At 39.1% G+C, this 71,672-nt stretch overlaps 4 protein-coding genes across 9 annotated transcripts; 2 read left to right on the forward strand and 2 right to left on the reverse strand.

Annotated features, from left to right (window-relative positions):
• The first annotated feature begins 10,628 nt into the window (after window positions 1–10,628).
• adhfe1 (alcohol dehydrogenase iron containing 1) lies at window positions 10,629–22,446 on the forward strand. 2 transcript variants are annotated; one of them, XM_017699251.2, is made up of 14 exons: window positions 10,629–10,743; window positions 11,587–11,639; window positions 12,403–12,446; window positions 12,620–12,673; window positions 14,216–14,370; window positions 14,663–14,859; window positions 15,443–15,520; window positions 15,780–15,885; window positions 16,235–16,387; window positions 18,599–18,697; window positions 19,236–19,314; window positions 19,594–19,690; window positions 20,724–20,881; window positions 21,485–22,446. In XM_017699251.2, the coding sequence occupies exons 1-14, from the start codon at window positions 10,694–10,696 to the stop codon at window positions 21,566–21,568; spliced, it is 1,407 nt and encodes a 468-aa protein (XP_017554740.2). In that variant the 5' UTR covers window positions 10,629–10,693; the 3' UTR covers window positions 21,569–22,446. The 2 variants fall into 2 exon arrangements, with proteins under 2 accessions (XP_017554740.2, XP_017554741.2); XM_017699252.2 differs by lacking the exon at window positions 10,629–10,743 and adding an exon at window positions 10,800–10,928.
• vcpip1 (valosin containing protein (p97)/p47 complex interacting protein 1) lies at window positions 22,253–32,856 on the reverse strand. The gene is made up of 3 exons (XM_017699250.2): window positions 30,234–32,856; window positions 29,651–29,737; window positions 22,253–24,869 (listed from the first exon to the last, which is right to left on the reverse strand). Exons 1-3 carry the CDS (start codon window positions 32,854–32,856, stop codon window positions 24,196–24,198), a joined length of 3,384 nt encoding a protein of 1,127 aa, XP_017554739.1. The 3' UTR covers window positions 22,253–24,195.
• Window positions 32,857–40,250: 7,394 nt separating this feature from the next.
• Window positions 40,251–54,363, reverse strand: LOC108428336 (guanylate-binding protein 1-like). 4 transcript variants are annotated; one of them, XM_037531097.1, is made up of 9 exons: window positions 54,292–54,363; window positions 51,169–51,355; window positions 48,738–48,865; window positions 48,444–48,553; window positions 48,163–48,356; window positions 42,889–43,131; window positions 42,012–42,289; window positions 41,154–41,368; window positions 40,251–40,497 (listed from the first exon to the last, which is right to left on the reverse strand). In XM_037531097.1, exons 2-8 carry the CDS (start codon window positions 51,353–51,355, stop codon window positions 41,156–41,158), a joined length of 1,353 nt encoding a protein of 450 aa, XP_037386994.1. In that variant the 5' UTR covers window positions 54,292–54,363; the 3' UTR covers window positions 40,251–40,497; window positions 41,154–41,155. The 4 variants fall into 4 exon arrangements, with proteins under 4 accessions (XP_037386994.1, XP_037386995.1, XP_017554744.2 ...); XM_037531098.1 differs by lacking the exon at window positions 54,292–54,363 and adding an exon at window positions 53,743–54,011; XM_017699255.2 differs by lacking the exon at window positions 54,292–54,363 and adding an exon at window positions 53,736–54,011.
• A 36-nt stretch (window positions 54,364–54,399) lies between these two features.
• Window positions 54,400–69,110, forward strand: gbp1 (guanylate binding protein 1). 2 transcript variants are annotated; one of them, XM_037531096.1, is made up of 11 exons: window positions 54,400–54,537; window positions 57,524–57,729; window positions 60,033–60,160; window positions 60,511–60,620; window positions 60,971–61,182; window positions 61,924–62,166; window positions 62,403–62,551; window positions 64,155–64,286; window positions 64,814–65,026; window positions 65,100–65,202; window positions 66,724–69,110. In XM_037531096.1, the coding sequence occupies exons 2-11, from the start codon at window positions 57,543–57,545 to the stop codon at window positions 67,248–67,250; spliced, it is 2,004 nt and encodes a 667-aa protein (XP_037386993.1). In that variant the 5' UTR covers window positions 54,400–54,537; window positions 57,524–57,542; the 3' UTR covers window positions 67,251–69,110. The 2 variants fall into 2 exon arrangements, with proteins under 2 accessions (XP_037386993.1, XP_017554742.1); XM_017699253.2 differs by having other exon boundaries at window positions 54,401–54,537; window positions 66,721–69,110.
• Window positions 69,111–71,672: the final 2,562 nt, after the last annotated feature.

Below are 71,672 nucleotides of genomic sequence, written 5' to 3' on the forward strand. Positions count from 1 at the left end.
TGAAAGAATGAGTTGCTCTCAGGAGCTCAGTGAATTCAAGAATGGTACCATGATAGGATGCCACCTGTGCAACAAGTCCAGTCATGAAATTTCCTTGCTACTAAATATTCCACAGTCAACTATCAGTGCTATTATAACAAAGTGGAAGCGATTGGGAATGACAGCAAATCAGCCACAAACTGGTAGGTCATGTAAAATGACAGAGAGGGGTCAGTGGATCCTGAAGTGCATAGTGTGCAGAGGTCATCAATTTTCTGCAGAGTCAGTCGCTACATACCTCCAAACTTCATGTGGCCTACATACCATTTTGGAGCAACATATGCTACCATCAAGATGATGGCTTTTCCAGGGAAGTGCTTGTTTTAGCAAGACAATGCTGAGCCATGTTCTGCATGTGTTACAATAGCATGCTTTCATATTTGTCCGTTTCTGCAATCTAGACCTTTCACCAATCAAAAATGTGACGCATAATGAAGCACAACATATTACAAAAGAGACCCTGTTTTATATCAAGGAAGAATTTTTAAAAATTTACAACTACTTTACTTAAATAGTTGAAACAGTATATTGCTTGTGTTTGTACTGTTTTCGAAAAGGTTAAATCATTGCTGTTTTTTTATTTACATTTTTCCTACCATCCCAACTTTTTTGGAACAAATTTGTATTTGTGCATATTTATATGTCACATACTGCTGTCTTGCTTTGTGTTTTTGTTGTTATTGTTGTTGTTTCTGTATCACTATAATCTAATATTCACCTTTTTTTTAGCTTTTGTGTAATCTATTGCTCATTACTTTAGCAAAGCTGATGGACTGTAACTTTTTGAAACAGCATAGCACAGGCTTTTCACAGCATTCATCAGAATTATCTAGCTAACTAAATAAGTGAGAGTAAGAAAAAGGCCTGGACACATTTGTTTTTATTCTGAGATTTGCTGCAAGGATGAAAAAAACAGTCTGGAGGTAATTCTAAAAATTGCACCAGAAATCTGGCTATAAAACAAATGACAGCACACTGCAACGTCAAAAAACTCACAAATACACTTATGTCTAAAACAATGCTAAAGGCTACCCTATAAACACCAATGTGTTGAATGTGTAAAAGATCTATATTTATGTCTAGCAACACAGGCACGCATACCACTGTGTCACTTCACATCTAGTTCATAGTGATTGCCATTTCCTCCCCCATGTATTCACTTCCGTTGCCTGGTTGCCAAGGGTGACCATGATTTATGAAAAATAAGAACACAGAGTTGACAGGTTAACACACACATACACACACTTACAGACACAGATGGAGGATTCCTAGAAAATGTCAACCAATGTGCTGTATAGCCTCCAAAAGTACTGAAAAGTACAGAAGTACTTGATCAATCTATTATAACGATAAAAATCAGTAAAAAATATTTACAAAATCATTTAGATTTGTTGTGAATGGACATTTAATAGGCAATATCACTGATTTTTCCAAAAGTCTGTACAATTCAATTGTTGACAAGTCATTCAAATAGGTTTGATGTAAAATTGATCATTGTAGAGAAACTTACAGACTCTTAACTTTACCTTAATTTGATTTCTTTACTTTGGTGGTGATAAAACAAAAATAACCATTTAGTTGGTTATATATATATATATATATATATATATATATATATATATATTGCTGCTGTCAGAACAAAACATTGTGTCTTCATTTTTGTTGTTTTTCATTTTTTGCCTCTTTTTTGCTCTTTATATTAAATATTATTAAATTTACATTAAATTTCATGATGAATGGACCAAAATAAATGGCCTAAAATTACTTGGAAAAAAGTCTGGTTCTATTTACCTACATTGACAGCAAGGTATGTTTTTCCTTGTCCTGTAAAATTACCATTTTGGAGATATGAGATTTTGTTCTGACAGCAGCGATATATATGGACGGGTGAGTGAATACTTTTGGCAGTATAGTGTGTGTGTGTGTGTGTGTGTATATATATATATATATATATATATATATATATATATTTACAGTGTATCACAAAAGTGAGTATACCCCTCACATTAATGCAGATATTTAAGTATATCTTTTCATGGGACAACAGTGATAAATTAATAATTTGACACAATGAAAAATAGTCTGTGTGCAGCTTATATAACAGTGTAAATTTATTCTTCCCTCAAAATAACTCAATATACAGCCATTAATGTCTAAACCACCAGCAACAAAAGTGAGTACATCCCTAAGAGACTACACCCCTAAGTGTTACTAGGTCTCAGGTGTGCATAGGGAGCAGGTGTGTTCAAATTTGTAGTACAGCTCTCACACGCTCTTATACTGGGCACTGAAAGTTCCAACATGGCACCTCATGGCAAAGAACTCTCTGAGGATCTTAAAAGACGAATTGTTGTGCTACATGAAGATGGCCAAGGCTACAAGAAGATTGCCAACATCCTGAAACTGAGCTGCAGCACAGTGGCCAAGATCATCCAGCATTTTAAAAGAGCAGGGTCCACTCAGAACAGACCTCGTGTTGGTCGTCCAAAGAAGCTGAGTGCACGTGCTCAGCGTCACATCCAAATGCTGTCTATGAAAGATAGGCACAGGAGTGCTGTCAGCATTGCTGCAGAGATTGAAGAGGTGGGGGGTCAGCCTGCCAGTGCTCAGACCATACACCACACACTACATCAAATTGGTCTGCATGGCTGTCACCCCAGAAGGAAGCCTCTTCTGAAGTCTGTACACAAGAAAGCCCGCAAACAGTTTGCTGAAGACATGTCAACAAAGGACATGGATTACTGGAACCATGTCCTATGGTCTGATGAGACCAAGATTCATTTGTTTGGTTCAGATGGTCTCAAGCATGTGTGGCAGCAATCAGGTGAGGTGTACAAAGATAAGTGTGTCATGCCTACAGTCAAGCATGGTGGTGTGAATGTCATGGTCTGGGGCTGCATGAGTGCAGCAGGTGTTGGGGAGTTATATTTCAATGAGGGACACATGAACTCCAATATGTTCTGGGAAATACTGAAGCAGAGCACGATCCCCTCCCTCCGGAAACTGGGTCGCAGGGCAGTGTTTCAGTATGATAATGACCCCAAACACATCTCTAAGATGACCACTTCTTTATTGAAGAGGCTGAGGATAAAGATGATGGATTGGCCAAGCATGTCTCCAGACCTAAACCCAATAGAACATCTTTGGGGCATCCTCAAGCGGAAGGTGGAGGAGCGCAAAGTCTCGAATATCCACCAGCTTCGTGATGTCGTCATGGAGGAGTGGAGAAGCGTTCCAGTGGCAACCTGTGAAGCTCTGGTAAACTCCATGCCCAGGAGAGTTAAGGCAGTTCTGGAAAATGATGGTGGCCACACAAAATATTGACACTTCAGGAACTGTCTCTTAGGGGTGTACTCACTTTTGTTGCCTGTGGTTTAGACATTAATGGCTGTATATTGAGTTATTTTGAGGGAAGAATAAATTTACACTGTTATATAAGCTGCACACAGACTACTTTTCATTGTGTCAAAGTGTCACACACACACACACACACACACACACACACAATGTGGTACCTTGATAGGATGTCATATGTGCCACAAGTCCAGTCATGAAATTTCCTCACTACTTAATATTCAACAGTGAACTGTCTTTCAGTATTATAACAAAGTGGAAGCGATTGGGAACAACAGCAACTCAGCCACAAAGTCGTAGGCCACGTAAAATGACAGAGTGGGGTCAACGGATCCTGAGGTGTATAGCGTGCAGAGGTTGCCAACTCTCTGCACTCAATTGCTACAGATCTCCAAACTTCATGTGGCCTTCAGATTAGCTCAAGAAGAGTGCGTAGAGAGCTTCATGGAATGGGTTTACATGGCTGAGCAGCTGCATCCAAGCATTACATCACAAAAAGCAATGCAAAGCGTTGAATGTAGTGGTGTAAAGCACTGCCACTGGACTCTATAGCAGTGGAGACGTGTTCCCTGGAGTGAACATCTCGCAATCCGATAGACGAGTCTGGGTTTGGTGGTTCCGAGGAGAACAGTACTTGTCTGACTGCATTGTGCCAAGTGTGAAGTTTGGTGGAGGAGGGATTATGGTGTGGGGTCGTTTTTCAGGAGTTGGGCTCAGCCCCTTATTTTCAGTGAAAGGAACTCTTAATGCTTCAGCAGACCAAAAGATTTTGGACATTTTCATGCTCCCAACACTGTGGGAACAGTTTGGGGATGGCCCCTTCCTGTTCCAACATGACTGCGCACCAGTGCACAAATCAAGGTCCATAAAGACACGGATGAGCGAGTTTAGTGCGGAAGAACTTGACTGGCCTGCTCAAAGTCCTACCTCAACCCGATAGAACACCTTTGGGATAAATCAGAGCAGAGACTGTGAGCCATGCCTTCTGTGTCTGACCTCACAAACGTGCTTCTGGAAGAATTAAATATTACCATAAACACACTCCTAAACCTTGTGGAAAGTGGAAAGCCTTCCCAGAAGAGTTGAAGCTGTTATAGCTGCAAAGGGTGGGCCGACATCATATTAAACCCATGGATTAAGAATGGGATGTCACTCAAGTTCATATGCGTGTGAAGGCAGAACAGCAAATACTTTTGGCAATATATGTGTGTGTGTGTGTGTGTATAAAATAGTAAATTCAGAAAGAAATAACGTTTTCTTTAGGCTTGCCTTACAATGTCCTCCCCACCAAAATGATGAGGTATATTTATATAGCACATTTCATACACAAAGGCAATTCAATATGATTTACATAAAGAGTAAAAAGTAATATTAGATATTATAAAATATTAACGTGAAACCCAATGCAAATAAGTCCTAAAGTGATACAAAGTGCAGTACCCTAAAGACATATCAATTTTAAAAATTAAAAGCATGTACAAAGTACATAAAAGAAACATTTAAAAAGGACTTAAGTTTAGTAAAATTAGCTTATTGAAGGTAAAAGACCAAACTTTACATCAAAACCATCATAAAATAGATGCTTTAGACGCATAAAATTCTTCAGGCATCTGGTTCCTATCATCACCCCTGTGAAAAATTCTGACTGGGGTGGAATGCTCCTTTAAGTAATTTGAATGCTCCTTTAAGTCCAGGAGGTATGAGGCCATAGACACTCTTGGAAAAATAATTTTCCATTTAAATTTAATGTCCAGAGCATCACACCTGTATGCAAGTCTTTGTGGTGACAAACTCTTCTTGTCTCCCTGAGACAAATCTTTTGAAATTTGAACATTGAAATTAGATCATTGGTTGGTTTCTACCAAAAAATGTAACAATGATTGCATTTGAAAAAGTAAAAGCACAAAAATTAACAAAGAGTTTTGCTATTTGATATTTGGTAACTAAAAGGGTTAAAGTTAGGAGTGGGTTTAGATAATAGCTACAGTAATACACAAGTCCACCATCTATCCATCCATTTCCTAAGCTGCTTCTCCGTCAGGGTCGCGGGGGGGTGCTGGAGCCTATCCCAGCAGTCTTCGGGCGGAAGGCAGGATACACCCTGGACAGGTCACCAGTCCATCGCAGGGCAGACAGACACAGACAGTCACTCACACACTCACACAGGGGCAACTTAGCATGTCCAATTGGCCTGACTGCATGTCTTTGGACTGTGGGAGGAAATTACCAGACATAGTAGTGGATTTTTAGCTAGACATATTTTAGTTTTGCTAAACTATAAGTACACATTTCATTTAACCCTTTATATTACTACAGTGCTCTAGTGTGCAAGCATAGTGAGAATTGTTTGTAATAGAATCTGTATGTACTTTTGCCTTATTGCTGACTCTGATTTAACAAAAAACTATGTGTTATTTAAATATGTGTGTTTTCCTTTGCATTAAAATTCAACATGTTCAGAAAGCAGGAGGTTAAGTATTATAGACTGTGGATCTAACCAGAGAAAAACAGCCTTCCTTCCTCTCCTCACTATTAGCTGTCTCTTTCACCTTGACTTGACTTGACTTGCCTTGACTTGTCACTGTCCTAATGGAAGACTTGCTCTTGCTAAAAGAACTGGTCTTTGTCATGCTGGCAAAGTGTGTAAGTTCACCCTTTGGGAAATAATGAAGAGAGCCCAATGTAAACAGTTTTTAAATGTGAATGGACTGTGGCAAAATGTTCTCAGTAACATTTCCATCTCCACTTTCAGGCTAAATAGCACTCTGGTACCAACTGTGACAAAGGTCTGCTATTGAAAATATCCCCTAACCCAGAAAGACAAAGAGTCATTAAATCATGGTCTTAATCTGCTGAAACAATCTAACAAAAATGAATCATAAGAGAAGTGAAACAACATAGTGTTCAGTGTGATCGCCGATGAAACAAAAGACAAAAGACAAAAGAAAAAAAGGAACAAATGTCTATAGTTTTGCGGTATTACTAAATGGTGCCATCCATGAAAGTTTCTTGTGCTTCCAAACAGCTGACAGCCTCAATGCAGCTGGTCTTAATCAAATAATTATCAGTTATTTAGAGAGACATGGTCTGGACTACAGAAATGACCTTGTGGGGCAAGGGTACGTCGGTGCATCCGTCATGAGCGGCCAGCATTCTGGTGTGCCTGCAAGGATTCAAAACAATGCCAGATTTGCATTTTATGTTCACTGTAATGCATATTGCTTGAATTTGGTTCTTGTTGATGCTACAAAAGCAGTGCCTGAGTAAAGTTCTTTGTAAAGTTCTTGGTGATGCTAAATGTCTTTCTGACTTGCTCCAGTCCAGCACACTTGATCTAGCTAGGGCTGTGGAACTAGTAGGTGCACTTACAGACACTTTCCAGGACTACAGAAATGAAAAGTACTTTGGGGAATTATGGAAAGAGGTTGAGGAGCTGGCTGAGCAATGCACGATTGGTGTACAAACACAACATAAAAGACATCCTAGAATCAGCTCAAGATTTCTTGACTCACTGGTGATGAGCACTGTAGGCCAGAGAAACTGTGATGATGAGGGCTTCTCCAGAGCACTTTCTATCAGGTGATTGACTCTCATAACTGAACTGAAAAGGTGTTTTTCAAAGTAAAGGTTGTGAGATTATGAAAGGGGTGCAGTCTCTGAACCCAAAGAGTGCAACTTTCCTGAATGAAGAGCCCCTGTTTGCCTTTGCACAGACCTAGGAGTCAGATTTAAGTGACCTCAAGCATGAGGTTCATCAAACCAAGCGGCTTTTAGATAGGAGAGTGAAGAGTGTATTAGACAGACCATCTACTTGCTTGAATTTATTGTGTTTCTTGAACCTTACAAAGAGGTTTTCCATGAGATTTTTAGGCTTTGTAAGATTGCTGTGGTCACTCCAGTCAGCACTGCTTACTGTGAGCGAAGCTTCTCAGCTTTAAAACTGATAAAACCCACCTTAGGACAACAATGGCTGATGACTGGTTAAGTCAACTTGGAACTCTCAGTGTTGAGTCAAGGAGGGCACGTGCCCTTAACATTAACATGTGAAACATTTTTCTACTTCTCACCACAACCAAATAATTATGCTCTTCTAAGCTGAGAAATAAGTAGCTTGGCACTTAGGCAGAATTCTTAGTGCTTGCTTGATAATTATGTATTATATATATTATATATAATAACTCTGTATTATGATCATGCCGAGGTGACACCATTGATCATTTTTTTCTAAACAAATTGTGTGGGTATTTGCATGCGTCTGTGTTTTTACATTTATTATGTTGTGTATTTTGTACATTGTTAATAAACTGCAAATTTCATACACAAATCTTGTCTCCTGTATGCTTAAGATGTACTTGATATAAAAAAGTACATTTACAGATTTTGATTGCAATTGTGTTTCTTAAATATTCTTTGTCGTTGTTTGTGTACCCCTTAAAATAGCTTTGGGCACCCTCAGCCCCCCCAAGGATAAAAGTCTGGCTCCACCACTGCAGCTGTCTGTACCAACTATTAATAACTCAATTAAGCTTAGTTTGTAATAAAGATGTTGGACTGATTAAGTTAGGATTCTTGCAAGTCTCCACAAAGCTGCTGGTGTTGCATCCGATTCAAACTTCCTTTCACAACTTAAGCCCTCATGCGTGTGCACTCGCTAAACAGATTTAACAGCAAGCAACACTGGAACTATGGAAAGCATAACAGTTCAGGATAGATCAACATTAAACGGCCATTGTTACTGACGGTGTCAAACTTTTGACCATACAGTCTTTCACAAGCTTTGGTACCACTTTACTTAGTTCCAGTGTTGCTTGCCATATATTGCTGTTTAGTGAGTGCATGGCCCCTGGTTCAATTTATTAAGGGGAACGTGAATTTGAGTGGGAACTGAAATGGATGTAAAATGGTAAGTGTCATGAACAGTTTGCAGAACTCAAGGATTTATGGCTAATGCAGCAAACCCTTTGTGAGGCAGACTCTCCAGGCTGATTAGAATCCATATTCCTGTTTAATCCAAAAACGCAAACACCAGAGTCAAAGTCAAATACAGTCCAATGGTGAAAACATTAGAAAAATCCAAAACCAGCAAAAGCACAAAGGGAGATCCAGAAGAAGAGTCAAAGAGTACAGAAAAGGGTCAAGGCAATCCAAAAAACAATGAGGAGACAACGCTTGGTATGCAGACAGAACAGCAATACTTCGCACTGAGTCAGTGTACTGAAGATCCTTAAATAGTCAGGTGAAATGAGCTGCAGGTGAGGGGTCAGGGTGCAACGAGGGAGAATGTCAGTATTCAGGTGAGGCCGACCTCTGGTGGCGAGGACGAGTATCACACCTGACACCCTTGCTGACTGGTGATTCCGTCTGCAACGTTGATATCAAACTGAATGAAACTTAGAGTGTTCAAAGAAATCCACTTTATTAATTCAGACTTCAGTGCATCTAATCAAGACTCTGGTTTTATTGAATATGGGCCTGCTGAACAGATAATTAGAAGCTAGCTGTCATCATTTTGTGGAATACTCCCCCTTTTAATCATTTTCTGGCACTACATTAAATCTTTGGCGGTCAGTCGCTCATACTGTTAAGGCTCAAGACACAATGCATGATCAGAAACACCTTCTTTTGTCAAAGATGGGGTGGTAGAGAAAAATTGTCAACCCAGTTGCAAAAGTGCCATTTGATTCTGTCACTCTCCATATTTTCTGGTAGCTAATGTACGCTAGCTCTAAAAACACAGTAGCCCAGCCCACCCAGTTTCCCTTATAGCCCCACTTCCAAGCCTGTAGATCAGTGCAGTGCCCCTCCCACTTTTGAGCATTTTTCAAAGTTGAGCCAGGGATAGAGGTGTAGTTACTCTTTAAATAGGGTTGATGGTGGTTGATTGGGTGAGGTATAGGGGCATTTAGGAAAAAGAGATTTGTTAAGATAAAGAGAGATATGTTGCGGATTGGTGTAAATTATCACAGAAGAAAAATCATTTTTCTGTGGTTTAATACTGGTTAACAGAGCAGCCAGACAATGAGGTGAAACCAAAGATTTAAGTTTGTTATTAACTCAAGTACTTCGTCCACCACTATTAAACACTATGTGCAGTGCTAACTGTCAGATGGAGTGGTGTAAAGCATGCCACCACTGCACTCTGGAACAGTGGAAGCGTGCTCTCTGGAGTGATTAATCATGCTTCGTTATCTGGCAGGCTCACGGTTAACTTTGGGTTTTGCTGCTGCCAGGAGACTGCACAGTGCCACAGTGCAACAATAAAGTTTGTCTGAAGAGGGACAATAATCTGGATCTGTTTATTAGGGTTTGGGCTAGGCTCCATAGTTCCAGTGAACAGTAATGTTAATGCTAAATCATAGATATCAGAAGATATTTTTGATAATTATATGTTTCCAGCTTTATGGCAACAATTTGGGGAAGCCCTTGTGCACAAAGCAAGTTCATAAAAGTTTGATAAGCCTGGTGTGGAAGAACCAGTGGCCTGCACAGAGCCCTCACCTGAACCCAAATTAACACCTCGGTATCGGATCGTCATTAATCGGATCGTCAATTGTGTGCCACATCATTTTATGACCTCGGAAAGGCTCTTTTGACAATGGTCACAAATTCCCAATAAAACCTTCTCAGAAGAGCGGAGGCCACAAAGGGGTTGTGGGTGGGGGTGTTTGGGGCAGTTCCATATTAATACCCATGGTTTTAAAATGGTTGTGCAATAAGCTCAAATAGGTGTGTGATATTTGTGTATCCACAAACATTTGGCAACATGGTGTAGTTCTTTAAGGCATTAAACACATCAGATATCTGGTTCCTATCAGCACTGTGAACAATGCTCACTCTAGAACGGAGCATCTCTCGTCAAACCATTCTGAATTACCTTCCTTATATATTGATGATTGCACTACTCAGACACTTTTAAAGAAGTCCTCCTTAACTGTAACCATGAAAACATAATCTAGTATATCACAACTCTCATAAATTGAGAAAGTGAATATTAAATCTGCCTCCAAATCATTTTTTATTAGAAAGTGGTCCGGGTAAATAACTCTTATTTAAGTAGAAAACAACACTACATTATCTAACGTTACAGAAATTAAAAATGACGACGGGGGACAAGGAGTTAATAGTAATAACAAGTTAAATTTTAGAAACAAAATTAATCCATGAAAACATAAGTAAAACACTTCAAATTTCAAACTGTAGCCCGTCGACACCGGATATCGGTTCGCTGACGTCAACGGGCTGTTTCCTCCACCATAGAGGTCCCGAAGCGCAGAGCAGAGACAGACGCTGATTCTCAGGCATGTCCGGCCGCAGCAGGGCGGCGCACTTACTGAAGCAGCTCGCTGCGACGTAAGTCTACAAAATGCCACAGCAGGAATTCCGCGCGTGTACACAGCGGAGAACAAGGGTGTGAGATGTAGCTATCCAGCAAACACAGTTACGTTGTGACAACCTATTGTTTTGGTGGTCACACCGTTGTCACAGTGTCGAAATCTAATTCGTCAGGAAGCTGGAATGTAGTGGCACCGTTGTCAGTAAGTTCTCACAACCCCCTACTATCCTAAAGTTCCATTATGTTGTGCCTTGATCTCCATTGAATTTGGCTACATTCCTGGATAACGAGGTTGTGATAAACTTGCTCAGACAGCGTAAACAGCACCACTTTTTGACAACGTTATAGCAACGTTGTGAGAAAGCAGGCAACGTTGTGACCGTGTTGTGTGTTTACTGGGTAATTGTGTGATCTGTCATTTAACATAAACGACTGAGTTGGTTTGCGAAATCTCGTAGAACCTGACAAAGTTCTCGGTTCGCCATATTGGAATGTCCTTGGATTTCACGTTCAGCCTGCAGTTTAGGAGAATCTGGTGCGCATTGCAAGCCAAACTTGTTAGAATTACGTTAGTTGTGCCCACCTCATTCGCATTAAATAAAATTAATTCAGAATTAATTGATTGATTTCAGTATTCCTGCTTACATGTATAAACATTCATTTATTTATGCATTTTTAACCCATTTAATTGACCAATTAATTAATTAGTTGCTTTGTTATCTTTTTAAATTTTCATTATTTATTTATTAATTATTTGACTCCTTGTCAGTTATTTTCAATTTTGTCGCACAGTTTTGTCAAGTTACAAACCTAACTCTGCCTCCACTGCTAAAGGTTTATGTTTGTGTCACTTTTGACAGGTGCAGATGCCCAGCTCACTCTCATATGTATTCTGCACACACCTATATTCCAGGTATATTTTAAGTGAAGTGTTTCACTTAAACTAGTACGAATGTGGATGCAAATTGGTAAATGCATTATTTCTCAGAGGCCTGATCATTTAAAGGGGATTTTTAATGGGATTTGTAAAAATTTTGAGTAACTTCTGTGTAATTCCGTTCTTGATGGTGATAGGAACCAGAGGTCACTGTCTACATTGCAACATACATGTATGTTTCTATACATATATATATATATATATATATATATATATATATATATATATATATATATATATATATATATATATATACATACATACATACACACACATATATGTGTATATATATATACATACACAGGGTGCACCATTTATATGGATACACCCAAATAAAATGGGAATGGTAGGTGATATTAACTTCCTGTTATAAATGTCTGTGTGTGTGTATATATATATATATATATATATACATATACATACATACATACATACATACATACATACATACATAAATTATTTGTGTGTGTGTGTGTGTGAGTGAGAGCGGCAAGTAAATGCTTCGGACATCTCGTTCCTGTCACCATTCCTTGTAACAGCTGTGACTGCAAGTTTCTCTAACAGTTCACATCAAACCAAAATGATCCAAATGGCTTTGTTTGTTCACATCTTAACAATTTAAGTATGCAGACATTTTTAAAAAATGGTGGATTTCCCATTAATCACCTAAAATCAAAATATGAAGTTAAAGTAGCATGCTGAATGGTGCTAAAATCACTCTGTTTTCTTGTGTGGTCAGGTGCTGGCCATGCTTGTGGGAGAAAAACGGACTATGCCTTTGAGGTCAGTGTCAGTAGTCATAGATTTATATCTGTAGAACAGTTTTATAACACGTTTTGAAATTAATGTCATTTACATATTTACAACTTTGTTGAAGATCAATATCAGGCACGTTGTTTGTAAAACCCTTTGGATTGCAAATCTTTAATTTGATGATGTCTGTCGCCCTGTTTCAGATGGCCTGCTCTAATATCAGATATGGAGAGGGGGTCACCAAAGAAATTGGCATGGTAACAGTTTTATTTCATAATTTTCAGAGGATACTCCTGAAATATAGTTTATTAGATGTAGGACCAACCCCATGATTTGCAATGATGTTTAGAGCAAATAGTGTGGTGGTAATATGCTTGCTTGTTCATTAATATGTGATATTTTCTACAATATTTCCAAACGTGTTTGGTCCCACATACAACAAAATGCACATACACATACTCAGCTTATTTATCAATATATTTAACCACTTAAAACCCGAGGCTCATTACACAAGGCTTATTATTCAGTAGCTATAGGGACTGGCAGAGCTATTCTTAGATTATAGAAGTGTGTAATAAAACTTGCCATTTACGGGGTTGAAAAATATGTACTAGATAAAATTTCTTTATTTGAAATTAAGAAAAGTGTATAATAAAGGCTAAAATAGTTCCCCATAGTAAATAGTTTTTCAGTATGTCAGTCTCAGGCTGTTAATTTAGTACGGTAGCAGTAATTTAAGACCCTTAGTTTGAAGCGGTAGCATTGAGAGTATTTTAATTGACATAAAAAATTACATAGTGTAGTAATAACTGTGACCCAGTGCATTAGTTTGTGTATTGCACTGAAAACATTTTTACCTGATCAGGGAGCTGCAGCTTCTCTCTCTGAACACAAACTCATGAAGCCTTTACTGTTTGGGAAATATCCAGCTGACATGGGGGTTTTGATTGGTTCTGCTGCAGAGTTTGACTGTTTGTTTGTGCCAGTGTTCAGTTTAGAGAAAGTTAGGGAAAGCAGTTTTTATGTGAGTGTCCTGAACTTCATATTAAATAGTGATGGGTCATCACCCCAGAACTTTAAAAAGTGATGGTTCAAATGCCCACTCACCCTGAATTATCACATGATTACTTACCAAACTAGCCAGCCAAAATAAGATTTTCTTTGCAAAATTATTAAACACCCAAAAAATAGTAATCAAATGCCACAATTTTTTTGACAGGCATTACGATCAGGTGAGTAAATTCCTTTAATCAGTCACTAAATAAACAGCCACCAAAAAAAACCCCAAAAAGTATAGGTATTGATTTGAACTTGTTCAGCCTTCTTTATTGCTTTATGCCAGTACTCTACTATCTCCTACTACATTATTGTAAACGGTTTTAAAATGTGTCAAAGTTTAACAGTATTACAGAGTAGAATCTTCTTGTCTCTTTAAATAGTTTTACCAGAGATACATTTCCATGCAACATACTGCACAATCCCAACCAAAAAAGGTTTCACCCAAGACATTCAGAAACAGTTTTCCTGCTTATTTTTTTCTTCTTGAAAGGCAGTATTGTACCAAAAGATGATGCCACTCTCTAGGCTTAAGTATGTGTATGTAAAATGAGTTGTGCCAGAGGGTTGTAGGCCTTTGCATATGTGGAAAGGAAAACAAATGCCTACATACTTGTTTCAACTTAATGTATTTAACATCTTATGTGTTTGGACAAAAATGCAAAAGATGTTTGTTATTGTTATTGACTGAATATGAAGATATGAAGTTGGTAACAAGTAATGTTTTCAATTGTTTTGTCCAGGACCTGCAGAATTTGGGTGCACGTAATGTGTGTCTGATGACTGACAGGAACTTGTCCAGGTTGCCACCAGTAACAGCAGTGCTAGACTCACTGGCCAAACATGGAATGAAGTATGAATGCTATGACAATGTGAGGGTGGAACCTACAGACAGCAGGTGAGGTGTGTTTATGTGTTTTTGTCTGCTGTCTTTTCATTTAATTATACAAAGAATCATTTTTGATGTAATGCACATTAGTTATAAAAGCCCCATATCTTTTTATTTGTTTATCTTTTTTTTAATTTCTTAAATCATAATATTGTGATATACAGTGTTACAAACACAGACAGTGCTGGGTACATAGAGATGCAGTATTTATTTAATTATTTGTGACAGGGTGACGTTTTTTAGAAGATCAATTTCTAGTGGTTAAAACAGAACAGTTTCTATAATTCCTTTCTATTTTTAGTTTTAAGGCAGCTATTGATTTTGCGAAGAAAAGAGATTTCGATGCCTATATAGCTGTGGGCGGTGGCTCTGTGATTGACACCTGTAAAGCAGCAAATCTCTATGCATGTCACCCGGAGGCTGAGTTTCTGGATTTTGTCAATGCACCAATTGGGAAAGGAAAGCCAATTACAGGATCACTGAAGCCTCTTATTGCTGGTATTCACATACATTGACACATTTAAAAACACAAAAAGACTGTCTCACAGTTACAGGACCATTGAAGCCACTAATCAAGTTTTCATACACATGCATATATGAATAATTCTACTGAATTCAAAGTCAGATTGTAAAACACAGAATTGGACATCAGCCTAAAATCCTTTTACTTTGAATGACCCTGTACCTTATTTGTTTTATGAAGACAATGATGAAACATTCAATTTTGTAACTACCAAAACAGCCTTAACACTTTTGAGACTTTACCAAATGTTTCTCTAGTGAATGTTTCAGCTTTTACAATTTTAGCTAATTTTGAGCATAACTCAATGCAGTGTTGTATTTTAGCTTATTACTATTTCATAATGCCTTAGGTTTAAATATATCCTAACATAATCTTTGCGCATATCTAAGCTCTGAATACGTAATACTTTTTTTCCCTGTTTTTTCTGTGAGGGACCACAGTTTGAACTAACTCGGTAGAATAGTCCATCTGCTTTGACACGCTCACTTTCAGAGATACTGAAGAGAACTTTTCTGCAGTTTGTGTATATATGTACATGTCTGTGTGTGTGAATTGCAGTTCCCACTACGGCAGGCACAGGAAGTGAAACTACAGGTGTGGCCATCTTTGACTTTGAAGACTTGAAGGCTAAAACAGGTGTGTGAAAATTAAAACAAAAGAACATTTTAAAGCTACTTCAAAACATACCACTTAAAGAATTAAATTTGATCCATGTCTAGATCAATAGACATAGTTAAACATTTAAAGAAACATTTTCTGAACACAAAATGATTTTGTTTACTATCCATCCTTTTACAGAAGTAGTTGGATGTCACTTAGTAGTTTTTTGAGTCTCTAATGAGTGATGGCTTTGATAGTGAGGGTGTGTATTTGTTCCCATGCGTTTTCTTTTTAGGCATAGCGAATCGGTCACTACGGCCTACTCTGGGTATGATAGATCCACTTCACACACTGCACATGCCAGCCCAAGTGGCTGCCAACAGTGGCTTCGATGTGCTCTGGTAATACTCATTCCACAGTGTATGTGGGTCTGTGAGGTATTAGGAGTGTTTATTTTTAGGGTGTGTCAAAGTATGCATACTTATATTCACTTAAACATCACATCACTTAAAAATAATGTATAACACATCTTTTTTCGAGAATTAGCCTAAAGTTGCCAGATTGCCTGATGACACTGGTCTTCTTTTGGTAATTGTAAATAAAAGCAAAATGAATGTTATTTCTTTTTTCACTTCTGTATCAAAAGGTTATTGTATTGTGCAAAAAACACATTACATGTTGTATCACAAAATTTAACATGCAAAATTCCCATTATACCCTGCACCTCCCTTTCTTTCTTTCCCCCTGTAGCCATGCGCTGGAATCCTACACTGCGCTTCCATATAACATGAGAAGTCCGTGCCCTGACAATCCTATCAGCCGCCCTGCCTACCAGGGCAGCAATCCAGTCAGCGATGTCTGGGCAAGGCATGCCCTCCACATGGTTGCCAAGTACTTAAAACGGTATACTTGAGCGTGAGAGAAAATTACAGTCCTAGCCAAATTGCTAAATTTCCTTCGGGATCAATAAAGTATCCATCTATTTATCTATCCATCCATCCATCTATCTAATTTTATTCTATTTCTTTATACAACATTTATTTCTCAGTAAAGAAGGAGTAAAGGACTTGTATTGTTTGGCTAAACAGAGAGATAGAGCTGGAAAGGATGTACAGCAGGTTAGGCTGATAAAGGATAGAGAGGGAAATGTACTAGTGAGTGAACAGAGAGTGTTGAGTAGATGGAAGGAGTACTTTGAAGAACTAATGAATGAGGAAAACGAGAGAGAGGAGGACAACGGGGGGAGAGATAGTGGATCAGGAAGTGCAGAGAATTAGTAAGGTGGAAGTGAGGGCAGCTTTAAAAAGGATGAAGCATGGAAAGGCAGTTGGTCCAGATGACATACCTGTGGAGGTATGGAGATGTTTAGGAGAGAAGGCAGTGGACTTTTTAACCAGGTTGTTTAACAAAATCCTGGAGAGTGAGAGGATGCCTGATGAGTGCAGAAGCAGTGTACTGATCCCCATTTTTAAGAACAAGGGTGATGTGCAGAGCTGCAGTAACTACAGAGGTATAAAGTTGATGAGCCACACCATGAAGGTATGGGAAAGAGTTGTTGAAGCAAGGCTAAGGCGAGAGGTCCAGATCAGTGAGCAGCAGTTTGGTTTCATGCCCAGAAAGAATACCACAGATGGAATTTTTGCGTTGAGAGTGTTGGTATAGAAGTACAGAGAAGGTCAGAAGGAGCTACATTGTGTCTTTATGGATATGATAGGGTGCCAAGAGAGGAACGGTGGTACTGTATGAGGAAGTCAGGTGTAGCTGAGAAGTATGTTAGGGTGGTGCAGGACATGTATGAGCATAGTGAGACAGTGGCAGGAGGCTCCATGGACCATAATGTTTGCAGATGACTTCAAATTTCTTGGGTCAACCATCCAGAGCAATAGACAGTGTAGAAAAGAGGTGAAGAAGAGGGTGCAGGCAGGATGGAGTGGGTGGAGATGTGTGACAGAAGGATAGCAGCAAGAGGGAAAGGGAAGGTTTACAAGACAGTAGTGCGTCCTGCTATGATGTATGGTTTGGAGAACGTGGCTCTGTCTAAAAGACAGGAGACTGAGCTGGAGGTGGCGAGATGAAGATGCTGAGATTTTCGTTGGGAGTGACAAGGATGGACAAGATTAGAAATGAGCAGATCAGAGGGACAGTGAAGGTGGAGCAGCTTGGAGATAAAGCCAGAGAGGCCAGGTTGAGATGGTTTGGACATGTGTTGAGGAGGAATAGTGGATATATTGGTCAAAGAATGTTGGAGATGGAGCTGCCGGGTAGAAGGAGAAGAGGCAGACCTCAGAGAAGGTTTATGGATGTAGTGAAGGTGGACATGGAGATGGTTGGTGTGAAAGTAGAGGAGGCAATGGATAGGGCAAGATGATCCGCTGTAGCGACCCCAGAAGAAGAAGAAGAAGAAGAAGAATCACTGCAGTGATGTTATTTTATGATAACACACTCACTGATGTGCTCTATTGCTTAACTTCTTTATTTATTACCCAGTTTTATGGATCATGCACTATGTGTCCAGAAGTTTATAGGTTTCTTCTCAAGTCAAGGGTATTAATAGTTTGTCCACCCTGTTTAGCAGAAACTGACTCTACTCTTTTGGGAAGGCATTACACTAGATGTTGGATCATTGCTGTGAGGATTGGATTGCATTCAGCTACAAGAGCATTAGTGACATCAGGTCAGGTTAGTTCTGGATCAGAAGTGGCTCCATGAAAACAAGAGAACACAGTTCCACTGCTCTGCAGCTCAATGCTAAGGGCTTTATACCCCTCTAGCCAGTGCTTAACATTGGACGAGGTGACCTAAGGCTCATGTGCAGCTGTCCAGAGTGCCCCATTTGATTGAAGATTATACAAGCTATGTGTAGAGCTGAGTACTTGTGCCATTAATTGGTACACATTATATTAGCTGACTTCATTAATTAAAACAGGTATCAGAATGCTTTTGAACATATAGTGTATCCCCTCCCAAGAAGTAAATGTACAGCTTCCATTAAAACAAACCAAAAGATAACCTAGAGAAAATTATTAGCACTCCTATTATTAGCATACCTATAAAAATTGTATATTTGTGTCTGTGTTGGTGTGCTCGTAATGTGTGTCTGTGGGCATGTGTCAGAGCGGTGCGGGACCCCGGTGATGTGGAAGCACGCTCCAGCATGCACCTGGCAAGTGTTTTTGCTGGAATTGGTTTTGGCAATGCAGGAGTTCATTTATGGTAATTTCCCTCACTTACATACTTAATTTAGAGCTGTAAATATCATTTCACTCTTTATTATTTCAGAGAAGTCAGAGAAGAAGCTCATGTGAGGTGATGTATAGGCATTATCAGAAAAGCTGTTTGCCTGTTTTGTTGAAGATTTGCAGTACTTTTACTCTGTAAAAAAAAAAAAAAACATTTCTGCTCTCCACAATAAAAATCCTGCTTTTATAAAATCTGCTGCCAAAGTCACAAGTTATAGTTCCAGACGTTTGGAATATTGTTTTGTAATAGATTAGTCATTTCTGGTCAATAGAGTACAGAGATCTGTACCTCAGTAAAATAGCATAGATGTTTAATTAAAATAATTAGAAAATCAGTTTTTGTTCTGTCTGAGCAGTGTTAGAATGTGTGGATAAACTCAGTTAATAATGATTTTGTTTGTTTTTTGACTTTTGTTTTGAAAAAGTGATTTTTAGTGAATTCTAAAAGTCATAAACATTGCTTAATTAATCTCTGTTCAGTAAAGTACACTTCTTCTGTTTCTTTATTTCAGTCATGGAATGTCGTACCCTATTGCTGGTAATGTCAAGAACCATAAAGCTAAAGGCTACAGTGTGGACCATCCCTTAGTAGTAAGAACAGTCCTGAGCAGTGAGCAAAACACAAACTACCAGTGGAAGAACTATACACATCTTTCACTTGAGTAAAAGCAGAAACAATTTAATGTAATGTTTTATTAAAACTAGTATTCCATTTTTTAAATATTACATATCTGATTTTAAATATTTTATGTACATAATTATATTAAAGTACACTGAAATCAGTACCACTTTTAAGTTCGATATATAACCTACCATATGTTTGATGTCTCCCCATATTTTCTGATTTGTGTTTGTGTGTGATTCTTTAAGCCACATGGTCTCTCTGTGGTTCTCACCTCTCCTGCTGTCTTTGCCTTCACTGCCAGCATGTGTCCAGAACGCCACCTAGAGGCAGCAGAGATACTTGGTAATGCATGCGCACGCACACAGACACACAGAGCAGTCTGTGTAGTTATCAAAAACATCAACATATGGGTGTAGTATGAGAAGACATTGTTTGAATGTCTTAAGGAGGGAGCTCTGACAACTTGGGCTTAAGTTCCGCAGGACCTCTGCTTTAAGTATTCATCTTAAGCTGGTGGAAAGCAAAGTTTTGAAAAGGTGTAAATGTGGTTAATCATTAACAATTGTATGTCAGAATTTAAGGTGATTGCATAAAGCAAGTTTCTTGCAGATTAGTTCTAACTTGTCCCACAGTAAAACTATTTAAAACAACAAATGAGTATTTTGAACTTAGATATTTACAAAAATTCTATAATGATCTATTTAAATCTAAGGCATTAGTGCAGATGGTAATAAATTACGAAGTTCTTTTTGATTTCTTTTAAAGGGAAGTAGAAAGATTTAGATTTTTGGAAAAAAATGTTTCATGTCATATTATTATACATAGGCAGGGCTTTGTTTTAGCCATGCTCCTGCATTTTAAAGCAGGATGTGAGAAGGCATCCCTGTCCCTCGTGACCACAAGGTGAGCAGTTAGATCACAATGTTTTAATGTAAAAATCTGTGTGTAACTTTAAGAATTGTCACTACCGAAATGTGTATCTTCTGCAGTTAAGCAAGATTTCTTGTGTTTTAAAAGAAAAAAATATTACGAATTTATATGTGTGCAACTGTTCAAAGCTGTGTTTGAATAAAGCATTTTTGGGTAAAGCTCCAAATTAGCTAATATTTACTATCGAAACATTTAGTGGTGCTTTTTACTGTATTAGTAGTGACGAAATGGAGTGTTATTTATTTTAATAAATTAAACATCAGGTATAGGGTCACTCAAAGCAAATAGATTTTAATCTAAAGTCCAAGTCAGTTAAAAGTCAGAACTGTGTTTTCAAATCTGAATTTCAACTAATTTGGTGGAATGATACATGTATGCATATAAGTCTATGTGCCTGTGTGCATGCATATGTGTGTGTGTTTGTGTGTCTGTGTGTGATGGCCAGGTGCTGATGTTAGGAATGTGAAGAGAGAAGATGCTGGGTGTGTGTTGGCAGACACACTGAGAAACTTCTTGTATGACCTGGAAGTGGAAGATGGCTTGGCTGCAATTGGCTATGTTAAAGAGGACATTCCTACCCTGGTGAAAGGAACCATCCCTCAGGTTTGCCCCCTTTGGCAAATTCACAGGCCAGTATTGTAAAATTTAAGATCTGAAAACACTGTGACCATACGCTGAGAAACTGGAAAACACATGAAATAAACATACTGGTTTATTTTTTTCCACTTATTGGTCATCTGTTGCTGCACAGTTTGTAAGCCAGCCTTAATGGCAGCCATAGGACGCAAGACTACTGCTGACCAGAATATTATTGCTAGGTGGTTGCCTGTTCTCAGCACGGCAGTAATGCAAACATGGATGTGGCATAAGGAAGGGGAAAGTCAAATAGGTGCTGGGTGTGTGTTGTAAAATAAAAATGGCCATTTTAACTGGAAATTAAATAAAGGATGGTCTCTGACTCTGGCAAAGTACCGTAAATTCACAGGGATGTATTATTATGATTACAGTGACTAATCTAAAAAAAAAGCACCTACCTGGTACAAGTACTGACAAAATGGTCTTTAAAGTGTGGTTTACTTAATAAACTGGCAACTCAGTGTTGTCTGGCATTGTATGTGCCCAATTACACTTTTGAAAAAAAGATGGGTGCTGTTTTCTACTGTATTGACTGTCCAGGTAATATTTGTATGTGTATATATTTTGCAGGAGCGGGTGACAAAACTGGCCCCCAGATCTCACACTGAAGAAGATCTTACTGATCTGTTTGTTGCATCCATGAAACTATACTGAACAGACATCTACCACCTACTTTACAAGTTGTAAATTATACACTTTTGTCTCAGATCTACTATCGAGAAATCATGAGTATGATGAAATGAATAATATTTTTGTTACTTGGAAAACTAAGACATCTGCCTTCTGTAAGCTTTTCATATTATGTAATAACTGGTCAATTGTTTTAGGCTTCAGAATCTACCGCACAGAAGTGTTGTGTTGTTAATTTAACATCGATTCCTTTATAGTTTTTAACTGATTTGGCTAGGTTCAATTAAAAAAGGTGACATGTTGCTAGTATTGGACATGCTCAAATAATACTATTAGTAATGTATTAAGTATTGTTGCTGTGTATTATATCTGTTGATACAACCTGAGGTGTGTCGTATGAATGTCTGTTGTGCTATGGGACAGAAAGCTGACTATAACTCACTAGTCATCTGAACATCTTATTAGAACATATGTATATCTCCTGTCAAGGTCAAAGCACATCAACCATGCAGACACAAACAGAAACTTGATTGATGTGCCATACCTGTCTTTGTCAATTATTTTAATAGACATTCTAAAGAGTGAGACAAGTAATTGTTTAATAATGCTAAGATCTTAAAGTTGTGACAGAAAAGAGCTAGAAGCAGGATTAGAGTTCAACTTAAAGACTGAAGTTATGTTAACTGTCAGAGGCCAGTAACCACAGCATTTTGCAGAGAGGCATTAACTTTATTTTGTTATGCTGAAAATTCATTGCACATGCAAACTGCAAACACTTCAGCTGTGTGGGCTCTTTAAACCACTTTATTGGCAAACCAAGGAGGAACAAACCAAAAAAAAAAACAATATATGTACAGGATAAAGTATAGTACAATATATACTATTATAATACACAACTTACAGGCCACCATGCCAACAGTCAGAGAGAAACAAACTGTTTGTGTCCACCTGAAATAAATTATTTCTTTTGAATCATTCTTAATGCTGATCATTACCAATGTTCAAGAACAGTGCTAGTAAACATTCTAACTATTCTTCCCAGTCTAATGGGGATTATTATTGTTATTTGTTCTGAGAGCTAGTCTGCTTACAGTGGAAAGCCATCAAGCATGAAAAGAGTCCTTTTTCATTTTTTCTACCAAGCTAGCCATATCTAATACTTAAATTTGTTAAATCTGGGTCTGGTTCCTAGGCCACTTCTATTCTGCAGTTACCCCAATCCTGTGGAGTGGAAAAAGGGTTAAAAAGCAATGGTACACACCATGTTAAAGGGAACTTGAATAACACACTACTTAAGAAAAAATGTGGAGCAGGGACAGGGGATGCATTTAACAATGTGTAGTGTAGGTTGTAGGTAAACCACATTGACTGTTAAGGCTGTGTGGGTGTGTATGTATATGAGCAATGACAGCATGTATAAGGACCACCATGCCACTGGCAAATGTAAACAAACCCCCCTTAACTTTAGATGCATCCTAATCAAACACAACTATGTTCAGTTCATCCCAGCCAGCCCTTCTCCATGCCACACACAGCAGACCGATTCTTAAATCAACCTTTAAAAACAACTGAAAGTCATTAAGGTTTAACTTATCAGGATAGAAGGCAGATCAGATAGAGGGGGGAGGGGGGGTGTTTGGAACACCAGAAGATCAGGAATCTAGCCATGGCAAAACACCTGCCTATTAGCAAACCTTTGCAGCTGCTCCTTTACACATTAAGCACAAATTTAAAAGCTGTATTTTATTGCACAAGCATTACCAGTCTTAACCATTCAGTCAAACCTAAAACATCTAATTTCCTTCATCTTCAAGATTACTAGATCTTCTCCATAGTATTAGCTTCTCTGGGCTGCATAAGCATATTAAAGTAAAAATGAACAAAAAAATGGCATTGTAAATGAAATTAAATATGAATTCCTTAGGTATTTGGTTTGTCCCATATATATTTTTGTTTGTTTTCTATTTTTTTTAATTCCATACACACAAATCCAGTTTTGCCACAGAGTAAAATGAGAGAAGTGGGAATCTCCAGTAAAAAGTTTCCACTTACTGTGCTAAATTTAATCCAAAACCAGCCAACAGGAACATACACCAAATCCTACTTTTAAGAATACTTAATATCACTGGGCAAAACACATACCTCTTAATAATCAGTACTATTCTGAGTGCCTTCTGAATTCTGCCTCCGTACCAGATTAAGACAGACTCCTTTCAACCTCACCATGCTAACACAAATACTACTTTGACATCAGCTAACGAAGGTGGAGGCATGTTTATGAGTTTCCTTTAGAAGTATGTATAAATTGCTACAGGAGGCTTCAGACGCACTTAGATTGGTTAACACACATTCATGTAAGCCTGGTTAGTGTGTTCTGCACTGAAGCATGTGTAAAGCATGTATGTGAAGCATGTATAAATAGAATGGAACGATTTTTTTAACCAGCTCTTTTGCTCATCTCCAAAGCCTTTTAAGACTCAACAGCAATTCAGGAATGCATTCAACAAACACACACACACACACACACACAAAGCAGTAAACAGACTGTACTGTTTTTCGGTTAGTAGGACGTGTGCGTGAACAACATTTCTATGTATGTGTGCGTTACATAAATCAGAAAGCCATGTGTGTGGGAAACAGATGACACTTCATCAGGACTGGTCCATGGGCTCAGAGGTGCTTGGAAGCTCCGCCCCCTGGCTCTCCATCTCTTCCTGCTCATCCGGCTCCACCTTCTTCCCATCTTGCTTAGTAGTTGCAGTGCTACTGGCAGCAACTGTGGTCTGCTGCCGTAGGTGTTTGTCCATAGAGGCCTGTATGTTTGACACCATCTCCTGCAGACGACGCCTCTGAGCTTCGATTGCTGCTGGCTCTAGCTCCACCCCACCACGCCCCTCACGCAGGGTGAGCATGCCTGGAGCCACACGCACAAGCTCTTCTCCTGACAATGCCAGCCCTTCTCCACGAACGCTGCCACTCAGGTCCACGCCACTGCTGTGTTGCCGCCTGATTGGTCGATGCTCAAGAGGAGTAGACCCCAGTGAGTGACCTTTGCCCTGGAAAGCAGTGACGGTCTGCTCCTTCTTGCGCACTACCCCACCACTGCCTAGTTTAAGGCTGTGGGCGGGGCTTCCCTCACGGCTGCGAGATGAGGTCTCAGAGCAGAGCTGGGAAAGGGCCTCCTGGATAAGGTCCTCTACATCAGGGCCCACAGGAAAGTGGCCTGCTGCATCCACACACAACTCCAAACGCTCCTCTGCTGCATTGAACACAAATGTCTTACCGGTTAGGTGTGGCAGAGTGCAGTGCTTCCCATCCATTAGACCTGAATTCAGAACAACAAACACACAAATGCACATAAAAAAACAATGAAAAACACATGAAAAATTCTACCCTTCATATGTGATGGGTGTTGATCATAAATCATTTTATTACTCTGGAATTAAATAAAATATGAACAAGTTCTATGTCCAGGCCGGAAACATGACTGTGAGGCCGTCAACTTTTACCAATCACATTTTCCAAATTTGGACATTGCTTGCTTTATAAAGCATACATGTGCAATGCTAGATTAGCAAGCATTTAACTCAAATGTTAACCCAACCTGTCCTCTGTGTAACGGTGAACTGGCTGACCCTTTTTCTTTCACCTTATTTGAAATTTTGAGTGTAACTTAAAGTAAGTCAGCACATTCTCCGGTAATTTAAGGGTGACTGATGCAATGGTTTTTACTTTTCTTTTAGCCAAGAGAAGGATTCTAATTGAATAGAAGTCCACACTCCCACTCGCATGGCTCAAAAAAAAAAGTTTGATCAGAGAGAGGGGAAAAAAAAGTTTGATCAGAGAGAGATGGCAGATGGTTTTGGACAGTGCTGGTAAGCTTTTTCTTCTTTTAAATTATTATTGATGAATAAAGACAAGGGGTTTTGAGGATTGATAATGGTGATTTGCAGTGGTGGGTGGATGAGGAAAATTTCTGACTTCTGACTCTGACTTATGACTGGAGCAAGGGTGGGGAAAATCAAAGAAATGTTGATTCTGCTTTTGTATTTTCCCTGATGGCACTGTTTAAAATAAGGTGGAAAAAATCAGCCAGCTGAACATTCACATGACTCCACTCCAATTGTGCTGAGGCTTTCAGCAGTCCTATGTCTCTGTTTAAAACAATGTACAGTCATTGGATTGAATATTGCCCCACCCAACTGCAATCAAGGGAGACAGAGTATAATCATTGCCACCCCCTATATATATATATATATATATATATATATATATATATATATATATATATATATATATATATATATATATACACACACACACACACACACACACACACACACACACACACACACACACACACACACACACACACATATATATATATATATATATATATATATATATATATATATATATATATATCACGATTCGATTACGATTCAGAGGGCTATTATGCGCTTATGAAACTATTATTGATGCATCTTGATGCATTTTTTTCTACAGAGAATTTCTTTTTTCCCTCACTGTGTGTGGACTTTTAAGTAGTTGTAGTGATCCATAATGAATTTACTTCCAATATTTTTTAATAACAAGTCAAATGGAAGTGACGTTGCAAGTGAACTAGAAGGCTCTCATTCACTGCTCTCGTTTGGAGTACATTAGACACTGCCTGCCACTCACCTGGGAGAACTGGCATGCATACTGCAGGTCACATATCAACACAGTCTTGCCTAGCTAGTAGCCAGGGACGTCTGCAGCTTGGTTTGGGGGCAGTCACGGGCTGGAGGTTAGGGATCCATCCTTGTGACCGGAAGGTCGCCGGTTCGATCCCCAGAGCTGACAGCACATGACTGAGGTGTCCTTGAGCAAGACACCTAACCCCCAACTGCTCCCCGGGCACTGCGGATTGGGCTGCCCACTGCTCCGTGCAAGTGTACTCACTGACCCCTAGTGTATGTGTGCTCAATAGTGTGTATGTGGTGTTTCACTTCACGGATGGGTTAAATGCGGAGTTGAAATTTCCCTGTTGTGGGACTAATAAGGGTTTCTTAATCTTAATCTTAATGAAGGCAAACAGAGATTTAAAACAAACATTTAGAGACCAATGGAGTGATTCGCATTGCAGTGCAGTTAGTTTCCTGGAACATTAAACCTGCAATGAGAGACTGCTAAACACTAAAAAGTTGTGAAGATGAAGTCAGCTTTCCTTTCAAAATTTTCTGTTCCAACTTAAACGGTGCCACATTTACATTCTGGCGCCTCAGGCACAATTTAAGGTGGAACGGGAAAATTCAAACAAAAAGCTGGAGAATAAGAAGCTGGCTTAAGCGTCGTAAAACAATCCAACGTTGAAAGACAGTTTAAAAGAAACTTCTTTTGAAGAAACACTTTCTGGTGGAGACAGTCCTGTCGACTCCTGACCTAACCTAGCTTTTAATAAAGGGTGCTGGTCGTATTTCTCACTCATCCAGTTGTGTTTTTATGTGCACATCACAGTGTGTCCAGACGCTGCACTTCCACACTTTCAAGTTGTGCTTTCTGCGTTTCTCAATATAAAGTTTGGAAAAGCGATTTTATATATGTGTGTGTGTATATATATATATATATATATATATATATATATATATATATATATATATATATATATATATATATATATAAACACAATTCCAATGAAGTTGGGATGTTGTGTAAAACAAATAAAAACAGAATACGATGATTTGCAAATCCTTTTCAACCTATATTCAATTGAATACACTACAAAGGCAAGATATTTACTGTTCAAACAGATAAACTTTACTGTTTTTTGCAAAGACTGGGAAAAGTTGAGGAATGCTCAAAAAACACCTATTTGGAACATTCCACAGGTGAACAGGTTAATTGGAAACAGGTGAGTGTCATGATTGGGTATAAAGGGAGCATCCCTGAAAGGCTCAGTCATTCACAAGCAAGGATGGGGTGAGGTTCACCACTTTGTGAACAACTGCATGAGCAAACAGTCCAACAGTTTAAGAGCAACGTTTCTCAACATGCAATTGCAAGGAATTAGGGATTTCATCATCTAGAGTCCATTTTCTTCTTTCGGCTGCTCCCTTTAGGGGTCGCCACAACGGATCATCTGCCTCCATCTTGCACTATCCACTGCCTCCTCTACTTTTAGACCAACCATCTCCATGTCCACCTTCACTACATCCATAAACCTTCTCTGAGGTCTACCTCTTCTCCTTCTACCTGGCAGCTCCACCTCCAACATTCTTTGACCAATATATCCACTATTCCTCCTCAACACAAGTCCAAACCATCTCAACCTGGCCTCTCTGGCTTTATCTCCAAACTGCTCAACCTTCACTGTCCATCTGATCTGCTCATTTCTAATCTTATCCATCCTTGTCTCACAACGAAAATCTCAGCATCTTCATCTCTGCCACCTCCAGCTCAATCTCCTGTCTTTTAGACAGAGCCACAGTCTCCAAACCATCCATCAATCATCTAGAGTCCATAATATCATCAAAAGAGAATCTGGAGAAATCTCTGCAAGTAAGTGGTAAGGCAGAAAACCTACATTGAATGCCCAAGACCTTTGATCCCTCAGGCAGCACTGCATTAAAAACCGACATCATTCTGTAACGGATATTACCACGTGGGCTCAGGAACACTTCAGAAAACCATTGTCAGTGAACACAGTTCATCGCTCCATCTATAAGTGCATTTGAAAACACTGCCATGCAAAGCGAAAGCCATATATCAACACCACCTAGAAACGCTGCCGGCATCTCTGGGCCCGAGCTCATCTGAGATGGACTGACGCAAAGTGGAAAAGTGTTCTGTGGTCTGACGAGTCCACATTTCAAATTGTTTTTGGAAATCGTGGACATTGTGTCCTCTGGGTCAAAGAGGAAAAGGACTGTCCGGATTGTTAACAGCGCAAAGTTCAAAAGCCAGCATCTCTCATGGTATGGGGGTGTGTTAGTGCCCATGGCATGGGTAACCTGCACATCTGTGAAGGCACCATTAATGCTGAAAGGTATATACAGGTTTTGGAGCAACATATGCTGCCATCCAAGCAACGTCTTTTTCAGGGACGTCCCTGCTTATTTCAGCAAAACAATGCCAAGCCACATTCTGCACGTTACAACTGCATGGCTTCGTAGTAAAAGAGTGCGGGTACTAGACTGACCTGCCTGCAGTCCAGACCTGTCTCCCATTGAAAATGTGAGGCGCATTATGAAGCGCAAAATACGACAACGGAGACTGTTGAGCCACTGAAGTTGTACATCAAGCAAGAATGGGAAAGAATTCCACCTACAAAGCTTCAACAATTAGTGTCCTTAGTTCCCAAACGCTTATTGAGTGTTGTTAAAAGGAAAGATGATGTAACACAGTGGTAAACATGCCCCTGTCCCAACTTCTTTGGAACGTGTTGCAGGCATCAAATTCAAAATGAGTGAATATTTGCAAAAAACAAAGTTTATCAGTTTGAACATCAAATATCTTGTCTTTGTAGTGTATTCAATTGAATATAGGTGGAAAAGGATTTGCAAATCATCTTATTCTGTTTTTATTTTTGTTTTACAAAACATCCTAACTTCATTGGAATTGGGGTTGTGTATATATACACACAGTACTGTGCGAAGGTTTTAGGCATCTAAGGAAATTTTTAAACAATTTACCTCAGCAGTGAGTTTATCACAATACACATTAGAATAAAGTCATATTCATAATTGAAATAAACATAAAAACTATAATTTCTTGGGTCCATATTTTTCCTTGACACCTTCACAGCACCCACAGAGACTTGTTATTATCATCAATTACATCATGAGCACAATTTAATGAAGCACTGACTGGCCAAACCAGGAGTTGCTTTTTAACTACATGTAATACTGGGCTTCCTTGAGGAGAGGTTAAAGGGTGAAAATGGTTAAACAAACACACTAACATCCATAAAATCACTATTATATATATATATATATATATATATATATATATATATATATATATATATATATATATATATATATATACACACACATATATATATATATATACACACACATATATATATATATATATATATATATATATAGCAAAACAGACATATACCCATGTCTTTCTTGACAATGTTGTAGAAGACTCCTCCTTGCTGAAACAGATGAGGCAACTTCTTAGCATATGACCACACATCTTCACCTAAGAGAGAACAGGACATATAGATATTAATAGACACCACACTGAAAAAGAGCAGAGCAATATGAGGCTGATAGAATGAGCTTATAATTCAGATTAAATATCATACTGGAATGTTCTTATTTGCATCAATGATTCCAGTTTCTCACATTTTGCAAGTCTTTCAAATCTAATAATACTGCATTATCGCTTGCTTTACAGTTATAAGATTCACTCCATTGCTTACCAGAAAGCCAATGCAATAGTGACTTTTTGGTTATATATTTTACAGCACCTATGTTATAATTACACATCAAAGCGTCATTTTGTCAGTGTGAATGAACACTGTAATGCAGTTGCTGAGGTTTGGTATCAATGTTTTACAGTCACAGATCAAATAGTACATGACCTGTACACTTTAAACAGTTTACACGTGCATGCATGGTATTCCTCTTCTGTTTTCAAAACTGTTATGCAAACAGGTGCTAGTAACGTTTTTGATGCCAGGAAGTGGACCCACCCATTAGCGTTGCTAGGAGACAGAGTGATGACATCTCCAAGTCAATGTTGTCCTGCATCTCTCGGCTGCTGGTCCTTCTGAGCCTGGGCTCTGTTAGGGTATGAGCATCTGATGTGTGCGTCTCAGGCCCAGTATGTGTTTGTGTGTCCGAGACTTTCTCTTTCAGTACCTCCACAGTGATGCGGTCTCCATGCTGCAGGGCCACAGGCAGATCCTGCTGTTCAGGTGGTGGGGGCGGTAGCTCCCTAGGGGGGAAGCCATGTCGGATGCACTGCTGATGGGGCTGCAGATTGAGGGCCTGGGCGATAGCTGCTTGTAGCTCTGCATAGGTGGTGTGGGCCTGAAGCTGTAGCATTGCTTGCCGCCCATCACTCGTTGTTACACGGATTTTCTTCTCACCACTGGGAGGTGGGGCTTTTGTAGGTGTTGGTGGAGCTGAGGAAGAAGAGGACGAGGCAGGGGAGGCAGGGCGTGGCTCTGCACTCTGGTCCTGCATACGCTGCCGTTGTGTGCGTCTGCGTTGGGACAGAGCTGCCTGCTCACTGATGCTGTGCTGCAGACTTCTCTCAACTCGGCTCATCACCAACTCCTCCTTATGCAGCGTGCGGCCCTTCTGACCTGTTAGGATGATCTTTGTGGGGGGGTTCGCATCTGACTCCACCACCTCTCCTCCACCACCCTGTCCTTGGCCTTGCATGTGAGCAGCCTCTATGGCCACAGGGTGGTATTCATCAGGGTTTTTCTTGGCTGTGTGGTGCAGGATGGTGTTCACCACCTTCTGTACCAGGATCTCACTGCCAAACTCTCCAGGGAAGTGCTTGGTGACAAGGCGCATTGCCACCTCATAGACATTGCTGTTCAGTGCTGATTCTGGCTCATACTGGAACCAGTAAACAGTCTCTCGGACTACACGGCCCCCCCACTCTAGAGTGATAGGAAACGCCTCTGGCAGGTTATCATACTCCTTTCCCTCCCAGTAATGCTTAAAGCCACAGCCACACTTCCCTCCCTGGGAGCGTGTAGCGGTGCGGTCCCCATCCAGGTACACCACTGATCCATCACCATGGACATGCCGCACGGAAGTGCCATGGCACCAGGAGCAGGTGGAGAGCGAGCTGAGTTTGTAGTCAGGCAGCAGTGTGTCCCTCTCAGGGCAGTAGGAACATACCAAGTTGTTTAGGGGGAAGCTGTAGTTCTTGTCCCCCCGGAGAGTGCCATGAGTGGATTTGGCCAGGTTGTAGAGTTTCCCTCCAGGCACCAGCCACTCAGGAGGAACATGGTGCTCAGACAGTGCACTGCAAATAAGGCAGCGATGCAGACGATTCTCTTGCACTGACTTCTTTGCCGCTTCAGTCACCTCTTCAGGCTGTATGCCGATCACTCCTGTACGCCGGTAAACATACTGATGAACGTCAGCCACGAGTGCAGGGTGGATGCCATGCTTCTCCATGAAGACATCCTCCATGGCACCAACTAAACGGAGCAGGTATTTCTCCTGCAAGCTTCGGTCACCTCCAATCACGCATCCTCCACAGGGTTCCAGACTCACGTATGTGCGGATAAGCTCCTGTGGAACACCCCAAGCTTTGGGCAACAATGCTGCAGGCAGCTGGGGCAGTGGCATACCCTTAATGCCCACCAAAGGGACGTAGTGATTCCTGCCTGAGCTACTCCAGGCAATGCAGATGGGCTTGTTGAGAGAGCCATCCTTTCCCCGGCACTGCTCCTCAGGCACCAGGCCTGGAAGGAATGTGGCTGAGTAGTCACCTGAGCTTCGCATGCCACTGAGAGAGTCCAGTAGGATTACGGGACGGTGCAGCACGTTTGCCAACCCAAATATGTGTATGTTTCTCAAGCCGAGTGGGACTCCCTCTGGAGGGATGAACAAAGGGTCACACTCATTGATTATGTCCTCCCATTCTGCTGTGTCAATGAAGTCCTGGAAGAGGGCCTTGTAGCGGTCCAGATTCTGTTTGAAATTAAGTTTGAGGTTTTCTCTTAACGCATGCCAGAACAGTTCACGACCCACTAATGCCCTGGACACAGCATGGACTAGGCAGTGGCCATCTCCGTCCACGTGAACAGGAATGAGACATTCTTTGTTGTTGTTGGCTTTCTTGATCTCCTCCAAAGTATCATGGAGATATATAAGGCTACCGGATCTGTCCTTACCATAACCAACTGTAGATACGTGCTCCTGTTCGATAAGAAAGGCCCTACCGCCAAGCAAAGAACAGTCAAAGATCTCGCCCTGATTCATCTCCCGTAGCAGTTTCGCTTTCCCCGTTTGTTTGTCCATCCCGTAACGGGTGAGAATCGGTGACAGCAGCTTGCAGTGGTAGTTGGAGAGACCCATCACTTTGACCAGCTCCGTGCCCTTCTTCGGAGCTCCCGTAACACCGAGTAAGGCATTTCTCAGTAAATTATGAAGCACAACATCTGGGTCGGTTACTTCTTCCACATTTAACAGATTCTTCTGCTCGTGACGCTGGCCACATTCAGTGCATTCGATGCTAATTGAGCCGTAAGCAGGGAAGAATAGCTTCGCCTGGCATTTGGAATCTGGGCAGATACCTGATAAAATTCGCTTGTCCCTTTTCTTTGTGCCTTGCGCTGACGACATTTTGACGGGTAACTCTTCAGTGTCGTAGCAGTTTATAAAACCATTATAGTATTACTCTGCAATTTGTTCAATCCTTGGTTGTTATTTATCCGTAGAGAACAACACGGAAGCGGGTTTTTTTTTCCACCGAGACCCCACTGTCTGTTTTAGGACGTACCCTTCGCACGGAGCTTAGGAAGCCGGAAATTGTAGTTTGCAGTGAAGTTGAATGAAGACCTCAGCCACAAAATATATACTAGTTTAACATATAAATATATGCATATCTATTACTAGTATTTGGTACTTCGTTTTGCTACGAATGATTTAAATATAGTAGCAAAGTATTTTGTACTCATTGAACGGAATACTTTTATACACTACAATAACCAGAGTGCAAAGCAGCTCTGAAGACCGCGGCTGCTTCCGTACAACCGACTGCTGATCTTTAAGAGGTGACCGGTTATGTATGTACCGGAAGTGTCATTACTTAAATAGGACACATGAACGCCAACGCCGCTGGAAATCGCTTGAAGATCAGCAGTCGGTTTAACGTAAGATAAAAGTGCAAAATCGCGTTCAAATCCAAACGAGGGGAAAAAAAGCACCGAAGACGACCAAACATAAAAAAGTCCTGAAAGATAGGCCACTTTATTGAATGAGGGGGTAAATGTTTGTTGTCATGTCTGTCATTTTAGAGTTCATCTACTAAATTACCAGTGCAAAAAATAAAATTATGTTTAAAAATACTTTCTACTAAAACATGATGGGAAAGGCCATGATGGAGGATTTAAAAAAAAAAAAAAGTTTTTCCATGATTCCATGTGAGGCAAAGGAAGTGTGAAGTCTTCAGTATAAGGGCAGTAAACTGAAGGAAATTTTGTAAAACTTTCTATACATAGTATACGTTTTAAAGTGTTTTTGTTTGTGTTTTCTTGACTAAATAATTTTTAGTATGTCAAGTTTGTTTTATTTACATAGATGTTAAAATGCTGCTTACGTTGGAGATGTTGGACTTATAAGAACATGAATACTACATGATCTTTGTATATTAAATTAACTTTTATTTCTGGAGCGTCCAGTTTAATCTATGGAAGTCTGATTTTTCTCATAGATGAATAGATTTCACATTAAAATTAATTAAAGGCTGGTTAATCCAATCATGTTGGATGGAGAGGGTTAAGCAGTATGTAGTAGGACAGAGAGACAAAAAATTGTGGGTATGTCACATAGTGATGATGATTTCACAAGTGGCCTCATTTAAGACAGGTAGGCCAATTTGTCTAAACTTCAAACCCTTTACTGCAATACCCTTGTTCAGTTTTATTTGGGCTGTTTGACATCATCCTACTAAACTATCATAGTGAAGTACAGTACATTCTTGTTAAAATGGTAATATCTCTTTGTAATCACATCCTAATGTAGTTCTGCAATTTTCTAAAGTGTTGAAAATATTTAATCTTTCCCATAAACTATTTTTAGTGACAAGCACAAGGCATTTAACTGCTAGTTCACATTAACTCAGTCCTGTTAAATATATCGAGACAGATGTTTAGTGAATATTCTGTGTAAAACCTTACATAAGAATAGAAAATGTAATGGTATTTTATGTTTGTGATTTACCCATATATTCTATCCTCTTACAAAAGCATGAGGTGTTGTGCAGATACTTTGAATTTTCTAACCTGGCTAGTGGTTAAATACTGTTTAACACTTTCTTCATTAAACCAGTCTCAGTGGAGTTAACTGTAGACTATATAGGTGCTTTTAAGTACAAACCCAATTCCAAAACTTGGGACAGTGCGTGAAAGGAGGTTAGGGAACCAGCCTTGCGACCGGAAGGTCACCGGTTTGATCCTCTGAGCCAATAAGACATGACTGAGGTGCCCCTAAGCAAGGCACCTAACCCCGACTGCTCCTTGGGCGCTATGGATAGGGCTGCCCACCCCTCTGGGCAAGTGTGTTCACTGCCCCAAGTGTGTGTCTTCACTTGTGTGTATGTGGTGTTTCACTGAAATTTTGCCATTGTGGGACTATTAAGGGTCACTTAATCTTAGTAAATTCTGTCTGACCTATATTAAATTGAAAACAGGACAAATACACGATGTTCAATGTTGTACCTTTTGAACTTTATTTTATTTTGTAAACATATACCAATTCCCAATATGATGCCTGCTAAAAAGTAAAAAAAAAAAAAAAGTTGACATCAGCACTTATGACTATGCTGCATCATCTTTTCTTTTAACAGCACTTAATGTTTAGGGACTAAAGACACAAACTGATCCAGTTCTGAAAGTGACATTTTGCCATTTTTCAGTAATACAAGTCTTCAGCTGGGTAATCGTATCCCTTAAGTCCCTTAGTTGTCATATTTTGCATTTCATAATGCACCACAACACAGGTGAAAGTGGATTTACAAATTACCATTTTCTGTTCTTATTTGTTTTTATGTACTGTCCCAATTTTTTGGAATTGAGTTTGTACAGTTACAGCTGATTTTTATGTGTAACATGGTTTTCAGCTGTGCAAGTGCATTAAGAAACATAGGTAAGGTTGTTGGATGTCAAGTAATCCACTTTAATCATATTTTATTTATATAGACTTAGATATATATAGAGAGAGAGAGAGAGACAGAGACAGATTTGTGTGAAACATAAAGCATCATCATCACCACTCAGTTGGAGTACACAAATTTCTAGCATCTTCTATAGTCTTTATCAAGCAAATATTTATGTTTTAAAAAGGAAAATATATTTAATTAATGTTGCTTGATAATATTCTAAAAAAAATACAGGGACACTGGGATACATTTGTCCACAGTCTGCTTTACATTAACCAAAACATCTGCAAACTTGTCTTTCTATGGTTGAAAGTCAGTTCTAGTAACAGCTCCGAAGCACAGTTAAAAAATATGTAACAATAATATTGAACATGTCAGAGTTAGCTAGAACGGCACCATTCAGTTTGCATGAAATATTTTCACCTATAGTTCCTCACCAGAGAAAGGTTAAAGAAAGAATATGCATAGAGGTATGAACATTGCATATAGGTATGCAATATTATGCTGTAATAGGCTGTAATGGACTATTACTAAGCTTGTGATATTTGTCTTATTTTATACTTTCTAGTACACTCTTAAAAACAAAGATATCAAAAGGGTTCTTTGAAGCAATGCCTTTCTCCCCTTTCTCCTCTTAAAGAAACCTTTAAAGAATCCTTTGACACATCAACTTAGGCTGTTTTCACACCCAGTTTGTTAGTCCACACAAGAGTTTGGGTTTTTAAAACACTGTATCTTTTTCGTTTGGTTTAATTGCAACTTTGATGGCATCTGCTAAAGTGCATGAAATTACAAAATTACAAAGGTGGGTGTTTGTTTACAGGTCAGAAATTTGGCCTGGATGCAAGTGCTCTGTTGCTCTCATGTTTGCAACCATTGAAATAGAAAATAGAGATGTTTAATATCCATCTCTATCACAATCAAATCATTACTAATAATCCTATCCTGATATTCACCCACTTTTGCTATTACTTATTGCTCTTGATGATGTGAGCATCTGTCAAGAGACAGCAAAACAGGCAGCTAATGAGGCCAGTACAGCACTAATGTACTGCTAGAAGAATAACAAAGCATGTTGAATTTTGTTTGGTGCACACCATCATGGAAATTCCCACCAGTAGTGAACTGCTGGATCAGTTCTTTGGACTGTGCCCAAAAAGTATAAGGTAGGTGCGAAAGCGCCCTAAAAAACCTTTAGGCACCTTTATATTTTAAGAGTGTCGTTCAGTATTAGATTTACATTTTACATTTACATTTACAGCATTTAGCAGACGCTCTTATGCAGAGCGACTTACAAGAAGTGCTTTGTCAATCTAGAGAAAGTATCTTTGCTAGTTACCAATAGCTTAGAGAAAAAGACAGTCCTGAGCTCAGATACTGCTAGAAACAAATGTCACTGCAGACACCAAGAGAAAAAGAAACAGAGTTGAACGCAGAACTATGTGTCATTCAATGCAATACAATAACAATAAGATACAATACAATAAATAAAATAAATAAAATAATAAATAAATAAAAATAAATAAATAAATAAATAAAAAGCCAGAGCGCCGGACATTAGTGGCAACCTAGACTGTTAGCTGATAAGAGATATTCGAGGATAGTCATTCATGTAGGGGCCAATGAAATCCGTCTGCGGCAGTCTGAGGTAACTAAGGCTAATATTAGAGAGGTGATTAAACAGGCCCAGACGATGTCCGATGCTGTAATCTGCTCTGGCCCCATCCCAATGCGGCACGGCGCTGAAGCCTACAGCAGGCTTACGGCGTTAAACTGCTGGATGTCCAAGTGGTGTTCCGAAAATCAAGTGGGCTTTATAGACAATTGGTTGCGTTTCGAGGGCAAGCCTGGTCTTATAGGTAGGGAGCATAGCACAGTCTTTTAGTTAGTCGGCAGAGTAGCGTAAATAGCTGATTGATCTAATTGTAGGAGACTATAATATTCACTTTGAGAAGGTAGATGACCCACTAAAAAAGGCATTTACCTCAATCCTAGACTGTTGGTTTTACCCAAAATGTAACAGGGCCTACACACTACTGTAGTCATACGTTACATTTAGTTTTGACACTTGGTCTTAACATAGACAAGCTTAATATCCTACCGCAAACCACAGCAATCTCCGACCCTTACCTAATTTCATATGAGCTACGACTTAGCCATAATATATATATGTTCCCTCGTTATTCAACAAAGCGCTCAATAAAACCTTTTACTGCCCTACAATTTATAGAAAATCTCCCAGAGCTATCAACCCCAGTCTCCACTCCATCAGACCCAATGGAACTAGATTTACTAACCGATTACTTAGAAAATACCTTATGATCCACTTTAGAAAATGTGGCCCCACTTAAAATAAAAAGAATAAGGCAGAAAAAGCTCGCCCGTGGTACAACAATAAAACAAACAGTTCAGAAACAAAAACAAACAGTTAAAACAAACAGTTCAGAAATTAGAGCGGAACTGGCGTCAAACCAAGCTGGAAGTGTTCCACACTGCCTGGAAGGACAGCCTTATAGAGTATAGAAATGCTCTCACTAAAGCTCGCTCAGCATATCTGGCCTTGCTGATCGAGAATAATAATTATAATCCTAGAATACTGTTTAATGTGATTTCCCAAATCACAAAAAATCAGGCAGGTACAGAACCAGAAATCTCAGCAACTCTCACACAAGTTTTTAATGGACTTCTTTAATAATAAAATTGATAATATTAGACAACAAATTCAAATTCAACTTGGCTGTCATCTGACTTGGCTGATATAGAACAAATTACAGGCCTGTTTCTAACATACCGTTTATATCAAAGATCTTAAAAAAAGCTGTGGCCCAACAACTTAGTTCATATCTACACAAGAACCATATATATGAAAAATTTCAATCTGGATTCAGGCCACATCACAGCTCTAGTTAAGATAACTAATGATCTTCTTCTTGCCTCTGATCAAGGCTACATATCTCTCTTAGTGCTACTTGACCTTAGCAAGGCTTTCGATAAAATAGACCACAATATTCTCTTAGAAAGGTTAGAAAACATGGTTGGAGTCACAGGGACGGCCCTATCATGGTTCAGATCTTACCTATCAGAATGTTATCAGTTCGTTAGGGTAAACAATTTATCTTCCAATTATTCAAAAGTGAGATTTGGAATTCCGCAAGGCTCTATTTTAGGACCATTATTATTTACACTATACATGTTACCGTTAGGCACAGTTATAAGTAGCCATGGCATAAACTTTCATTGTTATGTAGACGATACTCAACTGTACATATCAGCCAAGCCTGATGACAAATACAGGTTAAAGAAAATGGAGGACTATGTAAAAGACGTGAAAGGCTGGATGTCAGCATCACTATGACAGCTTTTCTACATCTTCGCAATATTGCCAAGATAAGAAATGCCCTATCCCTGCGTGATGCAGAAACACTAGTACATGCCTTTATACTTCCAGGCTAGACTACTGTAATGCATTACTGTCAGGATGTACGAGCAGGAATTTAAACTCCAACTAGTCCAAAACGCCGCAGCCAGGGTCCTCACTAAAACTAGAAAATTTGATAATATTAGTCCAGTGCTATCATCACTTCATTGGCTGCCTATTAAATTCCGTATTGATTATAAAATCCTTTTATTGACTTATAAAGCCCTACATGGTCTAGCTCCCGAGTACTTACAAGACCTTCTTTCTCATTATGAGCCATCACGACCACTCAGATCACACAGATCACTGGCTTATTAATAGTCCCCAGAACTCAGAAGGTTTCAGCTGGGGGAAGAGCTTTTTCTTATAAAGCCCCCAAATTCTGGAATGATCTTCTAGAAACTGTTCGGGACTCAGACACAGTCTCAATCTTTAAGACTAGGCTGAAAACTCACTTGTTCAGTTTAGATTTTGGTAGCTAATGTTCCCCCTTAGATAAAGGCAGCAGATCCAGGGGTCCATGGACACAGGGAATTATAGTAAACTGAGATGCTGGTGCTGTCGCCCCGCTGCTCGCACGCGGTCACTTAAGTTTGTGGCCGAGCCCTCCTGCTACCCACTTCAGACCAGCTGCCCACGCCCCATCTGCCACCACCTGAATTAGACTAGCTGCCCACCCTACACTGATATTCCTAATACCAATATTACTGCTATTAATATTAGTAGTATAATCACTTGTAGGTAGTTTGACCAGAGGAGGATGGGTCCCCCCTGGTGAGCCTGGTTCCTCCCAAGGTTTCTTCCTCAGTTCTGAGGGAGTTTTTCCTTGCCACTGTTGCCCCTGGCTTGCCCACCGTGGGGTTGTGTACATTTTTACACTCCTGTTAAAACTTTGTTTTGTTTTTTCTGAAATTCTGTAAAGCTGCTTTGTGACAACATCCGTTGTAAAAAGCGCTAAACAAATAAATTTGATTTGATTTGATTTGACCACCATAAACCCATTCAATATAAAATCATTACTTTTAAGTAAAATATAATTCATACATATAAAAGGAGCAAAAACTGAAAGCTGGTAAGTTCTGCTTTTGTTCAATACTGATCATTTGTTGCTCTCTCTTCTGATCAGTCTTTTCTAATGAGGGAATGCAGTCCAGTTACAGAGAAAACAGAACAATTACAAAGTTTTTGTTATCGGTAACTAGCGGTCTAATTCTTCAACTGGTTGCAGTTGATAGGCATGGATTTCAAAGCTAACAGCTATACAGTAAAAATGAGTAAGAACAGCCTGCTTTTGGCTGACCTAGCTGTTAAGCTAAACCTGTTTAGCTTGTAATGCATGGTCTTCTTCACTTGCATTTAAGTAAACTGCCACTGACATTCCAGAGCATTTCCGTATGTAGGGGGAGGCGGGGGGGTAAAATAGTTACACTACTGCTGGGAGTCATTCCAGTAAGCATAGTGTTTTATTTTTTGTAGTGCCAATGTGGGTTGTATTATGTGTGTGAGACGACTTGTGGGTTACATGGGAGAGAGAGAGAGAGAGAGAGAGAGAGGGAGTGTGTGTGTGTGTGTGTGTGTGTTTACCCTCCATCTTTCGCTCTGCATTAGAAAGGCATTGATCCGCTGCCAGAATATTGTTTGCAAACTTTTCCTTTTCCTTTAGATACTGACTCAACACTTCCTCACTCTGTAAAAAGAAAACACACACACACACACACACACACACACACACACACACACACACACACACACACACACACACACAGAATGCACTCTTATACACAAATATACTGTGTATTTTAATGTTGTAGTTAGTGTTATCACAAGAGCCCTTTCTTGCTATTTATTGAACATTATTTGCTGGTTCATTGCTGTATTTATATATTGTTGCTGTCGGAACAAAACCTTGTACTCGGAACCTTTTTTGTCAGTCCTTTAAATGTTTTGGATATTTCAAAATGCCCGCTACACTTTACATTGGGAGAAAATTTCCCAATGAATGGACCAATAGAACTCAGGGATACTCAGGGATGTAAATCTTTTTTCTTCTCCTGTAAAGATACAATTTTGTAAAGTTATGAAAAAGGTTTTTGTCTGACATACAATTTAGCACATTCTATATATCCTTCATAGGCCATAACAAATTTTCTCTTAATTAAAATAAAAAAGTATTAAAATTCCTTTAGAAAATATCAAAACTGTATAAAAAGTATTAATCTTTTTTAGTTCTAGCATACAAAATTATGCTAGTTTGGGTGGGGACACATACGTAGGATGCCACCCAGATGCTTTTCACTTTTGTCTGTACATAATCAAACAAACAGACTGTGTGGGTAGATGCACCATTATCTGTGTGTGTGTGTGCGTTGTCTGTACTCCTTTGTGAGGCGCTTGAGTGTGTCTCGATAGTCTTGATATCCTCCAGGCTGCATGAAGGAGCCATCATTCAGAGATTCCTCCAGAGGAGCAAACACACACTCCAGCTTTGAGCGACACATGTGCTCACACTCCTCTTGATTCTGCCTACACAGCTCCTCATACTCAGTCTGGATCTGCCTCTTTGGGAATGCAGACAGAAAAAAATGAAAAAAGAGTGAGTAATTTGTGTATATTTGAGAGACAGTGAGTTTTTCTTTTTGCCAAAAAAAATCGGATATAGCTTGACCTAAATTAAACACAGGTCAAATACACTATCCACCTAATTTCTGTGCTTAGCATGATAGAAATTAGTTTTTTAAACCAGTGCTATGATAATGCTCATCGTATGCTCATCATGGTATGTTAGCATCACACTAGTGGCATTAGCACTGAGCAATATTGAATTTTGAGGTCAACTCTAGTTTAAATACAACAGGCATGTAAGCAAAATGGTTTACTTTGTATATCAGCTTTTTAAGGTAACTGCTTTTCAGGCCTGTAACATTCCTACTCCTGCTGTACTTTCACCTTCGCTGACAGTGACAGTCCCACACTGCACATTGTTACAAAATGCCTCAGAGACATTTAATGGAACAAAACAAGTTCTTGAAATGTAGGCTATAAACAGTAATATATTTCATTCCCAAACAAGATATTTCAGCCATTTTCAGCCATCTCAAAACACAGTGGTCATGTGAAAAATAAAGTAGATAGAGTTTTTAGAAAAAATAAAACATTGCAAAAAGTAAACCTTTTTTGTATTTCTCAGTAATTTTGATGTACCATGAGTTCCAGCTGTGATTTTTGCTCAGTGTCATTGAAGGAAATGCTGATGAAGACCTCGACTGCCTTCTTCTCTGCTTGAGCGTGGATGTCGGAGAGTTCAGCCGGGTCCAGTGGAAAGCACAGATACTTGAATACCTCACTCCGATAGACCTGCAGGCCCTGTTCCACTGCTCGCCCATTCTGGATCTGGGCCAGAGTCTCCACTGCGTTCTCCAGACATGGAATCCGACCACTACGGATGGCCTCCACATATACTTCTGTCAGGCTGCCCAGAACTGGGAAAGAACATTATTTAGTCATGGGGTGTTACGATATGATACTCATTAACATGTTTGCAATACGATACTTTTTATCGATCAAATCTCAGATTTTATAAACATTATAAACCCTATAAACATTTGTGATCAGACATACTGACAAAGTCAAATGGCTTTGATTTGAATTCAATGATATTTCTAAGAGACCACCAGTGAATTGCTGCACTCTGCCTGAAATCACGAAGTCATGGAAATCATAAAGTTTTCCATTTAAATTTGTCTTTCAAGAACATGTCTTTTTTACCCATTCTTGAATCTATTTATTCAACAATTCATACATTCGTTCATCACCAATTTTGACTTTAAAGGGTCCATATAGTGGAAAACTAAATTTAAAGAGAGATAATTTACATAACAAAACAGACTTTTTAATTCTATATGATAAAGAAGGGTTGGAAAATGGTCAAATGGTAAAAATGAACTATGACAGCCGTTTGTATGTAAAACCATACAAACGTAAAAAATTGGACCTCAAGAAAAAATACAAAACAATGTAGAAAGTTGGCCCTTTAAATCAGTAAGCTTTGCTGGGATAGATTCCATCAATAATGACTGACCGGTGCCGGTAAGTATACGTCCTCCTGTTACAGTTTTGGGTTTGGCACTGCTAAACACGTAGTCACAGAACTCTTTAGCCCGCTGCAGAAACCGTGTGTCAAGTTCTGCCTCCGAGAGCTCCTCCATCCTCTTCAGGTCATCATCTCCGGCTGGCCGTGGAAACACAAAACACTGCCGCGCTGCGAAAAAGTTCCGCAAACAACGCCTGGGCAGGTTGAACTGCTCAATTTTAGCAGAATTACCTAGAAATACACACAAACACACACACATGCTTATCTTTCTGGGTCATGGTACGTAGAAATAAGGAAACCCAAATTAAATATGTATTTACAAATATATACAGTGCCCTCCACAATTACTGGTACCCCTCATTGTATTAAAAGCCTTAAAATAAATAAAATTTTTATTTCAGAAGCATAATCTCACACTGAAAATTTTAGAACAATGTAACCTTTAACTCAGGTGACTTAAAAAAATCCCTGACTAAGAAATCATTATTTTTCATAAAAACACCTGTTCCACAATTACTGGCACCCCCAACTCTTTGTAGAAAATAAATGTAATTGAAGCATTTGTCATTTCTACTGTAGTTTAGAAAGTTGATCATAGTATCTAGGAACCTTTAATTAGTAATTCATTGCTTCCTGTTTCCATTGGGTATAAAATATGATGTGACACAGGCCTATTTCTCTTATACACTCTTCAACATGGGAAAGACAAAAGAACACACCATTCAAGTAAGGCAGATGTGTGTTGACCTTCATAAGTCAGGCAATGGCTACAAGAAAATAACCACTGACCTACAGCTGCCCATATCTACAGTCAGAGGAATCATCAAGTAGTTTAAACAACTGGAACAGTGGCAAACAAGCCTGGACGAGGATTCAAGTTTAATTTGCCACCACACAAAGTGAGGAGGATGGTAAGAGAAGTAAAAAGTTCTCCAAAGCTCACTGTTGGAGAATTACATCAAAGAGTAGCATCTTGGGGTCACAAAGTCTCCATAACAACCATCAGGTACTATTTACATGCCAACAAGCTGTTTGGGAGGCATGCATGGAAAAAGGCTTTTCTCACTTACAAGCATAAACATAAACATCTGGAGTTCGCTAAGCTGTATTGGGACTTTAACTGGGACCGTGTGCTTTGGTTAGATGAGACCAAGATAGAGCTTTCTGACAACAAACACTTAGTGGGTCTGGCATAACACAAAATGTGAGTATGTGGAAAAGCACCTCATGCCCACTGTGAAGTATGGGGTAGGATCAGTGATGCTGTGGGCCTATTTCTCTTCCAAAGGCCCTGGGAACCTTGTTAGAGTACATGGCATCATGTACCCTAAACATGTGGCCAAATCTACACAAAAACGGTTCACCAGACACAAAATCAAGCTCCTCCCATGGCCATCTCAGTTCCCAGACCTCAACCCAATTGAAAACCTGTGGGTTCAGCTGAAGGGGAGAGTGCATAGGAGAGGACCCAGGACTCTGGACGATTTAGAGAGATTGTGCAAAGAGGAATGGTCAAAGATCCCTCTCTCTGTATTCTTCCATCTTGTGAAATGTTCTAGGAGAAGATTAAGTGCTGTCTTGTTGTCAAGAGGGGATTGTACAAAGTATTAACATCAGGGGTGCCAATAATTGTGGCACAGATGAGTTCATGTAAAATAATTATTTCTTAATGTGGGATTTTTTGACCAACTGAATAAATGCACTTGAATTAAAGTTTTTTTGCATCAATTTGAAAAAAAAAACTAAGAACACATCTTAAGGAGGGGTACCAATAATTGTGGAGGGTCCTGTGTGTGTGTGTGTGTATATATATATATATATATGTATATATATATATATATATATATATATATATATATATATATATATATATATATATAAATTATATATGTAAAGGATCCTTAAAAGGTTCAGGTTATTCATGTAATCTTTTAATTCAATTCAGTTTCATGTTTTGCATATTCATGTAAAAAGTGAAGACTCTTATTTTGGCTGATGCTGCTGCCCACGAAAAAAGGGTCAATCAAAGGGGACAATCAGAAGGAAAGTGGGTAGTGGACTCTAAAAGACAACACAATAGCACCTAGCTGAATGGCGAAAAAGGTAACTATTTTATAAGGTTGATTCTGAGTACAAGGTGTTTCATGTCATAAGCTCGTTCCTCTTTTTTGCTCCGTTGAAATACAAAGGCAAGTGTATTTTCTGTATTTCTGTTTGGGTTGTTACGGGCATTTTTCATTTCAGTGATTGTGAACTCAGTTAATTTACACTGAAACATGTTATGTTCTATATTGTATCTGCATAAACGGTAATTGCGAACGTTATTTTTTTTTTCTTAACTGAGAAGTTAAGAAAAGTCCAGGAGAGTATTCAGAAGAAGAAGGCAGCTAAGAAAAAGTGGGATAACCAGAGAGATGAAGGAAGTAGGCAGGAGTACTGTGAGGCTAGTCGCATAGCAAAAAGAATGGTGGCAAAGGCAAAGGCTCAGGCCTATGATGAGCTGTATGAGAGGCTGGACAGTAAAGAAGGAGTAAAGGGCTTGTATCGTCTGGCTAAACAGAGAGATAGAGCTGGAAAGGATGTACAGCAGGTTAGGCTGATAAAGGATAGAGAGGGAAATGTACTAGTGAGTGAACAGAGAGTGTTGAGTAGATGGAAGGAGTACTTTGAAGAACTAATGAATGAGGAAAACGAGAGTGAGAGGAGGACAACGGGGGGAGAGATAGTGGATCAGGAAGTGCAGAGAATTAGTAAAGTGGAAGTGAGGGCAGCTCTAAAAAGGATGAAGAATGGAAAGGCAGTTGGTCTAGATGACATACCTGTGGAAGTATGGAGATGTTTAGGAGAGAAGGCAGTGGACTTTTTAACCAGGTTGTTTAACAAAATCCTGGAGAGTGAGAGGATGCCTGATGAGTGGAGAAGCAGTGTACTGGTCCCCATTTTTAAGAACAAGGGTGATGTGCAGAGCTGCAGGAACTACAGAGGTATAAAGTTGATGAGCCACACCATGAAGGTATGGGAAAGAGTTGTTGAAGCAAGGCTAAGGCGATAGGTTCAGATCAGTGAGCAGCAGTTTGGTTTCATGCCCAGAAAGAGTACCACAGATGCAATTTTTGCGTTGAGAGTGTTGGTAGAGAAGTACAGAGAAGGTCAGAAGGAGCTACATTGTGTCTTTGTGGATCTAGAGAAGGCATATGGTTGGCCAAGAGAGGAACTGTGGTACTGTATGAGTACGGCAGGTGTAGCTGAAAAGTATGTTAGCGTGGTGCAGGATGTATGAGGATAGTGAGACAGTGGTGAGGTGTGCAGTTGGAGTGACAAATGGTTTCAAGGTGAAGGTAGGATTACATCAGGGATCAGCTTTGAGCCCCTTCTTGTTTGCAATGGTGATGGACAGGTTGACAGATGAGGTCAGGCAGGAGGCTCCATGGACCATGATGTTTGCAGATGACATTGTAATCTGTGGTGAGAGTAGAGAGCAGATGGAAGAGAATCTGGAGAGGTGGAGGTTTGCACTGGAGAGGAGAGGAATGAAGGTCAGTAGAAACAAGACTTAATACATGTGTGTGAATGAGAGGGAGGCAGGTGGAAAGGTGAAGATGCAAGGAGTAGAGGTCGTAAGGGTGGATGACTTCAAATATCTTGGGTCAACCATCCAGAGCAATGGAGAGTGTAGAAAAGAGGTGAAGAAGAAAGTGCAGGCAGGATGGAGTGGGTGGAGACGGGTGTGAGGGCTGATGAGTGACAGAAGGATCGCAGCAAGAGTGAAAGGGAAGGTTTACAAGACAGTAGTGCGTCCTGCTGTGATGTATGGTTTGGAGACTGTGGCTCTGTCTAGAAGACAGGAGGCTGAGCTGGAGGTGGCGGAGATGAAGATGCTGAGATTTTTGTTGGGAGTGACATGGCTGGACAAGATTAGAAATGAGCAGACCAGAGGGACATTGAAGGTGGAGCAGTTTGGAGATAAAGCCAGAGAGGCCAGGTTGAGATGGTTTGGACATGTGTTGAGGAGGAATAGTGGATATATTGGGCAAAGAATGTTGGAGATGGAGCTGCCGGGTAGAAGGAGAAGAGGTAGACCTCAGAGAAGGGACCTCAGTGGGCGGCACGGTGGCGTGGTGGGTAGCGCTGTCACCTCACAGCAAGGAGGGCCTGGGTTCGATTCCCCGGCCGGGCGACTGGGAGTTTGCATGTTCTCCCCGTGTCTGTGTGGGTTTTCTCCGGTTTCCTCCCGCAGTCCAAAAGACATGCAGTCAGGCCAGTTGTGTAAAAATGATCAAACTGTAAGTCGCTCTGGATAAGAGCGTCAGCCAAATGCTGTGAGAAGGTGTATGGATGTAGTTAAGGTGGACATGGAGATGGTTGGTGTGAAAGTAGAGGAGGCAGTGGATAGGGCAAGATGGAGGCAGATGATCCGCTGTGGTGACCCCTAAAGGGAGCAGCCGAAAGAAGATTTTTTTTCTTAACTAGCTCTTACGGTGAATTCTGGAGCTAACGGAAATAAATCTTCACGAAACATCAGTTGTCGAGTTTTGACCATTATTCAGCTGGGGTCGCTAAAATATATAGTGTGTGTGTGTGTGTGTGTGTGTGTGTGTGTGTGTGTGTGCTTAGACTTTGTACAAGCATTGCCCTCCAACCTTTTCTCAGCACCAGTGAAAAAGTGTTTATATATATAGTGCGTGTTTATATATATAGTGCAGATACTGTGTATGCACTGTTACTTGACATTTTAGGTAAACATTCTGCATAGCTTTTTAAAAATGTTCTTTATGTGTATATATAACTTTATACATTTTGATGAGAAAATTAAATCATCTAATTTAAGCCCCGAAAATACCATGAAATTATTTAAGCACAGGTCACACAGCTCTGAGTTAATTCACCTTCTCATTCTTACTTGGACACAGAAATCTAAGCAATTTTGTGGCTTTGTGGAAATTTAAACAGTCGCCTAACTGCCTAATCATTAAAAGCTCATGAGTTCAAACCCTTGTGATGCCTCAGCCCTATATGTGAATGCAGCCTGAGAGGAGGAAGTCCTCACATCTCCAGGTTGGTGGTACTGTATGATAGGGGGAGTTGTAGTCCATAGATGGGCATTACCAATGACTAATTTGGGGATTTTGTTGCTCTAACTTGAAATGCAGTACCAAGGTTAGTGTCGTAGCAGCATTTAGCTACAGTAATATAGTAGCAGTGATCCATTCAAACTCTAGTGTAAATGAATGTGTGTGTATCTATGTGTTTAGACCTTCCTACCAGGTTTGAGCACCAAAGCACTCTCCAGGTATTGATTAGCTGTGATGGGCTGGCCTTCTTTTCTCAACTCCAGTGTGAAGTCTCGCACTGTCCAGATAAATGATGGGAACATGCGCATGAACTCTGCTGAGTCATCATCATCAGCACCCCTCTGTGCCCTCACACGAATATTCTCAGTCAATTCTGTCACATAGCTGCAGAGGGCGCTGTTCAAGAAAGCAACTGTACTTTTGTCTCTGAATTCATGATACAGAGTGTGTGCAAAATTTGGTGAAGGATACTGCAACTTCTCAAGTGCATTGTTGTCAATTATCCCTAAGCTGTTGTAGACCAGAGTACTACTGAGCAGAACCGCCAGACAGAAGATCCAGGTGTCATGCTTTTCATCACCCTGAAAATGCCAAACAGATTCATTTAGCACCAAATTCAAACAACTACATGTACTCTGATAATCAGAGGAAACTGTATGATCGAGTGACATGACACAAGTACAGCACCATATGACCCATATGACTGTATCCATTTATGAAAAGAACAAGATGTAATGGAATGAAAATCCTATGAAAATGCCTTGCCTTGTCCACATCCCCCAGTCCCTCAGTGTCCAATAGCACCAAAGTGTGATCTGCTTTAGTAGGGTGTGGCACACACCACATCCAGATACCTTTAGTCTTCGACTCAATGGTGCTGCCTAGAGCAAAACCTGACAGAATCAAAGAAAACAACATTGCTGTAGAACTGCTATCAATTAATTGCATGGTTATAAACAAATGTTTGTGAAGAATGCATACTTTGCATAATTTTCAAGAATGTTGACTCAAACTTTTGCATTGCATTGTGGGCTTTTTATAGACTTCTTTCACTGCTGAGCCACAATTACGTACCCTCGAACACGTTTTGCTGCACTTCTGAGAAACAAATGTCCATTGGGGCTGCTAAAGAGAGGCTTACACTTTAATGTTATATTGTGATTATTTTGCCTTTCAAAATGACAGAATCAGAGGTTTTGATTATATTTTAAGCTGTCAGTCATCCGCGGTATTTTAATGATAAATGTAGAATAATTCCAGGGCGCCTGTGATGTCTGTCGGTTCACAAGTGGGCAAAGCAGGTAGCTAATGGGGCCTCTAACACAGTTTCAGGTACGTAGCTATAGCTGCTGCTGGGGCTGTTCTGTAACATTAGTTTGGTGGATAAAGCAGGTTGTGTACTTGCTGGATAATAAGCAGAGTTTCCATAACCTTTTGCCTGAAGATATAGGGGGACGGGGGCACTTTCTACTGATTTAGGGGCGATTTATCTAGCCAGCCTCCTTCAATTACGTGTCCTCCAGTATGTAAACCCGAGATGTCAGCTGAGCTGATAATGGGACGTAGCTTTAGCTAGCTAGGTACCTTATGTGATTAGCTACCTGGCGTTAGGTGGCTAGTGAAGAGCGCTTGCAGTTGATGTGTTTCTGTGGTCACGATGTGCTGGCTACAGATCTCAAGTTGTCGTGGCCTATGTGCGTGAAAACATGCCTGCTTTATCCACCAAACTATGCGAGAATGGCCACAACTAGTTACATGGCTAGGCAAAGCAGTTAGCTAATGCAGCCTCTAAAATAGCATTAGGTTAACACTAGCGGTTGGCTAGCATAACTTACATGAAGCTATGTCCCATTATCAGCTCATCTGACATCTCGGGTTTACGTACTGCAGCCTCTTTTACGAACTAAGCCTCTCTTTAGCGCCCCCAGTGGACGTTTGTTTCTCAGAAGTGCAGCAAAACGTACTCGAGGGTACGTAATTATGGCTCTGCAAAAAAGTGATCAGAGTTATGTATATAACATGAGACCAGGTTGGCCTTTGGAGTAGTGGTGTCATATTCAGAGAAACTACAAAATAAGCATTTTCTTCAGCTCAAAATTCTATGAATGATGCAAAGCACAATTTTAGGTTAGATGTAACATTTTACATCAAATCAAAACTCAAACACTTTCAATCAACTTCTGTCTTGTTCCACTTTTTTACAGTGTAAAACAAATGTATGGAAAACGTAATCCTTTTGAGACAGGCATTTGCATAAATCCAATGTTTCATACTGGGTATAACTAGGGATGTTACATCATTAAATTTTAGCTGACAATTAATTGTCATATAAATAACTGATTAATGATTTGTCTTTTCTTGTTCATTATTTTTAATACAGATAATTTAATACAGATAGTTTAATAAAACACATGCCTGAAGCGGCAAAAGGCTAAAGATAAGCCACCTTACTTCCTAGTTATGTTTACTTAGTAGTATGGTCAGAAGAATAGACTCACACAAATGTCTGTTTACACAGAATTATTTGTAGAGTTAAGCAAAACTATTTGTTTTTCACAATAATGAAAATATAAGGAATCACTCTGGTAGCAAACATGTTAATAACATTGGAATTACCTATATACATGAATAAACATTACTCTGTGCTGCCCTCTAAACAGGTTAGAGCACCAACAGGGCAACCAACTTTTTCATAAGCCACATGATGTCTCAATGAATACATTTACTGCTCTCTTAATTATGCATCGCTGCTGTCGGAAGAAAACCTTGTATCTCCAGTTTGTCTTTTTTTCAGTTTGACATAATTTGAATATGCTTGTTCTTTACATTGTGTGTAAATTTCATGTTGAGTGGACCAGAAGAAACAGCCCAAAAATTACTTGGAAAAATGTCTTGTTCTATTGACTTACATTAAAATTAAGGTAAGTTTTTTCCTTCACCTGTAAAGTTACAGTTTTGGAGATACAAGGTTTTCTTCCAACAACAGTGATATGTTTGCCTCAATGCACCTAATTCACATTTTTATTGTGGCATATTATGACTGAAATTTAATGACTGTCGAAAATTATTGCAGTCAGCTAAATTGCAGTTAGGTGATGATATAATAATTGTGACAGGTCTAGGTATGGCTAGTCAAATAAGATTTCATTGAGGCATTATTCTAATATATTTTCTCAGGTTTGCAAGTTTTTCTTACCTTTTTGCTGCCCTGCCAGGCGATTCATAAGGTAAGACTTCCCTGTGCGGTAAAGCCCCACCACACACACCACTACCACTGGCTGAGTTATCCCTTCCAGAATTGTTTTAGCTTCTTTCTGAACACACAGCTGTCCCTCATGATCGCTGCTGATCAGACATTTTGGCTCCTTCATGATGCTAGACATCTGAAAACAAATTTCAATGTATTTGGCAAACCCATTGAATTTCAACATATCAGTTGAACACAATATTCATGAAACATTCAGCTCCATTATTAAGAGTGTTACGACTGAAATTGAAACTGGCCCAAACACATAGTGGACTGACCAATCAGAATACTTTTAAAAGCAAAAAAACAGATAAAGAGTGGCGCACTGCAAGAAAAAACTAAATAACTAAATAAAATAGCATTACAATAATGTTGATTTTTATTGTAACGTGGAGCGAGAAGGCGGACGCATGTGCTGAGTAAAGCAAGTTTTGTTTTGGGCAAATCCAGGGTCGTAGTCGGAACAGTCCAGGTTCATATAGCCAACATGGAGAGATCGCAGAACAGACATGAAAACAATGAACACAGAACCTTAAACAAGAATAAAACACTTCAAACAATACAAACAGTACATACATAATCAAACATCCATTATACATCAAACAAAGACCAAAGAAACCAAGGAGCAAACACAGGGCTTAAATACCCAAGGGATAACAGGACACAGGTGGAAACACAGGTGGAGACAATCAGGGGTGTCAGTCACGAAACAAGGGGGCAGGACTGAAAACCAAAACAAAGAAGCACATGGACAAGACTGGGAAGTAAACACAACCCGAGCACATGGATAAGACTGAGAAGGGTCAATCGTGACATTTATTTGGATATAGCTAAAACTATCTGTCATTACATTATGGCAGCTTTTTCCAAAAGCAATCTGAAAGACAAAAGTGTGTTAATGAAACATAGTGGCTTCTGTCTTGGTCAGTAGCAGCCAACACAGGGAAGCCATACTAAAAATCCCACTTGTAACAAAGGTGAACCATTTTCAGAAGTCAGATTCAGATACAGATTATATATGTGGCATTTGTAAGATGCTCTTATCCAGAGTGACTTACAATTTGACATATATATATATATATATATATATATATATATATATATATATATATATATATATATATATAATTTTTTTTTTTTTTTTTTACAGAGGTAGGCAAAGGCAGTGTTCGGAGTCTTGCTAAGACTCTCATCAGTTTAGTGTAGCATGTTTGCCCAAGCAGGCAACTGATCCCAAAGTCTGTGACAAGGAGGGCAGAGGTGTTACCCACTGCGCTACACCAACAAAAATTATGTCAGAGGTTATGACATAGTTAAGGCAGAGAGATAATAAGCATGCAAATTTAAAACAATGAGTGTGGCAGAAGGTCTGATGTCTATAATATCTGATATCTGAACAACCGATGATGTGTTACAAAACAAAATGCCATGCTAAACTACTAATATATTATTCTCAACAGTTAGACTGGGTGGGGGAAAAGAAAATAATGACGTAATTGTCTACAATTTTTAAGACTTTGGGAGATTATTTAAAAACTTCACTAAATCAGTTTTTCCACCTCAATAACTTCCCACTTTAGTTATTTTCACTCTTTTGGTGTCAACTGCAAATGACACTCACTTATTCACTCAGTTCTACTCTAGCTTACATTGGTGCCATTTTTCTTAAAAAATAATTCAGTCTTGTTCGCTTTACCTAAAAAAGGGAATAAATTAAGGAGCATATAATGACTTAGAAATATTATATTTGGAGAACGTAAGAGAATGTAAGGTGTGGGAGTTGTAGGTGCCTGAGGTCTTCATTACAGAAACTCAGTAAAGAAGCATTGAACTTGACTATTGTTTTTTCAGAAGAATGAACACATACACACCCACACCCACATCCACCCCCCCCCCCCCCCCCCACACACACACACACACACACACTGACAATCTAGGCTACATATCCCATCAGTCATCACAGGACAGACAGAGTGCAATTTACCATGTCCAATTCACCTCACTGTTTACTCAGCATATTAAATATCTTATTCTCACTACTTTATGCTCAGAAATAAGTGCTGTGTCAGTGCTGCACTGTCCTGCCTGTCTACTGTGTCTAAAGTCTCTTTTAATTATAATATTGATTGCATTGTTTCTAGTTTAATGTTTTGCACACGTACACTTTGCCTACTGTCTATTTTGTTTCATGTTGCACCTTGTTCCTGGCTGATTTCGCTCTATTGCATGGAATGACAATACAAGCCTCTTGACTTTTGATTCTGACTGCATGGCTGAGGAAGGAAACCAGAGCACCCTTAGGAAACCCACACAGACACAGGGAGAACATGTAAACTCCACAAAGAAAGGACTTCTGATCAAATCAACCCAGGCCCTTCTTGCTGTGATGTGACAAAGCTACCCACTACCGTGCTGCCTAATTCAAAGAACATGTTTACTTTATATTATAAAATGATCATTCACCCACCCTCCACCATCATCCACAATGCTTACATCACCACAAGACAACATCTAACCTCTTACTCTTCATGATTGATATCAGCTGAAAAACGCCTGCTTAACTCGGCTGTTGTCCCTAAGAAGCTATTGGTTGCAGGTCAGCGGTTTGCTCTCATATAACGGTGCAGTGCAACAGTGATGGTGCTCCCAAGTTCACCCCACCAGTGCCCTTTACCGACCCCGTCTTTACAGTCTGAAGTGAAAGGAAAGACCCAGAAGCCTAAGCTAACAAACCCGTTTGGGTTGTGGAAACGCAGCGGATTAGAAATGTCTTTACTAGACCGAGCGATACACCCTCCTTACTCCTGGTCGTAAAATTAACCTCCGAGCTCTGTCTTCAACCTGCAGCAAGCACGACACGGAAAATGAAAGTGAAAGAGAAAGTATGAAAGCTGCGTTATGGAACAGTCTGTGCCCAGTACATATATAAACACTCAGAACAGCTCAGAACCACAATTATAGAATATAGACTTAGAATAATCACATCACAAAACACATAGTCTATTGGAACAGCCTCGCCCAGAAATAAACGCAGCATCTTAGTGATTTACGCTTTTGTATTGTATGCTGCACCTCTGATTGGCTAACTGGTCTGCATGCGTCAGCCAGTTTGTTGTGTGCTGCTGTCTTCTTGTCCGCCTCAACGGGGTGATTTCTCGGAAAGCCCCAACTTTATCCGAAGTCCCTCTGCGTCAGTCTTCCTGCAGTTTGGGCGGATCCCATCCGCCCCCCCGGGTGAAACGGAGCCAGCTCGCTTTGTGCACCGTTTTAGTCCAGCTGCTGGTACTTTCGACATTAGAGAGCAAGTGATATCATAGGGTAAGTAGCTGCCTTATTAGTTCTCTATTAGATTTTGTTGAGACGGAGTTAATAACAGACTGCATGCGTTACATCAATTAACACCTTTTCACTCTTAAACGCTTTCTCTAGTTCATCTAACCTAACAGAAATACAATTAACGTGGCTGTAAGTATTGCAGTAGACTAACATTCTTAGTGCATGTATTTAGCTAAAACAGGGTAAAGCACACCAAATCACTTGCAGTAAAAAGCGAAGCTTTTAATTTAAAAGAAAGTTCATTTAAAAGAAAGTTCCACCGATTTTTTTCACAAATTCGGTGTAAATCAATGGTTGAGACGTGAACAAAGTAATTCACAGTGGCTTGATCTAAAAATCGTAGAGAAACTTATGGACTCAAATTTCATTACAATTGTGGTGTTAAGAACCAGGGGTCACAATGTGTACAATGTGAATATATTCTGGGAAGGCTTTCCACAAGGTTTAGGAGTGTGTTTATTGGAATTTTTGACCATTTTTACTGAAACGCATTTGTGAGGTCAGACACTGATATTGGACAATAGAGCCCGGCTCTACCAAAGGTATTCCAAAGGTAGAGCAAAGGTATTCTGTCGGGTTGAGGTTAGGACTCTGTGCAGGCCAGTCAAGTTCTTCCACACCAAACTCGCTCATCCATTCTGGAACTAAGAGGCCTGAGCCCATCTGCTGAAAAACAACCCCACACCATAATCCACCCTCCACCAAAACTTTACACAGTGCAAAGCGTGGAATGCAGTGATGTAAAGCACCGCCACTGGCCTCTAGAGCAGTGAAGACGTGTTGACTGTGGACTATTTAGTAGTGAGGAAATTTCACAACTGGACTTGTTCCACAGGTGCCATTCTATCTGCATGCCTAGGTGCTTTGTTTTATACACGTGTGGCCATTTTTTGCCTCTTTTTGCATTTATTTCCTCTAAAAGCTCCCTGACAGAAAGTTATTGTATGAAAATGGTAATGAATATGCTGCCTGATGACAAGACACTGTTTTACAATAGTTTTGAGATACACTACATTGTCAAAATATTCACTCACCAATGCACATGACTGAATTCAGGTGTTCCAATCACTTCCATGGCCAAAGGTGTATAAACCAAGCACGTAGGCATGCAGACTGCTTCTACAAACATTTGTGAAAGAATGAGTTGCTCTCAAGAGCTCAGTGAATTCCAACGTGTTACGGTGATAAGATGCCACGTGTGCAACAAGTCCAGTCGTGGAATTTCCTCTCTACTAAACATTCCACAGTCGACTGTCAGTTGAATTATAACAAAGTGGAAGTGATTGGGAATGACAGCAACTCAGCTACGAAGTGGTTGGCCATGTAAAATGACAGAGCGGGGGAGACATGCTGAGGTGCAGAGTGTGCAGAGGTCATCAATTGCCTGCAGAGTCATTCACTACAGACCTTCAAACTTCATGTGGCCTTCAGATTAGCTCAATATCAGTGCATAGAAAACTTCATGGAATGAGTTTCCATAGCCAAGCAGCTGAATCTGAATCCTTGGTCTTACATCACCAAGCACAATGCAAAGCATCAAATGCAGTGGTGTAAAGCGCTGCCACTGCACTCTAGAGCAATGGAGATGTGTTCTCTGGAGTGAAGAATCATGCTTCTCCATCTGGCAATCTGATGGACAAGTCTGGGTTTGGCGGTTGCCAGTAGAATGGTACTTGTCTGACTGCACTGTGCCAAGTGTAAAGTTTGGAGGAGGAGGGATTATGGTGTGGGGTTGTTTTTCAGGAGTTGGGCTCGGTCCCTTAGTTCCAGTGAAAGGAACTCTTAATGCTTCAGCAGACCAAGAGGTTTTGGACAATTTCATGCTCCCAACTTTGTAGGAACACTTTGTGGATGGGCTCTTCTTGTTTCAACATCTTGTTTCAACTTGTTTCAACATTTCAACAGGTCCATAAAGACATGGATGAGCGAGTTTGGTGTGGAAGAACTTGACTGTGTTATAAAAACAGCGTTTTACTCTATGCTTATGATAATGTAACAATGTATGTACACGTACACAGTGGTACATTGAGACATAGGGTACTGGTGTACAAAAACAGAATATATATTCTGTCTTAGCATGATACAACAGGATTTGTCAGCTAAGAATAACTGAAACTGGGTGCAGTTCCCTGCCTAAGGGTGGGATGAACATCTCTGAGGGTATAAAAACAGGGCACGACCAAGAATGCAATGAGCATTTACATCCAGACTATGTCCCGTATGTAGTTTTGCTCCCTTGCTGCAAAAATAAAAACTAGACAACCAGTGATCCCAGGCTGATTATTTAAGAAGAATTTTCCTCACAACTGGTCTGCACAGAGTCCCGACCTCATCCTAATAGAATACCTTTGGAGTGGAGACTATGAGCCAGGCCTTCTTGTCCAACATCAGTGTCTTACTGTTCTTGCTGTTCTGGAAGACAGGAATGGTCAAAAATTCCAATAAATACACCTAAACCTTGTGGAAAGCCTTCCTAGAGGTGAAGCTGTTATAGCTGCAAAGGCTGGGCCAACATCATATTAAACCCTATGGATTAAGAATGGGATGTCACTCAAGTTCATATGCGTGTGAAGGCAGACGAGCAAATACTTTTGGAAATATACTGTATATGTCAGATAGCCACAGTGTGATGACAGACTTGCTATAAAGTTAATTTAAATATTGTTTTGTGAAATTGCATAATTTTGTACATCAGTGTTTTAAAAACAAATATTAAAAATTTATAAAACGACATTTAAACAAATTGAAATGTGTAGTATTTGCCAGATGGAAGTTAGGATTTATTACAGGTGGAATATTACATAAGTCCTAAACAGGACTACACTATTTTTTTTAATACTAAAAAACAGAACGTATCTTGTCAAAACATTAAAGGTTGTTGGACTTTTCCTAAGAAAGGTGCATGGATTACTAGAAGTGAAGTATTGCATAAAATTCATATAGCATGCGTTGTATTTTCATGCTCCAGAGCAGAACAAGAAAGCATAATGTGCAGACAGCCCATGCCCGAGCCCATTTGTCTGGTGGAAAATATAAATGGGTCACTGCATGTGAATGATGGTGCCATTAATTACCTTTATGGGATTGACCAGCCAGTGGTGGTGGTGTCTGTGGTGGGGCTCTACCGCACAGGGAAGTCTTACCTCATGAACCGCCTGGCAGGAAAACAAACTGGTAAGAACAACAAAAGAAATTCATTCGCTAACTTTATTTTTAAAGGCTGTATTTAAGCTATTTCACTCTGATTTGGTTAACTACTGCTTTGTATAGCTCCTACAGTGAAGGACAGGACAGGCAATAAGGTCACACAGCTTTTGAGATTTTATACAAAAATATAGATGGGATTCTCTGAAAAATTTAAATAAAAAAAAATGCAATGATGTGCAAATGATTTAAGCCCTATATTTCACTGAAAATGCTTCAAAGACAACATATCAAATGTTGAAACTGAGAAATTGTATTATTTTTTTTTTAATATATGCCCATTTTAAATTTGATGCAACAGGTCAATAACATGCTAGTTATTGGGTATAAATGAGCATCCAAGAGAGGCTCAGAAGTAAAGATGAGGAGGTGTTCACCACTCTAACCACAGTGAAATAGCTGGAATAGCTACTGAAGAATGATTAGTAGCTACAATTTAGATACTGTTCCATAAAAGTAGTCGCTACTTTCAAGCTACTTTTTGAAAAGTTTTGCACTACATTTAGCTACTTTCAAAGCGCTACTTTCAAATCAAACTCACACAACCAAAGGCATGATAGCCAACAAAAACAAAGTAAAGGCAGTCAATCATTCCAGGTTTTTCCCTAACAAAAATCAACAAAAATAACCAGATACAAAACAAACAATTTTGTGCAATGCATTGTTGAAATAAAATTGCTCCAAATGAAGCAACACTTCAGCCACAACTCATCAGTGACCCTGGCTGTGCTTGGGGTGACAATCAGGCCTAAATATTCTCTCCAGTGCTACAGAGCTGCTGCTCCACAGCAGAACTAGATTTTTAGGTAAAGTAACATAATCCTGCTTTGCTGTTTGCAGTTCTAACACAGTTTTCACAACAAATGGTCTTAAATGCTGGAGTTAATGTAAAACTGCTAATTCACTTGCCTTTAATGCTGAAGACTGACGCACAGACTGCTGGTCACACACAACGCAGATATCGAAACAGTAAAGAGAAAGATTAAAGAAAAACAGTGGTAATTTAGTGATGAATGGTCACAAAACTGTAGTCAGTTTTACATTCTCCAGCTCTTGTTTCAAATTGCACCATTCCACCTTAAATTCCGCAGCAGTATAATCTGGCCCTCAGGTACCATTTAAGGTGGAAAGGGGCACTCACTGAAGACTGTAGCGACACTGTAGCGAAAATGATTGCTATAGCTACACAAAAATTTGTTGGTGCTACAGCTATTAGCTACATTTTCACGAAATTGTAGCGGCTACAGCTATTAGCTACAAATACTTGTAGTTAGTTACAAAAAGTCTTGCATTACTTGGCTACTCCCCCATCCCTGCTCACCACTCTGTGAAAGACTGCACAATCAAACTCAAGAATAACATTTCTCAACATAAAATAGCAAAGAACTTCTGTTTTTCCTCATCTATAGTACATAATAACATTAAAAGATTGAGAGAATCTGGAGAAAACTATGCATGCAAGGGACAAAGGCCAAAAACCAGTATTTGCTGGCCGTGATCTTTGGACCTTCAGACTGCACTTCATTAAAACTAGACATGATTCTGTAGTGGAAATCACTGCATGGGCTCAGAAAATCTTCTGAAAAAACACTGTCTGTGAAAACTTTTCTATGCTGCATCCACAAATACTAATTAAAACATATAAACAAAGCATATAGGATCCAGGAATGCTGCCACCTTCTTCTGTTCATTTAAAATATACTGAGGGGAAGTGGAATCACAAATCCTGACACAGGACATCTAACAAAGCATTTAACAGCATGAACAGAGACGTACAGTACAATATGTGTTTTTGTAACACTGGTGCATGTAAATCTATTCAGACCCCAAAAATAAAATGATGAACATTCAGAATGAGCATAATAGGTCCCCTAATAATAGATCACAGACACTCACACTTTCTAAGCTGCTTTTCTTCCTGGGTTACAGAGGGTGTTGGAGCTTATCCCAGTGCTCACTGGGCAGAAGGCAGGGAACACTCTGGACAGGTTGCCAGTCCATCACAGGGCCTCCTTTTAACACAGTTTGTTAAAGTAATGATGAGTTGTTTTTAACAGATCTCAAGAAAAATGTGAATCAGCCTTCTAAACCTCTGTGAGATACTGATGGAGGAAGAGAAAACCAAAATCTGTAGCAAATAGGTAGTTTGTAGTGAAGTGCACACTGAATCTCGTTGTACTTGTACAATGACAATAAAGGTATCTGTAATTCATAAATGACCAAGTTTGTTTTTTTCCCCAAATAATGATTAGAATTCCTGTGGATCTTTTTAGGCTTCGCTCTAGGCAGCACCATTGAGTCGAAGACTAAAGGTATCTGGATGTGGTGTGTGCCACACCCTACTAAAGCAGAACACACACTGGTACTACTGGACACTGAGGGACTGGGGGATGTGGATAAGGTAAGGACACCAACTGTAGAGAGAAGAAATCCAAGCAATTTCAGCTCATTGTGAGGCAACCAAAACCACATTCACAGTTTTTAAAGTAAGGAAAGTAAGTAAAACTGAAACTGCATGGTTTACCTAACTGAGATGCACTACAATAAAAGGTGAGATAGGAGGACTTTCAACTAAACCAGAGGTTCTTAACCTTTTTTATTTTATTTATTTTGCTCTTTTATGTGAATCTAAGAGCACTTTTTGGTGTTTTTTGCCACCTGTAGCAATGGACCCATTCATTAGTGTAACATGGTTCTGTAATACAGCTCTAAGTACCCTTGCTACTAATGTAAGATGTTGAACTATTTTAGGGAGACTCTAAAAACGATGCCTGGATCTTCTGCTTGGCTGTTCTGCTAAGCAGCACTCTGGTCTACAACAGCCGTGGGACCATCGACAACACAGCACTGGAAAAGCTGCAGTATCCTTCTTCTTAAAAACACATTCATACAGTCTCTGCAAAAAGTGTTCTATGCAGTTCTGTGACTTTTTGGCTCTATTTGGAAGGATTTTGAAGTGTTCTTAAAAGAACTAAATACAGCATGTTCTCCATATGTCAGTCATAATAATGCAAGAATATAATAACTCAAATGGTTCTTTGAGATATCAGTGTTGTATGACCATTTCTAAAGAACCCTTAAAACCTCTTGTCTTAAAAAAATTGTCGCACAGAAGTTTTCCTATCACTTGTTTGCAAAAACAAACACACATTCTCAGCACAAACACACACAAGAACAGTTCTCATGCAGTTGAATCCTTAGCTTGCGGCAGCTATGTCACTGAGCTCGCAGAGCACATTAAGATCAAATCACCTTCCCCAGCAGGAGATGAAGATGAGGATGAGCAGAACGACTCTAAGTTTGTGCAGTATTTCCCAAATTTCATCTGGACGGTGCGAGATTTTGTTCTAGAGCTAGTGATCGAGAAAAAGGGTCAAATCACTGAGGACGAGTACCTGGATTTTGCCCTTAAATTGAAGAAAGGTAATAATAATGTTGCTTATTGAGATTCACATGAAAGCAGTCTGGCTTTTTTTTCATAAAGTAATGTTGTGAGATGATCACTTTTTTGTTGTCCTGTCTGGCAAATTTAGTTGCATTTCGGGTGACTGACCCTTTACTGCTCTACCCTTAAAAGGAGCAAATCAAAGTGCACCATTACAGATTTCAGCGACTTCTTAAATTACACTGATCTCTGTAACTACTCATAAATGTGTGAAATAGTGTTGCAGTTAGAACAATCAAGAACACTCTAAAGGGTTAAACTACATATTATCCTTGCATGAAATTGTATGAACAACAAAAATCCTGTACCCGTTACATGCATACACTTTGCCTTTTTTTTGTTTTTATTTTTTGTTTAAGTATGACACAAGTGCTTTTGATTTTTATTTATTAATTTACTTAGCTTAGTTTTTAATTCATTTTGAAATATGCATTGGGTTTTCTTTGTCTTTATTTTTGGTTAACCTGGAAACTTAACCAGTATGATAAAAGCCACGCCACACAGCCATGTTGATATTACTTGCATTTGGAACATGTGCAAAGAAAATTGCTTGACAGCTTGAAAAAGCTTACAGCTGTATGCAGAACTTTTGCATAACACAATTACAATTTTACTATTATGTTATATATTTCAAATTATAAAATAAATGGAATAAAAACTAATGTGTGCAATGTTAACTTTCAAACATTTTTAAAAATATATATTTGTCTTTCTTTTAGGCTGCAGTAAGACAATAAACAATTACAATCTTCCAAGGCAGTGTATTCGGAGCTATTTCCCTACAAGGAAGTGCTTTGTGTTCCCGTTGCCGGCCTCCCAAGACAACATGGCTCGCCTTGAGAGCCTGGACGAGCGTCATATCTGGCCAGACTTCCTGAAGGCCACACAGCGTTTCTGCGACTATGTCTTTAATGAGAGCAATGTGAAAACACTTAAAGGAGGACACAGAGTCACCGGGAGGAGTAAGAGCTTTAGCACAATTCACATCTGATTCTTTATTCATGCCCTTTTATTTATTCATCTAATTAGCTAAGTGACTACATCTGCATACCTACATAACAGTACTATAACTTTGTGTGTGTGTGTGTGTTTGTGTGTGTGTGTGTGTGTGTGTGTGTGTGTGTGTGTGTGTGTGTGTGTGTGTGTGTGTGTGTGTGTGTGTGTGTTTGTGTGTGTGCGTGTGTGGGTGTATTATCAGTGTTGGGTCATCTGGTGAAGTTGTACGTGGATACAATCTGTAGTGGCAAAGTGCCGTGTCTGGAGAATGCTGTGGTCACCATGGCACAGATAGAGAACCAGGCCGCTGTACAGGAAGGGCTTAAAGTGTACCAAAGTGGAATGGAACAGGTTAGATACACATGCACTCACATTTTTACATAAAGAATAAGAATTAACAAAAACATAAGTGTAATAAATCTCATATTCTGTCTGAATGCTATCCATGGGGACAGACTAAAAATGTAATATTCAGGAAAAAAGCAACACTTTGCAAAATATATCACAGGAACTAAGTCCAATTAAATAAATAAATAAATAAACAAATAAATAAATGAATAGGATCATCTTCATTATAATTGAAAGGCTATACATTTTTAAAGAATCATTCAGCTGTGAAGAAAGCATCCAATTATCATAATGCAGCATAACAATGCATTCAAAATATAAGAAAGTCTATTTTTGGGCTATTTAAATCTACAAACTTTGGCTTCAAAAAATCTGTGACGGAATGTGTACTGGAATTAAAAACATATTTAGAAAAACAGATTTATGAATCTACTTTGACTTGTATTTAAAAAAGGTACACAGACAAGAAATGTAAAGTGTAAAAAATGTAAATAAAAAACTGGTGATGCAATCATGTTTGGATTTAAAAGCTACATCTAGGAAAGTTCTAGGCCCTTATAGGCAAGAATGGGTCAAGGCTTGCTACTTTTGTCAAAGATGCATTAGCAAAAAATCCAACACAATCACGTTTCTTAGTTGGCGATTGCAAGGATTTTAGGTATTTCACCCTCTAAAGAGCACATCATGAAAAAAGTTGAGAGAATCCAGTTAAATCACAGTGTGTCAATGCCAAAAACACAACTGAATGCCCATGACCTTCAACCTCTGACAGTACTACATTAAAAAAACTGAATATTTCTGTGATAAATATCACTACATGCACAGTGGAAATGTGTATGGTGGTCAATGTTTCAGATTGCTTGTGAAAATAATGGACATTGTGTTCTCTGGGCCAAAGAAGAAAAGGACCAGCCCGATTGTTACCAGGATGAAATTCAAAAGCCTCTGTGTATCATGGTATAGGGGGGGTATTAGTGGGTAACCTTGCACATCTGTGAAGGAAACAGTGAAGCTAAATAGTTTTTAGAGCTACATATGCTGCCTTTTATGATGACAACTTTTTCAGAGATGTCCATGCTTATTTCAACTTGACACCATCAAGCCACATACTGCATATATTACAACAATATAGTGCTTTCAAAACTGCATCGGTTTGTGTCTTCAGTCCCCAAACAATCACTATGTGCTATTAAAAGGATAGGTGATGTAACACAGTGGAAAACGTGCTCTGGTCTCAATCTTTTTGGAACATGTTGCAGGCATCAAATTTGGAATGAGCGTATATATAGTTACAATAATAATAGGAATAATAATAATGTTATACTGTTCAACAGAATTTACTGATCACTGTTTCCATTAGACAAAATCTAGCTGCAGGCTTGCTAATGTTAGCAAAATCACAAGTTTCGTTTAGAGCAGCACAAAAAATACAATGTTGGCTTGCTGGCAGACTGTGAGAATTTCTGATGTATCCATTTTTACCACTTTCAATAGCTAACATTAGGGTGTTATGATTTATAATAGTAATTATTTTAGCCAATTCACTAATCTACACCTGCAGAATGTCAAAGAGTATGTTTTCTTCAGCAATTAAATTCCTTTGCAGGTGAAGAGTTTGTTTCCAGTCAGTACTGATAAGATTTCTGCTGAACACCAGAGGTGCAGCAATGTGGCAACCACTGAATTCATGAAGCGCTCTTTTAAAGATGAAACAAAAGAGTACCTTAAATCACTGTCGGTGAGTTACACGTTCACATGCACATACATACACATATATATTGATTGTTATTGGTTCAGAGTCCAAAACACATTTCAAACTTTCACCTGAGTTGGACATTTTTTTCTTTTTCTTTGAGTGACTATACCTTAATTCAGTTTATTTTGTTAAAATATATGATTGAACCAATACAATGATAGCATTTACAAGACATTCGAATAGTGACTGTTTTGGTTTACTTAATTGCAGAAAATATGTGTCAGTAGTGACCATTCTTAATATTACACACAGATTATTAGACTTTAGGACACATTTACTTCAAAACAATGGGATCTATCTGCTCACCCTGAGGGACAAGGATACAATATCACTTCCTACTCAGGGTGTGGCTAAAATAAGGCTTTGCTTATGGACTAAAACTCCTCCAGTACAGTTCCTAACACTCTTTATACTGTTTTTTCCTTTAATTTGTCACGTTTCTGTATATATAGAGAGTGGTCATGTTAGTGGACATTTTTGAATGTGTATGTCTTTTCATGTATTTTCAGGAGGAAGTAGACAAATATTATTTTGAACTTCTTGATCAGAACATGACTATGTCAGAGATGAAGTGCTCAAAGCTGCTGTCTGATCTGTATAAGGATATGAGTGAACACCTGCAGCAGGGAGAATACGCAAAACCTGGAGGATATGAACTCTACTGTATACACAGAGACAACATAATCACCCAGTACCACAGACAGCCCGACAAAGGAGTCAAGGTAAAAAAAAATCAGCTATGAAAAACTGTTTACTCGTCCTCCACAGTTCTAACAACAGAATTTGTCTGTGTAGGCTGAGGATGTGTTAGAGATGTTTCTGAGTGAAAGAAGTGTGGAAGCAAACTGCATTCTCCAGGCTGACAAAAGACTATCTGAAAATGAGAAAAAGATTCAAGGTAAGATGCTACAATATTATTTTTTATTTATTAATATATTGCTAGGCCCAATAATAGCAATATGTAAGTATTACAGTTATTATTATTATTATTGTTGTTGTTGTTGTTGTTGTTGTTTTCTTTTCCATAAATTAAATCTTTTTTGGATTGGTACATCCTGTACATCCATGAATGGTCACTTTTTCCTGCAGTTTGAGAGCAATCACATGTGAAGAGCAAAGTTGTTGATGATTGATTTACACTAAGATATGTAACTAATATAAAATAATTAGTTAATTACTAAAGCTTGGGACACAGACATATATGTAAAACAGAAATCAAATTTGACTGTCTAAATGAAGCTGTAGTGCAAGGAAAAGTCTTTAGAGTTAAGTTAAAAAGAGGAACGCTGATCTTTATAATTTCCGTTTATTTTTGGTGAGGTCATACGATATTCACCTTATCAAACCATGACTAGCTAGGCACTCAACTCCAGTCATAAATGTGAAAAACATTAGGAAGAAAACACCTTGATAAAAATGATAATGTTAACTTTTGTAGTAAGTACTAATCTAACTTCTCTTTCAGAAGATGCCCAAATTAACTTCTTGGAATGCCATGTAGTAACTCCAAATGTGTTCACTCTAGAACTGTCATTTTTCACATTTCCTGTTCCACCTTTCTGGTACCTTAGTAATTGCTGCACCATTTAAGGTTGATAAATGATAAATTTGAAAAAGGCAGTTCTAGATTAAATATAGCCACTTGGAACTTCTAAAGGCATTTGCTGTTTTACTTGAGACAGACATATTAGCATACAGTTTACCTTGTAGCAGTTTCACAGTGACTCTTTTAGTAGTGAGCTCTGGTATAGAGCTGCCACAACTGTTTTCCACTTCTAACAAGCCATTTATTAAGCTGCTGCCTGTATTCACAGTCAGTGATGTTTTCAGGGTGTCTAGGATGACCTTTTTCTCACACAATTGACCCAAGCCATTGTAAATTTGTACATTGTAAAATGTGATTGGTTGATTGCTCTGTCACTGTGTAATTATGTTGATAGTTAATCTAATGACAATCTAATCTGCCGGGACTTCAGTTCAGCTCTAGACATTGTAACCAATAGGAGTGCTCACTTAGCTATTTTAATCTAGAAAACATGGAGAAAAACAATTCCTAGTTGGACAGTTTTTTGCTCTGCATCTGAAACAATGAAACAAGAGTGGTACTGTAAAACCTGAAGAGTTTAAATGCAAACATAATTCTATTGAATAAAAATTACAGACATGCATTTGCTTAGTTCTAAGTCATTAGGTCTTCTCTGAAGGCCCTTGAGTGCCTTAAGGGTTTCCCACTGCGTCACAGTAAAGGCACCAAATATATTTACACTTGCCTTATAAGTCTTCTTTGCTTAAAAGATCAATTTTGACTTTACTGATTCAATGTGTATGTAGGGCACTGTAGGTTCACATAGAATATTTCTTATTTTACATCCTCAATCCCTCTGTCTCTTACTCTACATCTAAAAACACTGGACAGAAGAGAGAGAAAAAGCAGCTCTGATAGAACAGCAGAAAAAGGCAGCAGAGGAGAAACAGATGGAGATGGCACGATTGATGGAGGTGGAGAAGAAGAGTCAACAGGAGCGGCTGCTGCAGATGGAGAGGAAGTTTGAGGAGGAGAAGCATTTGCAACAAGAGGAGCTGAACAAAGCTGTGAATAGCAAACTGGCCGAACAGAAAGATCTCCTGGAGAAAGGTTTCAAGGAGAAGGCTGAGGTTATGGACCAAGAGATACAGCAGCTTAAAAAAGAGAAAGAAGAAAATTCTTTTTTTAAGGAGGTTGTAATGCCCCTTGTGGACGTCGGCAAAGAATTGTTTTCCTCCATCCTCCAGTATAACCTTGTGAGGACAAAACTGAAAGGCTTGCAAAATAATTCTCAACTAAAAGTAAAATTTATTCGAGCATCCGGGAGAAATGAGAATGAGAACAAGAAGAGAAATATAGCCGCAAGCGGCGATGAGCGGGTTCAAGCACACACAAGCAGTACAAGCCCTTCAGCAGTTTAGCCCATCAGGCCTAAAAAGGCCTCAAGCTGTTTGTTCGCAGGCAGAGTGAATAGAACTGAAGGGAGCTCAGATCATGAAAAGGCCTTCATTTGCCATAAACAGCAAGCAGACGTCTTTACCCACATTATAAGTTTCCATTCATATGTACTGAGCTACACTGGTTTGTAGAACATAGATCTCAGAACTACATGACTAATGGCAACATTTCTCACACAGTACCACTTGCACAGTGGACTGGTTCAGTATTTAACCCATTGAATTGATGTAGGCAATAGTGAGGCCTAATGCAGTCATAATGGGCCCTTTAGGTGTAGAGAAGCTCAGTGAAACTGGGTCAGAATCAGTCAAAAGGCCTCAATATGATGTCATTATTGATCAAGGACTAAAACCATAGACGTTTAGCAGGTTTTAGTCAGAATGACCTTTTGACCTTTGTATAATAGGCCTTTGTATAGTGAAATCTTTGAACAAATAAGGCAAAATACCAGACAAGCCGTACAATTTTTGACATGACATGCAATTAGAAAGTTGTTCAGGTGAGTGAACTGAGTCATATGGCACCAATTGTTTGTTGATCAACATTGTAATAACATTGTAGTACCAATTTAATTGTTTTTGAAGTGTATTTTGAAATGGAAACTTTGTCTGCTTGTAAAAAGTTATTTCAGGGCCTCTTGGTTCAACCTAATGAACATTATTTGCCTTCATTATTTTGTGCTTATGATCATTTTAACAGACATCAGCGTCAGACTAATTAATAGCATTCTATTACAAGATTGGTTTACCAAGAGTGACACTGGAGTATTTTCACCTAAAATGAGTTAATGAAGCAAGAGTCTTGTTGCAAAAATGGTAACAGGACAGAGTCATAATTAATCTTACTAGTTAATAGTACTAATTAATAGTACTTTTTCTTTCGATATTCATGTACATTTGAAGCCAAATACTTTTGCACTTTTACTTAAGTGGAGGTCCAAATGGAGGACTTCTACTTTAATATTTTAATATTGAAGTAATATTTTACCTTGGGTATCTCTACGCTAACTCAAGTACGTGATATACACATATGTACTTTGTCCACCCCTGGAAACAGAAGCTACAATTCTTCTGTTGATCTCTATGAATTCAAAGCGTTAGAAGAGGGAACATGCAAATCTCTGCAGAATTGTGGCCTTCCAGGGCTTGAGTCTGAATCCAGTGGTTAAAGGTAGACTGTCTGTCATGTAAAAAGTTCTATAAAACTGCAATGCTGTTTCAGCTGCATTTGAATTTCAAAGGATGCCAATCATACTTAGAATGTCAAATCAATTTCTCATTTCATACTTTAAGTATTAATCTTTTACTCCATTACTCTTTATCACTGAACAACCCAGTATAAACAAAAGATAAGAATATTAAGCATGATATGTACAGAAATATGCTGGAGGGAAAAAAAACATATGTCTGGATAATTAATAAGAATGTGTGTAGTATCTGTGTGCACATGCACATGTGTAAGCAGGGACAATGTCTTAGTATCATTTTGAGAATTAAGTACTAATTGTTCAGTAGCTTTATGCAAATGAAACATGCTATTTATTCGGTAGCTTTACACTCATGAAACATGTTTCGCACTGATGAGCAGTGACATTTGACTGTAAGTCAAAACTGCTTTTTGCTCTTGCCTACCAGATGGCAACCTGGTAAACAAACAAAGTGACTACAGACCGCTGTGATTTTGTGAGTCTTTTTCTGACACATTAGACATCTGTATACACACACTTATACACACACAGACGTGTTGAAGTGCAACAATAGGGTAGAGTTCATTTCTTGTGATTATGAGTGTACAGAATTATACAATAAAATGAAAGACAATTACATTTTTTGTCCTGTATCCATCTATGTGTGTTCAGAAACTTGGGGTTGGATTAGGTTGGGAGATGTTTTCAGTATGTGGTCACTTTTGATTGGTCAGAATGGGCAAGCTCTTTTTTTAAACAATATCAGTTGGGTCATGGAAGGGCAGGAAGGAACTCCAAGTTTGTCAGGGGTTAGTCAACAGAGAGTGGAATGAGCCCTTAGAGAAGAGGATTCTGTGGAGAGACTGGACCTCTGGTGCTATCCCCCCCCCCCCTCTCTCTCTCCCCCTCTCTCTCTATCTCAGGTACTATTCAATGTGATATTTGTCTTATTTATGTTTTTTGTTTAGCCTCATCTTATTAATGCAATTGCAACACATAGCTAAGTTGGTTATGGACTATGTACCTATTCTTCTACCACTCTCCATTTATCTCTCTATGACTCAGTTTATTTATCTACAACTCCATCCATCAATCTATCTATCTATCTATCTATCTATCTATCTATCTATCTATCTATCTATCTATCTATCTATCTATCTATCTATCTATCTATCTATCTGTCTGTCTGTCTGTCTATCTATCTACAACTCCACCTACATATCTATCCACGTGTCTGTCTATAACTTGTCTATGCACTGCTTTGCAAGCACTGATATGTCATTCAGGAAATGCATGTCTAGTGTACTTTAAGCTGGAAACATTAACAGTGAAGACAAGACCTTTTTGCCTGTATCCAATGAAAAATAATATTAGTATCATTTCACTACTTCATAGCATTCTCTCTTTGATTAGTATCAAATGTGAAAATTAAGCGCACCTAGTGCACTAACATGTCCAGACACCAAAAACAACTCACGTATGCCTCAGTTAATCTCTGTAGTTCATCTGGCAAGTAAATATAGCGCACGATGTACGTGCCTCGCATTGGTTTGTCTTTAAAAGGTATTGAATTCGTACTAAAAGTAAAATAAAAAATAAACATGTGAATTGTGAAAAATATTTTGTATTAACCTGAGCAAATGTGAATTGCTTTAGCAACTGACATTAAGAAATGTACCTTATTGCATCCTGCCACCTTTGCATGGAGTGCTGGTGCACAGACAATGCCTTTGTCAAGGCCTATAGTATTGAAGCAGTGATTCTGTAAACTAGGTATTTGGATTTATGTAGCTAAATAGTAAGATTATTTCTGTAACCAATTTTTAAAAATTAACATTATGTAATGTACTATAAGGACATGTGTTGGAAAATGCATTATACTTTACATTTACATTTATAGCATTTAGCAGATGCTCTTATCCAGAGCGACTTACAAGAAGTGCTTTGTCAATCTAGAGAAAGTATCTTTGCTAGTTACCAATAGCTTAGAGAAAAAGACAGTCCTGAGCTCAGATACTGCTAGAAACAAAATGTCACTGCAGACACACACAGTTGAACACAGAACTCTGTGCCATTCAATGCAATACAATTACAATAAGATACAATACAATAAACTACAATACACAGTGCAGTACAATAAAATATGAGTGCATATATGTGTAATATATATGTATAATATAAGTGCAATATAAGCTTATAATTCAGTTCTCATTTAAGTGCTGTGTAAAGAGATGAGTCTTCAGTCTACATTTGAAGATAGCAAGAGACTCTGCTGTTCGGACACCTAGTGGGAGTTCATTCCACCACCTCGGTGCCAGTACAGAGAACATTCTCAACGCAAGAGGACTGGCAAGTCTTTTTGAACATCACTTTGAAGGGATATTACCACTTTGATCAACTTTATTTTTCCATAAAGATTTAATTGGCTAACACTGGTTAGCATTTCTGCTACTGAGTGCTGATTGGTTATGACATATAAAAAACACATCAAATGTGCATTCATATTAAAGGTGGCACCATGTGTCCATGACAGGTTCAGGCGGTTCAATATAGTTTAATATTATTACATACTACCCCATAAGCTGGTACAGGCTCTCAAAACATCCTAATTACTTTTAATAATGGCAATATTTTCTGTTAAGGACATGTAGACTATGACTATTCTGTTTGTAATTTTAAGATGACACTGTAGTCAGCTTTCTATTCACCGCCTCTGGTGTTATAGAACCTGCTTCACCATTTAAGATGGAACAGAAAAATCTAATAAAAACTGAGATTGTGACTTTGATGAGGCTGTGGCTGGGAGTCCAAGAGAGCATAACTGGTCTTGCTCTCCCTGGGTGGGTTGCGGCCTTTCTCTCCCCAATTACCCAGTGTATGCTAGTCAGCTAAGGCGTCTGTCTAATTTAATAGAATTGGCAGTTAGTGTTCTATCCCAGTGTGTGTTTAGCTGTCAAATGAAGTTACATTAGCAGCAGTTCAAAAGGTGGCTGGCTTCATAGGACTCACAAAGGAAGCTGTGCTTGCCTTCACCCTCCTAGCGCTGGTGGTATTGTGTGATTGGGGGAATATATATTCTATCTAGCGTTTATCCTACTTAGGGCTGTGTTCGAATGGGGACAGAAATAGCAGTTGTCCCGCTTGTAAATTGCGCTTGAATGGCTAGCAAAGTGGTATTTACAACTGGCACACTCTGGAT

Source organism: Pygocentrus nattereri, chromosome 19 (assembly GCF_015220715.1).
Source record: "Pygocentrus nattereri isolate fPygNat1 chromosome 19, fPygNat1.pri, whole genome shotgun sequence".
Taxonomy (NCBI): Eukaryota; Metazoa; Chordata; class Actinopteri; order Characiformes; family Serrasalmidae; genus Pygocentrus; species Pygocentrus nattereri.

Bases quoted from the DNA above. Each gene is read 5' to 3' on its own strand.
- adhfe1 (XM_017699251.2), top strand. From the start codon at position 10,694: ATGTCCGGCCGCAGCAGGGCGGCGCACTTACTGAAGCAGCTCGCTGCG. The intron at 12,447-12,619 runs GTCAGTGTCAGT...GCCCTGTTTCAG, and splicing joins AAACGGACTATGCCTTTGAG to ATGGCCTGCTCTAATATCAG. The intron at 15,521-15,779 runs GTGTGTGAAAAT...TTTTCTTTTTAG, and splicing joins AGACTTGAAGGCTAAAACAG to GCATAGCGAATCGGTCACTA.
- vcpip1 (XM_017699250.2), bottom strand. From the start codon at position 32,856: ATGTCGTCAGCGCAAGGCACAAAGAAAAGGGACAAGCGAATTTTATCA. The intron at 29,738-30,233 runs GTGGGTCCACTT...GTTCTCTCTTAG, and splicing joins TCTCCTAGCAACGCTAATGG to GTGAAGATGTGTGGTCATAT. The intron at 24,870-29,650 runs GTATATGTCTGT...TTCTGAATTCAG, and splicing joins CATTGTCAAGAAAGACATGG to GTCTAATGGATGGGAAGCAC.
- LOC108428336 (XM_017699254.2), bottom strand. From the start codon at position 51,403: ATGTTGAAATTCAATGGGTTTGCCAAATACATTGAAATTTGTTTTCAG. The intron at 48,554-48,737 runs GCAAGGCATTTT...TGGCATTTTCAG, and splicing joins GACTGGGGGATGTGGACAAG to GGTGATGAAAAGCATGACAC. The intron at 42,290-42,888 runs GTCAGTCATTAT...GTTCTTTCCCAG, and splicing joins ACGTATACTTACCGGCACCG to TTCTGGGCAGCCTGACAGAA.
- gbp1 (XM_017699253.2), top strand. From the start codon at position 57,543: ATGTGCAGACAGCCCATGCCCGAGCCCATTTGTCTGGTGGAAAATATA. The intron at 61,183-61,923 runs GTAATAATAATG...TCTTTCTTTTAG, and splicing joins TGCCCTTAAATTGAAGAAAG to GCTGCAGTAAGACAATAAAC. The intron at 64,287-64,813 runs GTGAGTTACACG...ATGTATTTTCAG, and splicing joins AGTACCTTAAATCACTGTCG to GAGGAAGTAGACAAATATTA.